The following is a 72,089-nucleotide window of genomic DNA, read 5'->3' on the forward strand; positions in this document are numbered from 1 at the left end:
CCACTCACATATAGACCATACCTTGGAATCTTTATATTTGTGTATTTAATTTGGAGACCTGTAGAATCAGGAGCCTTCAAATTGGCTCTTAAGGTAGAAAATGCCTTAAAGGAGAGGAGATAGTAAGTTGGTGAAAGTTGATAGAGAAATGTGGGAATAAAAAGGTTCAAGTAGGCGTGGTACATGGGACAGATGAGGGGAGCTGTGGGAAACCATAACTAAAATGAAGAGATCTCAGAAAGCCATGTGGGAATCTGATTTTTAATCCAGCTTTGAAAAAAAAAGATATTCAGGAGATATTACACATGGCTGGATAATATTGCTTCTAAAAGCCACGAATTATTAAACAAAAATCCCAATGCCAGATGCAAGGCATGTTTTTGTGAGTGAAAGAAGCTCCAGGAACCCCCAAAAACAATATGGTTCACCAACGTGGCAGCTTAAACTAGACTTGAACAAGAATGCTGAGAGACGCGCAAACAGGGAAAAGGGAAAGCTTATGGCATCTCAAACAGTGACAAAGAGCTACAAGCACAAAAGAAAGCTGAGAGTGAGAGAAATAGTCTTTCTCAGCGAAGAGGACTCCAATTGGGTTATCAATACTAAGTGGTCAGCCCTGAATTTGTAACATTGTACAGACTGAGCAGACTTTATTTATGTATTTAGGATATATATATATATATATATATATATATATATATATATATATATATATATATATATATATATTATAAAGAGGCCGGAGAATATAAAGTTTGGAAAGGGAAGTTGAGGGAGCTTGAGAAGGGTTCTAAAGAGTAAAGGGAAACTTAAAGAATCATATGTTAATTTCAACATTTAAAAACTATAAGCATTATAAAATCTGTCAAGCATAAAATTGAGTCTCATACATTGCTTGTGGGAATATATAATAGAAAATCAATTCATAAAAATAGTAACTTCCTTCAAAGACTGAAAATACCCAAATGGCTCAAATCACATTGCTAGGCTTATCTCCCAGATTAATGAAAATTAATACTCATGCAAAATCCTATATGTGAAAATATTGGGAATAATTATAAATATCTATAATTGGCTAAAAATTTAAATAACTGGCTACACCAGAATCATAGAATTCTACTCAACAATAAAAGCAACAAAAATTGATATTTATAAATTGGACAGATATGAAAAATATTAGGTGCAGTAGGAGAAGAAAATATATAATCAACCACTATCTGGACTTAAGGTCTAATTTACAAGATGGAGGCCATGTCCAACACTGCTAAGGTGACCAAAAAAACTGAGATTAGATATGCTATGGGCCTATGGAAAACCAAATGCTATTATTATACTGAAGGAATACAACAATAAAATAGCTCCTAAGGACATTTTGCTGTACCTGAAGATAGGCGTCTCACTCAGCCATGGTCAGAGAAGCTCCCCCTTGCAATACATAAGAACTGCTATGGAGATTTATAATTAATGATGTGTAGAGAGTGCCACCATTTGCAATACTGAGGCCTAAAAGGGATGTCTTCATCAAACTCCTCCTCCCCTTAGAACTCAGGTAACTATGCAGAAGAGAAAGTAGGAAGCTTGTAAGAACCAGAGGACAGGCTCAGTGGTTAAGGGCACTGACTGCTCTCCCAGAGGTCCTGAGTTCAATTCCCAGCAACCACATGGTGGCTCACAACCATCTATAATATGATCTGATGCCCTCTTCTGGCCTGCAGGCAGAGCACTGTATACATAATAAATAAATAAATCTTAAAAATAACAACAGCAAAACAAAACAAAACAATAAACCAAGGAAACAGTGTGTCCCTGACACAACAGGACTGTTGTAATTATGGACTCACAGAGACTGTGGCAGCATGCAGGAAACCTGCATAGGTTCCAGTTAGAAGGAGTCCAAGCTCTGTGGGAGGTGAGGGAAAGAACACATGAGTTTACTTCCTTAATAAATGCTGTCTCCAATTGACATCTACTTGCAAAGGAAAATTGGTTTTATTCAACGGTGTCTCACTGAGTGTATAACCTATGTTTGAGGCCTGATGTCCTGCAGGATATAGCCAATTAAAAATAAGTGGGGTTTTTTGCAAGTTTTTTTTTTCTCACATGCTTTGGATGTTTGTTTGGTATGGTTTGGTTTTGTCAGTGGTGGTAGTGAGTTTTGCTTGTATGCTTGTTTTGATTTTTTGTTTGTTTCTTTTATGTTACAGGTCTTTTGATCTTTTGCTTATATAATATGGTCTCTAATTTGGTGTTTTCATGAGTGTGTGAGTGTGTGTGTGTGTATGTGTTTCTTTTTGTTTGTTTTCTTCTGTTCATTTTTTGGGGTTTTGGTTTGTGTCTCTTATTGTCTGTTTGTTTTCTAGAAAAAGAAAGAGGAAAGCGGTGGAGTTGAATGGAAGGGAAGGTAGAGTGGATAAGAGAGAAGATGGCGGAGGGGAAGCTCTGATTGAGTATATTGCATAAAAATTTACCTTCAATTTTTTAAAAGGCCACCTATTCTCTTATTTATTCATGTTGTGCTATTCTTAACATAAACCACAGATATTGAAAATAGATGAGTGGCTTCCAGGAGCTGGGGATGAAGGGGGACTGTAGATAGCTACAAAAATAAAGGAAGAGGTGGGCACTTGTGGTGATGGTGGGGACTCACACAGGCAACATTGGGCTCTGTTGCAGAGGTTGTCATATTAGCGTTCACATGTGATATGAAGTCACATAGCATTAGACACATACATGCCAATGTCAGCATTCTTGCTTTCATATCATGTCATAACAGCCTATGAAAATAGCCTTCAGAGAAAGCTGGTGATGCATATATTGAACATTAGTATTCTATTTTTTGAGTTTTTCTGTTAATCTGAAATTATTTCAGTAAACAGCAAAAAGGGACAAGAAGAGTCTTTGAGGTGAGGAGACATGACTTGTCACCTTTTAGGTTGATATTAGCTGGAAGTTTTCTGTAGTTCTTCTAAAGTTAGAGAAGTATCAATTTGCTGGTTTTTTATTTTAGTTTTTTTAAAATCACGAATGCATACTGAATTCTGCCAAATGCTTTTTCTATATCAATAAGCTCTATAGTATATTTTTCAAAATTATCAGTAACATTTTATGTAGAAATTGTCAAGGTAATTCTAAAACTTATGGAAATACAGAGGACATAAAATAGTTAAATAAAGAGTATTTTAATTAATTAATTAATTTTAAATGGAAATATATTCCTTTCTCATTCAATACATCCAGACCACAGTTCCTCCTCCCTCTGCTCCTCTCAGTTCCCCTCTCCCCTCCTCTAACCCCAGGTCCACTCTCCTTCTCTTTCCTTACAAGAATGGACCAGGCTTCCAAGAGATGACAGCCAAATAGGACAGAAGAAGATACAATAAACAAGACAAAAGCCTTCATATTGAGGCTGGACAGGGCAACACAACTGGAGGAAAAGAGTCCCAAGAACAGGCAAAATAGTAATAGATACAATTGCCTTCACTGTTTGGAGTTCCACAAAACCACTAACCTATCTGCCATAGCACATACACAGAGGACCTGGTGGAGATCCATGCAGGTCCCATGCTTGCTGCTTCAGTCTTTGTGAACCATATGCTCCCTGCTTAGTTGATTCAGTAGGCCGTATTCTCCTGGTGTCCTCCATCCCCTCTGACTCCTACACTCTTTTCTCCTCTTCTTCTGCAGATTCCCAGACCTCTGAAGGGAGGGACCCAATGGAGACCTCCACTTTAGACTTTCTCTCTGCATAATATCTGTCTGCGAAGAGTATTATTGAAGTATGACAAATATAAAGAAATACCACCAGATTTCAGAAAAAAACTTATGAAGCCATAGAAACTTGGAGAATGTAATAGTTTTAAACAAACAGACAAAAACATCAGTGGAGTAGAATGCTGGGTATGTGATTTATTGCTCTCCAAGAAACAAGATGAGGTAACAGAATCCTTGACCTCTATCTTACATTATACATAAAAGTTAATTTGAAATAAATTATAATCCTTTATATAAAAACAAAAAGATTTGAACATAATCCTTTGTGAAGATAGTCAACAGCATCAGCAATCAGAGGAATGCTAATTAAAATCTTAATGAGATACCATTTCACACCCACAATAAAAGATAAAATAACCGATTGGCAATACCAACAAATTACGAATGTGGAGCAACTGAAATTTGCATACATTACTTGTGTGAATGAACAATGGTATTACAAATTTAGGTGAAAGTTCACGATTTATTATACAGATAAAACTATGTACCTTTCATCCATCAATGCCACTCCTACAAGAGACTGAAGAAAAGGCCCGTGAAAATCTACACATGAGTGCCCAGAGGAATTATATTCACAATAATGAATAAATCCAAATAAAGAATAAGCTCAAATTCTTCAGTGATCAAATCAAGTAAAATGGAGAGAGTTGTCAGGTTAGTGACTGGCGTTGAGATTGGGGAAGAGCTGGTGGATAGTGGATGGGGGATCGCTCTGTGTCATAGGAAATGCACCATAATTCCTCTACATTATGTTTGCATACCTGTATCTGCTAACCAGATGGTAAATCTAAAAGGGCACACTTTAAAAATGAAACCCCTTATTACATTTCAATTAAATGGTTCTATTTTTAAAGTAATGATAAATTATTATAATATTTTTCCAAATTATCAATAATAAACAATGTTCACTTTAGGTCTCTTAAGTAACCTTCTAATTGCTATCATGTTTAGTAATATTTCAGGAAGCACTGAAGTCCCATTTTACAGTAACCCAGACTTAAATACACATCTAAAACACAATCCTTTTGCAATTGAGTAAAATCCTGAATGTGCCTCTTTTATCAATGGTGGTGCTGTACTGTGGTAGTAGAGGTGATGAGGGCAGTGGTGTTCTTGTGGTAATGGCTTTTGTTGCTGTTAATGATCAAACACAGGGCCATGGAAGTGCTGGACAACAATTCTACCAGAGAGATACATCCTTGATACAAATTGTCAAGCAGAAAATGCTATGCCTGTTAAATACTTTATTTCCTTTGTCTAACAGACTGCAAACAAAGCCAAGTGCAATCGTAGCTCATAAGAAAAAAAAAAATCAGTGGATTTCGAGCCTTTCTAGCCTCTGCATTTACAATACTACTGCTGATCATCACTGCTATGCTTGCCTGGCTTTAAAAGTACATCCTGAATTCAGAGAACTGTGAGTCCACAGAGGCACCTAGGATTTCAACTTCAGAACAGTAACCTGAAGGAACATATTCCATAAACAAAACAGAATTATTCCATAGCCTCACTCACCCTGCCAGTACACTGAATCTACATCACTTTGAGTGTCAGAGGCACTTTGTGCTTTCATTTATAAGGCTATGGCAAATGCAGCCACGTGCTTTGTCGCTGCCTCCTAAACATCTAACACTAAGCTAAAGAGGCAAGGCAAAGAAATAGGAGCCATTTTCCTTTTTGTTTATTCTCTTTATAGAACTGTCTGGGGCTTCTCACTGATAATTTAACTTCAAGTACCCACATGACAAGAAATTAATAAGCATCTATTTTACAATTTTAAGCTTCCTTATCTCTATATTTTATTAACTTACACTTAGTTTTGTTTGTGATGTGTGTGTCTTGTATGTGTGTATGGTAGTACACGTCGAGGCCAGAGGTCTACATTCTATGTCTTCTTTTAGCACTCCACACGTCATTTAGCCGAAACAGAGTCTGTTGCTGAAATTGGAGCTCACTAATTCAGCAAGACCAGCGAGCTACAGGATCTCCCTGTCTCTGTGTCTCTGGTCCCACAACGACAGGTGCTTTGTCCACAGCGCAAGTGATCTGTACTCATGTCCCCATGCACACAAATATACAGCAAAGGACATTCATTTATTCATATATTTTCATCTATTTGATACACGTGCATTTCAGTGCCTCCTACAAATAAGCATTATTATACAGCTTCGGGTGTTACTTACAGCCCACTTCTGCCCTCCATGCTAAGATTTTCTCTGGCTTGAGGCCGTGTAGGTTCATGCATGCTGCCACAGTGGCTGTGAGATCATCTGTGTCGAGAAGGTACTGTCTCCATGTAGAGCCATCCACTACCCATGCCTCTTCCAATTTTTCTAAGCCCTCTTCCGCAGCGATCCCTGTGTGTTGAAGGGTGTGATATAGATGTCTATCTAGAGCCAAGCACCCCGTAGTCTCTTATTCTCTACATGAGTCTCTATGTTAACAACCGTGCACGGCAAATGGAAGCCTCTCTCATGGAGTATAAGAACTGCATTAATATATGGTTATTGTCAGCAGTTCTCAACCTTTCTAACTTTGTGACCCTTTAATACACTCAGTTCCTCATGTTGTTGTGACCTCCAACCATAAAATTACTTGATTGCTACTTCATAACTCTAATTTTGCTACTGTTATGAATCATGGTGTAAATGTCTGATATGGGACTCTTGTGGGGTCGTGACCCACAGGTTGAAAACCACTGGTAGAGATTATCTTACAGGTGTAGTTATCTTGTTTCTATTATCATTAGGCTTAAAATTTTGTCCACTTAGTAGAATAATAGTTGGAGTTTTCTCTTCTAGGGACTATGGCCTGTACAACCACAGGTTCATGGATCAGTAATGGTGGCAGGTATGAATTTGTTCCTCCCATGATACTTAGAACTACTAGGGATTACCAGTTCTACAAGGCTAGTCATTATTATAGCTCACAGGATTCACAAATGGCTAATACATTTGGTCACCTTTCTCCTCTGGTGGTGTTCATAACAGCTATAAAACCTCATTAGTAGTGATGAAACTTCTAGTTAGTGTCAGATTAACTTCTCTAAATTCTATGGCTCATGTATATGGTGTCATCAGCAATGGTCTAACCTTCAAGTAGCCTGTAACTTCTCTGAATATGTAGCCCCACTGGACAACAACTAAGACAAAATGAGTTTGATAGGATGGCTATTTTTCCAATATTAATCCTACCAATCTATGAGCATAGAATGCCTTTATGTCACTTAGTATGTTCTTCAATTTCCTTTTTAATGTCTTAAAAATTAATTATACAAGTCTCTCAGATTTATTCTAAAACATGTTTGATGCTGTTGTGAATGGTAGTGTTTTCCTGATTTATTTCTTTGTAATTTTGTTGTTTGTGTATAGGAGAACACTGATTTTGTGTACTGCTACACTAATTAATGTGTTTATAACCTGTGGGAGTATTCTTGTAGACTCTCTATGGTCTTTTATGTATAAAACCATATCACCTATAAATAAAGACATTTGACTTCTTTCCTATTTGCATTTCTTTTATCATTATCTTGTTACTCTAGCTAAGATTTCACGTACTATACTGAACAGGGATGGAGGGACTGGACATTCTTGACTTGTTTCTTCTTTTATTACAAATGATTCAAAATTTTCTCTGTTTAAGATGATGGTTGCTGTGAGCTTGTTGCATGTTGCCTTTACTATGCTGAGTTATGTTCCCTCTAGATTTTCCAGGGATTTTATCCTTAATGGATTTTTGGAATTTTGTCAAAGACCTTTTATATATCTAATGAGAAGATTATCATGCGATTTTTGTCGTTGAGTTTTTTCACGTGGTAGATAGGTACTTATTGATTCACAGCATACTCTGGAATGAAGTCAATTTGATCATGGTGGGTAATCTTTTTGACATTCCCTTGCATTCTATGTGAAAGTGTATTATTGGTTACTTCGGGATCTATGTTCATCAGAGAGATTGGTCCCTAATTTTCTTTTGTTGTTGTTATATTTTAAGCTGTTCTGTGTGTCATGCCATGGTAATACCAGTTTCATAAAACAACTTTGGAAATGTTTCTTCCTTCTGTTTTATGAAGCTATTTGAAGAGTGTTGATATGTTGGTTCATCTTTAAGTGATGTCTGCTAGAGTTCTACATTTTGTCCGTCTGGTTCTGTCCTGTTTTTATTTGGGAGAGGTTATTTTGTTTTGTTCTGGGAGTGGTGTGGAGGTTTTTTAATTACTGCTACTATCTCATTGACTTTTATACAGGTCTATTTAAGTTATTTACTTCCTGTTGATTTAATTTTGATAAACTATGTATGCCTAGAAATTTCCTTCCTTATTTTTAAGTTTGTAGAAATGTAGATTTGCAAATTTTGTTCTATAATTCAACAGTATCTCTTGTGATGGGTTCCCATTTTGGCACTGAGTATGTTGAGTCCTGCCCAGACTCTTTCTTTCCGTTAAATTGGTTAACACTTAAGTTCTTCTTGTTAACTATTTTAGAACCTGATCTTTTAAAAAATCTTTCTTTCTTTCTTTTTTTTTTAACTTTCTATTATTAATTTCAGGGCTGGTTTTGATTATTTCTTCCAGGCTTCTCTTTTTGCATCTCTTCTTGTTTTTTCCAAAGTTGTTGTGTGCATCATCAAGTTGTGAATATGAAATCTCTCCAGATTTTTTTTTTGATGTAGGATGTAATATGTGCTTCTCTCTCAGAGCTGCCTTCATTGTGCTCATAGATTTTGATATGTTTTTCTTTCATTGTCATTGTTTTTTTTTTTTTTTTTTTAAGGAATTTTACAGTTTCATCCTTGATTTTTCCTTTGGTCCTATTTTTGTTCATTAGTAAGTTGTTAAATTCCCTTAAGTTTATGTACCCTGTGGTTTCTACCACTGTTTCTCCAGGTTTATTTCTTTGTGATCAGGTAGAATGGCCTCGTGAGTGAGGCAGCTGTCAGAAAAGGGCGGACACTGTCTCTGGGGGGTTCTATTTTGAGTTTGAGATCACAGAATTCAACATATTCCCTCAGTGGTGTGGCGGGTGGAATTGCTGGTGGGCAGGCAGGTGGAGAATAAAAACTTTAGAAATAACCAGAACCTTTATCCCATTGTTTAAAAGGTAGATTCTGTCCATTTCTGTTTTAGATAAATTGCGGTTAAGCTGCACTGAGGACGATTTCCACTAAAAAGAAGCAAGGAATTCTGGAAATCTTTTAAATCAAGTTTATGCTACAGAAAATACTTTCTGAATTATGCACACTTAAGAAATCCATACAAAATAAAATTTTAAACAAAACCAAACCAATTAACACAAACTATTTTGAGCACATAAGAGATGGATTACATACAGAGTAAGATTTCTTAAAGTAGAATAGAACTCTACTGGATGATTTGATGGCAGAGTGAAGTTTCATTGAGTTCATGTGGTAACCATTATAGTCTTCTGTTTTGAATTGAATGTAAGAATGTCAAAATGTTTTCGTTTTAACAAATTTAATTTTCTTAAGTGTATGTGTGTGCAGGTATGTACATACTTTATGCCTGAAGGTGGAGGCCAGAGGGCAACCTCAGGTGTCTTTATTCAGAACCTGTTAACCTTATTTTTGTTATGGGGTCCTTCAGTGGGACCTGAGACTCACATATTAGGCTAAAAGGACTGGTAAGAAATGCCTATGGTGTCTGATTTTTGCTTTATCCCTAAATCTGGGATAAAAAGCAAGTATCACTATGCCTTTAAAAAAAAAAACAAAAACAAAAACATGGATGTCTGGATCAAATTCAGGTCTGTATAACAAGAGTTTTGCTGATCAAACCATTACCCGGGCACTTAAATTACTGTTTTTGATGTTGAAAAGTTTCTATTTCCCCAAATATCTAACCATAGTCCACAAATGAAATGAAATCAGATTTTATAGAAGTATAACTAGTTCAAGAAAGGACTCAACAAATATATTTCTTGCCTGTTAACCCTAATTTAATTTTAGTATTTTGCATTTTAAAGTATATTCATCTCAATACACTGAGACATTACGAGGTGTGAACACAGCTTATGGCCCCAATAGCTTTCTATTCAGGTTTGTTTGTAGCAGAATCAACTTCTGGTGTCAAAGTCAGCATATTTGTAAAATTCTATTTGTCTCATTCTGTGCCATCATTATATTCTCCCTAATATAGTTTAGTACTTCTATGTTAAATAGACTGTTGGTTTTTTTCATGGAATATCTTGTGTTCTCCATCTATGATGATTGAAAGCTTTGTTGAATATAGCAGTATGAGTTGGCATCTGTGGTGTCTTAATGTTTGCATGACATCTGTGCAGGTCCCTCTGGCTTTTATAGTCTCTGTTGAGAAGTCAGGTGTAATTCTGATGGGTTTGCTTTTGTATGTGACTTGGACTTTTTCTCTTGAATGCAGGGGTGGTTTAATATACATAAATACATCAATGTAATTCACCATATAAACAAACTGAAAGAAAAAAACACATGATCATATCCTCAGATGCCAAAAAAGCATTTGACAAAATCTAACAGCCATTCATATTAAAAGTCCTGAGTAGCAGGGATACAAGGCACATACCTAAACATAATAAAGGCAATGTAAAACAAGCCTATAGCCAACATCAAACTAAACAGAAACTTAAATAAATTCCACTGAAATCAGGGACAAGACAAGGCTGTCTGCTCCCACCAGATCTCATCAATATAGTACTTAAGTTCCTAGCTAGAGCAATAAGAAAACTAAAGGAAATCAAGGGGACACAAATTGGAAAGAAAGAAGTCAAAGTATCACAATTTGTGGATGATATGATAGTATACATAAGTGACCCCAAAAATTCTATCAAGGAATTACTACAGCTGATAAACAACTTCAGCAAAGTGGCTAAATACAAAATCAAGTAAAAAAATCAGTAGCCCTCCTGCATACAAATGATATACAGGCTGAGAAAGAAGTTAAGGAAGCTACATCTTTCAGAATAGTCACAATTAATATAATGTATCTTGGTGTAACTTAACCAAGAAAGTGAAAGACTTGTATGAATAAAAACTTCAAATCTCTGGAGAAAGAAATTGAAGAAGATTTCAGAAGATAGAAAGATCTCCAATGCTTGTAGATAGGGAGGATCAACATAGTAAAAAGGGCCATCTTACCAAAAGCAATCTACAGATTCAATCCAATCCCTATCAACATACCTACAGAGTTCTTTACAGACCTTGAAAGACCAATTCTCAACTTCATATGGAAAAACAAAATACCCCAAATAGCTAAAACAATCCTATACAAAAAAAAATCTTCTGGGTGAATCTGCATGCCTGATCTCAAGCTGTACTATAGAGTCACAGTAATAAAAACAACATAATACTGGCATAGAAATAGGCTGTTTGATCAATGGATTAAATAGAATCGAAGACCCAGAAATAAACCCACACATCTACGGACATTTGGTTTTTAACAAAGAAGCCAAATCCATAAAATGGAAAAAGAGATAGCATCTTCAACAAATGGTGCTGGTCTAACTGGATGGCTACATGTAGAAAAATGCAAAGAGATTCATATCTATCACCCTGCACAAAAGTAAAGTCCAAATGGCTTAAAGACCTCAACATAAAACTAGATACACTAAATCTGTTAGAAGAAAAAGTGGGAAAGAGCCTTGAGCTCGTTGGCATAGGAGTCAACTTCCTGAACAGAATACCAACAGCTCAGGCTCTAAGATCAACAATTAATGGGACCTCATGAAACTGAAAATCTTCTGTAAGGCGAAGGACACTGTCAACAGAATAAAATGACTGGGAAAAGATCTTCACCAAGCCTATATCTGACAAAGGGCTAATATCCGAAAAATATAAAGAACTCAAGAAATTAAACACCACCAAATCAAATAACCTAGTTAAGAAATAGGGTACAGAGGAAAACAGAGAACTCTCAGCAGAGGAATATTGAATGGCTAAGAAACACTTGAAAAACATCTCAACATCCGTAGTCATCAGGGAAATGCAAATCAAAATGACTCTGAACTTTCATCTTACACCTAACTGAATGGCTAAGATAAAAAACTCAAGTGACAGCACATGCTGGCAAGGATGTGGAGAAAGGGAACACTCCTCCATTGCTGATAGGAGTGCAAATATGTACAACTACTTTGGAAATCAATCTGGTGCTTTCTCAGGAAATTGGGACTAATTCTACCTCAAGAACCAGCTATATCACTCCTGGGCATATACCTGGAAGATGCTCCACCATACAACAAGGACATTTGCTCAGCTATATACATAGCAGCTTTATTCGTAATAGCCAGAGTCTGGAAACAATCTAGACGTCCCTCAGCAGATGAATGGACTAAGAAACTGTGGTACATCTACACCACGAAATACTACTCAGCTATTTAAAACAAGGAAATCTTGAAATGTACAGGCAGGCAAATAGAACTATAAAAGATCATCCTGGGTGAGGTAACCCAGACCAAGAAAGACATGCATGGCATACACTCACTCATAAATGGATATTAGCCATATAATACAGGATAACCACACTACAATACAGAGACTGATGCACCAACCAAGGTCCATGTAGGATGTGGACCTCTGCTGAGACGTAGTAGATAGGCAGCACAGTCTCCTTGAAAGTCTCACAATGTGGGGAGTAGGAGCTACTTCTGACATGGACTCTCTCCTCTCCAACCTTGATCACTTCCCCCAGGCAGGGCGGGTCTGCCAGACCACAGAGGAAGAGGATAGAGGCAGTGCAGATGAGACGTGATAGGCTGAGGTCAGATGTTTGGAATGGAGGGCTCCCCTTCCTGAGGACTATGGGAGGGAGGGAAAGAAAACAAGGGAGGGAAGGAGGATTGGAAGGCAATGATGGAGTGACTACAATTAGGATGTGAAGAGTTCAAACTGCAGAACAAGCAGGTAACTACATGGGAATAGCTCCAAGACTGGCTGAGACATGAATGTCTAGGCATAGACAATGCTTCTTGCTGGTTCCAGAATGCCTGATGCTTTGAAGGTTGCTGCAGCTGTCAGCTTTAGAGAGGAGAGGCTGTTGTCTGTACAGACCAAGGCTCAGCATCGACAAACTCCAGAGTTATTCTGAGTTAGTGAGGTCTGCTTCAGGATGCCAAGGGCAGGTCACCCTCTCTTTTCCATCCATTCCTCTGCCCGGAATCAGCATCTTGCTTCTGGAGTGTGGGCTTGTCAGTGTATATGCCTTTTGTTTTCCACATTCTTTCCCAGGGCTGTCTCACACCCTGTGGTTGCTGCAGGTAAATGCTAGCTTCCTGGCTTGAGATTGTCTCCTGTCCCTAAATCCTCAGAAGTGATCTCTTTTACTTACTTACTTACTTATTTGTTTATTTATTTTTGTTTTTTCATTTATTTATTTGTTTTTTTTTAATCACTTTGCAGCCTTATTCCAGCCCTCTCCCTCCTCTCCTACCAGTCCTGTCCTCACACATCTTCTCCTCAGATCCCCATTTCTTGTCTTTAAGAAATGGGGAGGCCCCCAAAGACACCAACCCATTGTACCTCCTCAAGTCACAGCAAGACTAACTGCATCATCTCCCACTGAGGTCAGACAAGGCAGCCTAGCTAGGGAAAAGGGACCCAAAGGCAAGCAAAGGGAGAATGAAGGAAGTGGCACCATTTTTAAGTAGATAGATGTGACACTCCAGAATTCTATATCCTGCAAAATTATTCTTAGGAGTGATAGGAGGTAGAGTTCAGTTTTCTGATGAAGAAAAAGATCATCAGCAGACTGAACTTACAAGGCTCTCAACAAAATTTCCTAAAACAAAAAAGAAATAAGAAGGAATCTTGAGGCATTTGGAGGAAAAGAACGAACACATGAAATACACTTTATAAGGTGCGTTTTATGGTTGAATGAAAATATATTACTGCCCAGAAAGGTACAGATTTTAGTAATGTTTCTTCACAACTCTTTGATAGTAAATATCCTAGCTTTGGGTGTTGTCTTAGTTAGGGTTTGTATTGCTGCAGGGAAACACCATGGCCAAAGAGTAAGTGGGGGAGGAAAGAGCTTATTTGGGTTATACTTCCAGATGATACCCCATCATTAGGAAAAGTCAGCACAGGAGCTGCATCAGGGTTGGAACATGGAGACAGGAGCTGATGCAGGCCCAGGGAGGGGTGCTGCTTACTGGCTTGCTCCCCATGGCTTGCTCAGCTTTCTTTCTTTTTTTTATTAATTTATTCTTGTTACATCTCAATGGTTATCCCATCCCTTGTATCCTCCCATTCTTCCCCCCCCCCCATTTTCCCATTATTCCCCTCCCTTATGACTGTTCCTGAGGGGGATTACCTCCCCCTGTATATGCTCATAGGGTATCAAGTCTTTTCCTGGCAACCTGCTGTCCTTCCTCTGAGTGCCACCAGGTCTACTCCTCCAGGGGACATGGTCAAATGTGAGGCATGAGAGTACGTGAAAAAGTCTCATATCCCACTCTCTACTCAACTGTGGAGAATGTTCTGATTTCTTATAAAACCCAGGACCACCAGCCAAGTGGTAGCACCACCCACAATGGCCCGGGCCCTCCCACACTGATCACTAATTGAGAAAACATGAGATCCTTACAGTCGGATCTCATGGAGGCATTTTTCTCAATTGAAGCCCACTCTTCTCTGACGACTCTGGCTTGTGTCAAGTTGACACACAAAACCAGTCAGCGCCAGTGTATTTCAAAATTCATTTGACCTAGGAAACAGAGGCCTCTATGAGTTCTTGTCAGTTTTATGAAATGACACAACTATTATATAATCTTCAGTTTTCTTATTTGGATTCAAGTGAGAAAATTTTAAAAATCTATTGACTTCCTAAGATTATTTCAGATAGTATATTATTATAAGCTCTGCTAGACTTCAAAAAGAATGGTATTATCACTTAATACTATTACTCAAAGGGTTTTATTCAAAGGTGACATACTGTTGAATCTGTTTGAAACATTTACGAAACAGTGAGATTCATGATTTATACTAAAATAAAATAAAGATTTATGAGAACTGAGTGGAAGAATAGAGAAGTGGTTATATGAAAAAAATCCAGTATGGCAAACACCCATACCATCTATACAGACATATTCATGTACGTAAGCTTACTCATACAAACACACATGAAGCTAAGTGCATAAGATCCTGTCCTGTGGGTCCACTCCAGTTATCCCAGCACTTGGGAGGTGAAGTTAGGAGGATATGGAACTAGGGTCACTCTCAGCTATTTTACTTTGAGCTCAGCCCAGGTTATAAGAGAACCTCCCTTTTCTGGAAAGAAGAAATAAGGTAAGTTCTTCTTCAAATGTGTGCTCACACTGTGTTCAAGTTCTTTCAAAGTCCCTGAGTCTTATCCCTGTAATAATCGCAGCATGTGTGGATCCATCATCCTACACCAAGTATATTAGAGCATTGAGTCCTTTTTCTTTCATTTAATAAAGAAAGATGTGCTACTTTTTTTTTTTTTTTTTTTTTGCTCAAAGATGAGTTTTTAACACTAAACCATTATAATCACATTCATTTTCCAAATATGGTAATTGTTTCAAAATTCTCTGTTCCTTCCTAAAGCATCTGTAACAGAATCTAGGTTCTGTTAGCAGGAGACCCAACACAACTCAAAAACTGTTCAGTATTTAAAATTCAATATGAATCAACTTTATTGTTCAGAGCCAGGTTCTGTTTCACACAAATAGAATTATATTCAAGTTAAAGCATCTGAAAATTTTTCTAGGGACATCAACTTGTTTTTATAAGTAATGCTTAAATGTGAACTTAGACAAGCCATATGGCTTGCATTCCACTGAAATAGCCACACACCAGAAACTTAATGGTAAAGCGTGCTGGAAAGTGTTTGGAATGTGTTAGATTACCTTGAATGATCCAGCTTTATGGTTTGAACTAAACAGCCACAATTGGAGAGCACCATCACCACACTCAGCAGGAATGACATTTCAGTGTGACCCATGTGTACAAGAAGGACTCAGCTTGAGAGCCTTGAAATCTGTCACTGAGGGAAAGGATCTCACATTCCAGGATTCTGTATGGATTTGATATTTCTGATAGGCATGGAAATTACACACATTAGTGACTTAGCGTTTGAGAGATTTAGTAAAGCCGTTCGTTCATCAACCTCATTCATCATTTATAGTCCATAATTAATGTGTGTATATTATCATGAACTTCAAAAATAGATCTTGTGACTCTCACAATTCATAAGTAAACTTAAACTTCCAAGCCTGGGTGTGTTCTTCATGCCAAACGCATATCCAATTGGCCCCTTTTTTCATTAACATCAGATGAATTTCCGGAAGCCAGAGCCTGAACTTCTTCAGCCGAAGGTTTAAATCTGGCTAGCCAATCTTGCACGTGGGAAGCAGTCTGAAAGCTGAACCAAGCTTGTTTTGATGGGACAGCTTGAATTTCATGCTTTATGTAAATCCAAAGCTCCCCATTAAATTTAAAGCTCCATTTGCACTCACGGATAGCTTCTCCTTTTCACCACTGTTTAAGGCTGTTTCTCTGTATCAGTCAAGAATAAAATGCTGACTCTGCCATGCTTGTGATTGCCCTGATCCTTGCCCTGCTTCTGGGCAACACAAATTAAGACATTAAGTGAGGCTGGAATAGAAACAAATAAACAAATTAAAATAAAATTCAGTACAACAGTACCAGCATAGTACTGCATAGTACAGCATAAAAAAAAAAAGTTGTAGTCATGTAAATTACTATAGGAAGCCACATTATTTTATTCATTGTGTAAGAATTAATTGGGCACCATTTTGTAAATCCTTTCATGGTATAAATATAATCAAAGCAAGTAGAGTTCTCTAGGTATATGTAGGAAGGAGGTTTTTAGCTGGTGGCACAAAAATCACCAAAAGAAAGGAAAATGTAGTAAAAAGAAGAGACTGGTTTTGAGGTGAAAGAGAGAGGACAAATCAGGTATGGTGGTACCTGCCTGTAATCCCAGCTCTCAGGGTGACAGAGGCAGGTGGATCTCTATAAGTTCGTGACCAGGCTGGTCTAGAAAGTGAATTCAGGATTGTTAAGGCTATACAAGAGAAATCCTGTCTCAAACCAAACCCAAAACCAACCAAAACCATCAAAAGCAAAAGCAAAACAAAACAACACAAAAAGAGATAAGAGATAAGAGAGAGGACATCTTAATAAAACATGGAAAGAGCTGATGAGCATGCAAATTCTCTATGCAGATGATGTATAGTTGTAGTTTGAAGCAGGAATGATTTTTCACAAACTGAAATTTGGAGTCTTGGAGGCTAGACAGAGGAGGCCCCGGGTCACATCGTGCAGTATAGAAACAGAAATAGCATTCATTGCGCTGAGAACATAGAGTACATTTAAGAAATGAGAAGGTCAAATAGGAAAGCGTGCTGAAGAGGGAAAAGTGCTTACGAATACGGGAAGCATCCCAGGAATGATGGAAATCCACAAAGACTTTCTGCCCTTCCATTCCCAGTACCGCACCTCTCCGTCTTTAATGTTGGAAATAAGGGTGTGCTTGACAAGCTATACTTGGGGCTTTGTGCTGGGTTCAAGAGCTGTTGCACGACTCACATAATTGTTCTATGCATTTGAAAATATGTGCTTTAAAGTAGCAGTTATATTTGGTAGAAAAATTACCAAATGTCTAAGCTGGAAAAGGTCATAGAAAACATCCTTCAAATCTGTTCCCTTTACAGACCCAAGCTTGACACACATGACATAAATCCTACATCTGCACTGACCACATTAAGTTGTTAGCAAGACAATTTCAGTCTGAGAAATAGCAGAAACTATGCAGGCATTGTGTTTAGAAATCTAAGGTCCCTCAGAAGAAACAAAGCTGGTTGTGTGGCACTGATGACAAGTGCGGCATGAGGGGCCCATAACCCTGTTCTCCACTTTGGAAATTATTCAGATTTTAAAAAAAACTAGCAATTACCAAATGAAATTAAAACTCGTGACAAACTGGGCATGGTGTCACATGCCTTTAATCCCAGTGCTTTGGGAGGCAGAAGCAGGCACACTCTGTGAGTTCAAGGCCAACCTGGTCTGCAAAGCAAGTCCAGGACAGCCAAGGCTACACAGAGAAAACCTGTCTCGAAAAATAAAAATTAAAACTCATGACGAATTGTATTTCTGGCAGCCAGCGTAGAGGTGTTTCCAGGCTTGGTGGTGTCCAAGTCTGCAGCCTTCTTCAGTGTGGCGTCTTTCTCTGATTCTAGGAGTCATTTTGCTGTGCTGGGAAGGTTTCCACTCTCAGGGTGTCATGCACAAATGGCTGACCCAAGAAAGAAGGTACAGTACAGTTCTCCCTTCTGGGGACAGAGACCCCTAGAGTGATTCATAAGAGTTTCCAGTGTGATCCAAATGAGGCTTCACTTCACTTGAGCCCACTTCTCTACTCCTTTGACCCTCTCTTTCTTGACATGTGAACATTTTCAGTGAGATTACCCCCCCCCAAAAAAAAAATATTTGCAAAAGGAGTCAAGAAACTCAGCCTCAAACTATTTTATTTTGAAAATGGTGGCAATTCACCAGGTGATGGGTAGGTGAATGGTACAGAATCAGGTCTGGTTCCTAGGCTAACTCTATTTTCTTAATCTGTGCCAATCAATTCTGTGAACATTAGTTTTTGTTTGTTTCTTTGAGATATGAAGAAAATAACATTTCACTATGCTGCACTGTAGGTTACTGTGAGGATAAAAAGAAGTCACACATTTGGAAGTGCTGTAAGAAGTGGAATGATCTATATAATATAATTACCTTCCTAAAACATTTTACTATCAAAACCAGTTGTAAATTCTGTGATATTTCATTATAAATGCACCATTAAATTTGACAAAGCGAGAAAACATTTTAAGATAAAAAGAGATTAGCTATCACATAGACATCACTGAGATGGATTTTTAGTGTGTTTATTTTCTTAACTTGGACTTCCCTCTGCCACTTCTTTTCTATCAGGATTCTGGAGAAAGGTATGAATTTGACTTCCTGGCAGATAAGAGGCATATATGGTCATCTTAAGCACAGAAACCACACTTTTGTTTTCCTTCCAATGAGGATGGATGCTTGGAAATTATCACTTGAGAACATGTCAAAAAATTAAAATTAAGTAAATAATGTCACTTATCTTAATTCCAATATTGTAATAATAATCTGAGACACTGGTCATATACACTGCTTTCCAAAATGCCCACTGAGAAGAGCAGATTCCAATTTCTATATTGATGTTAGAGTCCCACAGTCAGTAGTCACTTAAAAGAAAATCTACCTGTAACACCTGATCACTGCAAAACTGAAAGACTGTTAAATATGCTTTAGTAAAACAATTTATTATTATTCACATACAGAGAATCCAACACAAACATAGGAATCACTCTGTAGATTACACAGTGTACCGTGGCACCTCCTGTCACCAACCATCACGCTGTATTCGTTAGGGTCTCTATTGCTGTGAAGAAATACCATGACCATATCAACTCTTATAAAGAAAAACATTCAATTAGGGCTGGCTTACAGTTCAGACATTAGTCTATTATTGTTATGGTGGGAAACATGGTGGATTATAAGTAAGTATGGTGCTGGAGAAGGAGCTGAGAGTTCTACATGTTGATGAACAGGCAGCAGAAGGAGACTGTGTGCCACACTAGGCATAGCTTGAATGTATATGACTTCAAAGCCCACCTCTAATGTGACACACTTCCTCCAACAAGGCTACATCTGCTTCAATAAGGCCATGCTTCCTAATATCACCATTCACTATGGCCAAGCATTCAAATACATGAGTTTATGGGTCTATTTCTATTCAAGCCACCACACACGCATAATAAATAGCAATAAAAAACTTAAACAGAAAGTAACAACATCTTGGACAAGAACAATGGCCCTGTCCATAAACTAGTTGCTGCATAACCATGAGGAACTAGGATCAAGTTCCAGTATCCACACAATGGACTATGTTAATCAAGAAGCACCTTTTAACCCCTGTATTGGGGAGGCAACGACAAGAATATTCCTGGGCTAGATGATCAGACCGTCTAGTCAAATAAGTGTTTCAGGCTCAGTGAGAGATCCTAAGTTAAAGTGAACAGCAACTGAGGAAGACATCACATATTCACCTTAATCACCACACCCATGCAAACACAACACCACACAACACACACACACACACTCACTTAGCACACAATATCTGGTCATCTACTGTCATGTAAATGTATACTTAGAAGTCAAAGGAGCTCCAAGTACTGATTTATATGAACTGTAACAAGATTGTACAATTTTTATCATAGGAATATAGAGAGAAAGTAAAGGAAAAGAAATTCCTTAAATAAGTTATATTCCACAGGAGAAATTCCTTAAATAAGTTATATTCCACAGGAACTGATATCTCAATGGCTAAATGTAAATACCATCGCCTCCCCCAAAACATGTTCAATCCACAGGAAGGAGCTGTAAGGTCTCAACATTCTAAACATCTGCTGTCCAGACTGAATTAAATAAATAAAATTAAATTAAATTAACCTTTTAAACTTCAGGCAAGAAAGAAATATAGCACAGGTGATGGCTAGCAAGTGGAGTGGACATTGAAAATTCTTTACAAACATGGATACATGTAATTCATAAACATATGGAGGAGAGAGAGGGAGAGAGAAAGAGATAGATAGATAGATAGATAGATAGATAGATGATAGATAGACGAATAGAGAGATAGAGATTTTGATTGATTGAGAGATATCTCATCCAAACTTGGTAAAACTCAGCATGTCTTCAATTAGCATTTTCCTGAGTGAACTATCTGTCCTCTGTTTAAGAGACAGATGTGTCCATGAGGAAATATGAAAGTATGAAATGGTGCTTCCTACTGCACATGGCATAGACTCTTCTGAGCAAGTCCCTAGGGTGACCATGAATGTGTCCTTTCCACAGAGTCACAGCTGAACTCTTGAGTGTGACCTTGAACTGTCCATTCTCAGGTTTATGCCTGAGCACTGGACCCCTAAAAACAGAAACCAAAGTCTTTCCTAAAGATGAAATTCCTGAAACTCAAAGGCAGCCATGACAATTCAAGAAACTCATTTCACACTGACTCTACTTTCTCTGATTTGTTCTCATCCCATGCCCCAGGTAGTACAGTTATGTATCAAACAAAAGAAAGGCATCTCAGCACCCACACTCACCCTGTACTTCCCAACCAAACCTCAACCTCTTGACTTTCTTATCTATCTAAAGGCTTATTGTAAACCACTGAGATTCTGCTCCTACACCAGGACAATGAGGACACAAATACACATAGAGTGGGGGAGCCTGGGAGGAGAGAGAAGATGGGGCAAAAATGTAAAACTCTATATAGTTCTCTCTTTGCAACTGTACTCCTCCCAAATGAAATCATATTGGACCAAGTTAGGAATGTTAGAGCAATTTTAAGAAGACAGAGAAATAAAGGAAGATAAATAACTCCCCATAGAGTTTGTTAATCAGTAAGCCTTAAAAAATTTGTACAGCTCCTCTGGTAGGTCCCTTGTGAGTGTTTCCCTGGGCCATTTACAAATTGCAGTAAACTAGACATTATAGGTATTTGAAGTTATTTCATCAGTGCACTGGGGATTTGGTAACATATTTGTTGTCTAAAAGAATGTTGGATGGGTGTTTGCTTTTTCATTAAGGGTTTCAAATTCTTTTAACAGTTTATAAATTTTAATGTATTGAATTCCTTCATAATTATGTTTCTTAAAGAATGAGGCACATATACCTTTTTCATGTTTCTTCTGCTAACATGCCATTTAAATCTGGACTACATTTAACTTATAAACAAGCAAAGAAAACTATGAAAGATGGAGGCAAAAACAACCACTAATCTTTGGGATCAAAGTGAAGACGGTATAGTGAAGCCCTTGGGTTTTAGTTTTGCCTCCTGTTGTCAAAGTTGGTTGAAAATGGAACTGAAAAGGAGGAGAAGGAGAATGGAGTGGAGGAAGAGAGGGAGAGACAGAAGTTAAGGAAGTAAGGAGAGAAACAATACAATAGAAACCGTTCTTTGTGAGCTAAGGGCAAAATATGAGGCTATCCAGTTCTCCTGGCACTGTTTGTAGAAGAGTCTATTTTTTTTCTCTAATGTATAGTTTTGATATCTTTGTTTAAAATCTGGTAGCTGTAATTCCATGAACATATATATTCTTTTTCATTGATTTTCATGTCTCTTTTTGTACCAGGACCATGTTCTTTTTCTTACTCTAGTTCTATAAACTTGAGATGAAAGTATGGCAATGCCTCCAGCTGTGTTCTTTTTACTCAGGCTTGTTTTGCTTGCCCAGGATCCATTTTGGTTCTACATTTATTTTAATAGTGTTTTGTTTTTAATTTTGTTTTGTTTTTCTATTTCTGTGAAGGATGGAATGGCAATTTTTATTGAAATTGCATTGTCTGTAAATTGCTTTTCATAGAATATTCATTTCGACAGCATTATTCATATTTGTGAGCATAAGAAGTGTTCTCATTCTCAGCCCAGCTCCTTCTTCAGTTTTTTTTTTTTTTTTTTTTTTTTTTTCAGCTTTTTGAAGTTTCCATGATAAGCGTCCTTTAGCTCTTTGGTTAGGTTCAATGTGAGGTGGTTTGCTTTTTGAGATTATTGTGAATGGGATTATCTCAGTGAGTTCTCTGTTGGTGTGTTTGCCATTAGTGTTGAAACAAAAGCTCTTTGTCTCCTGATCCCTGATCTTTTCCACTCTTTCACTGCAAGGTAGTGTCCAACCTTCAAGATGCTGTGCATTTCTTGTAGATCACAAACAAGTGGATCCTGTTTCATAAGACAATAAGTCTGTGTTTTTGATTGGGGAATGGACGTCATTAACACCCCACGTTATTATCCACAAAGTTTGTTAATTGCTGCCATCCAGTTTGCTTTCACAGCCATACTATGACTAACCACTGTTCTAGTATCATGTATCTCTTTCTCTCCAGCCTCTTGGACATATTTGTCCTTCTCTCTAGTCCAAAGTATTCCTTCCAGTATTCTCTGAGGAACAAGTTTAGTGATGATAAGTTTCTTTTTCTTTATTTTAAATATATTTTATTACTTTATTCATATTACATCTCAATTGTTATCCCATCCCTTGTATCCTCCCACTCCTCCCTCCCTCCCATTTTCCCCTTACTCCCCTTCCCTATGACTGTGACTGAGGGGGTTCTCTTCCCCTTGTATATGCTCATTGGGTGTCAAGTCTTTTTCTTTTTTATCATCATGTTTTTCTTTCTTTAGAGAATAGACTCTTCTCACATACAATACTTGTTGACCACAGTTTTCCCTTCCTCCACTCCTCGCATTTTTTTTTCTCATTACATATTTCTATTTAAGTTTTCACAGTTTTGCCAGTTCTAAATTGACACTGACTATTTTTCAGAAACGTAAGTACATTGCTTTAATCCAGCAGTTCTCAATCTATAAATTGAGACCATTTTGGGGTAGAAATGATTCTTTCATAGGGGTTGCCAAAGACCATTACATTTCATACATTAACATTCATAACAGTAGCAAAATTAGTTATGCTACTGTACAACAAAAATAATTTTATGGTTGGGGTTACCACAACATGAGGAACTGTATTAAAGGGTTACAGCATTAGGAAGGTTGATAACTACAGTTCAGTACCATCTTTGTGCTAGCTATTAAGTGCTTTAACTATGATATGGCATAGAGAGTTTCTCTTCTTTTCCTATTTTTTCAGTGCCCTCTATACCTTTAGTGCTTAGAAGGGTATCTCTTTCTCTAGATTTGGGTATTTTTATTTCATGAATTTATTGAATATACTTTCTATGTTCTTTAACTTGCAATTACTCTCTTCCTTCTACAACTGTATTTCGAAGATTTGTTTTTATCATGGTGTCTGAAACATCCTGCACTTTCTATTCCTAAATTGATTTTCAGGTATCATTTTCTTTGCCTGAATGATCCAGGTCCTCCAACTTGTCTTCAAGGCTTCACATTCTGATCTCTGTGTGACTCACTAGAGAGTAGGGGATTTAATGAGCTTTTTATTAGGCTCATTTAAATTTCCATTTCCAGCTTCAGATCAGCTTCTTTTTTCACTGTTACCTCTTTGTTACTGAATTTTCACATCCAGAATTTGTTTTTCATTCAGCTGTTTCTTTCCATTTTTTTTTTCTTGGACTTCAACTGGGAGTTTATTCCTGTCCTCTTTATGTTTATTCAGGTATTAACTTATATCTTTCTTAAATTCCTAGAACTGTTGAACATCTTTATAGCTGTTTTAAAAATTCTGTTTCTTGAGAGTGTTCTACATTGTTCTTACTGAGATCTATCACTATGGGATTAATGTTTTTGGAGGTGCCAAATCATCTTGTATTTTCTTTTTTAATTTTTTATTAATTTATTCTTGTTACATCTCAGTGGTTATCCCATCCCTTGTATCCTCCCATTCTTCCCTCCCTCACATTTTCCCATTATTCCCTTCCCCTATGACTGTGCCTGAGGGGATTTTCCTCCCCTGTATATGCTTATAGGGTATCAAGTCTCTTCTTAGCAACCTGCTGTCCTTCCTCTGAGTGCCACCAGGTCTCCCCCTCCAAGGAACATGGTCAAATGTGAGGCACCAGAGTACCTGTGAAAGTCATACCCCACTCTCCACTCAACTGTGGAGAATGTTCTGTCCATTGGCTAGATCTGGGTAGGGGTTTAAAGAACAATACAGGCAGTAAACTTTAAAACTCATCTTGTATTTTCACATTGCTGGTATTTTCAGGAATGATATCTGGACCTGTGGATTTAAATCATTGGTTACATCTTTTACTGTAGACTTTTGGAAACCTCTTCCCTCTCTGGTGATGGGTTTTGGCATTGGTAATTACTGTTAGCCTCACTTGCCCAGTTTAGGATAATCAGAGATGCTTGAAGCTTAATTTTGGCTACTTGGTGCTTATTATTCATGACTTGGTATCTGAGATTAATTCATTTCAGCTAAAGAAAAGCAGGGCTCCGAGATCACCAGGATGCTTGTGTTTGTTAATTTTGATTTCTGGTTTTTATTGTTGTTCCTCGTGGGGTTGTTGCTGTTGTTGTTGACTTTAGTTTTGTTTGTTTAATTATTTTGAAGAAAGAGGTAAAAAAAAAAAAAATAATGTCAGGTAGAGAAGATCTTGGAGGAATTTGGGAAAGAAAAAATGTGATCAAAATATGTTGTGTGAAAAAAAAAACAACAAAAATGGTAAAAATAAACTCACAGTGTGAATAAGCTTCTGCACAAAAATTCATGGTAACTTTTAAAAGCCATATAACATCTATAAGATGTGCTGTGAGATTTTAACCAGGTTTTATTTTTATTTTGCAGCTTTGGCTGGTTTTTAAGTAGTTGTGTGTTCCAAGCCTGTCTTCACATGAACAAACATACTTCTATTTAGAAAGTTACTTAGTATCAATAGTGGCTCAGAATGTGTGGTTTCCTTTGAAAGGGAATATATATATATATATATATATATATATATATATATATATATATATATATATATATATATATATATATATATACCTTTTTTTTTTTAACCAGCTCTTTCTCTCAGCAGCTGGACTTTTGAGTTGAAACTAGAAATTATTTAAGCCCCTCAAGCAAAGAAAATTGTAGGTCTAAATGGAAAAATATAGGCTTTAACTATCAGAAAAGAATCCAATAACTATTTGGATGGCTGGAAATAGGAGGCATGAGGGATATGATGTGATGCTTTCATTAAATATATATCTCATCCTTTATGATTGTTTTGTTCCGTGCATGCATTCCTTATTCAAATGAGTGACTATATGAATAGGTAATTTACAGAACACATATGAATCAATAAAAGTATTAGGGCAAGAAAGATTATTTTACTTCACTTCATTCTCCTGTCTCAGAAACAATTTATATATGAGGACATTTTCATTTGGAAATATTTGAAGAAAGAAAAAAATGTCCCTGACTCTCGATGATTTATTTCCTACTGTGCTTGCCATTAGTTTGGGCTGTTCTAAAATCTGCCAGCAGTTATGTGGATGCCTATGTGCTTTCTTGGTTGCTACTGATCTGTACCACTAATAAATCCCAAGAGATCAACTTCATTTACTGGCTCCAGTGAAAATAGAGACCAGCATTCTTTGGTGTCTTGCCTTTGGATGGTATTTTAACCAACATATCAAGAGCTTAAGGAATGGCTATCATTTTAGTTTCAAAGAGGGTAGATCTTTTCAAGGCTTGATCATTATGATCATAACCAATCATAGTTCCAAAAAGTGATACTAACCAGTAAGAGCCACTGCAGCTAAGTTTAAATGGCCTCGGATCTCAGAAGAACAGCACCTAGTCTGTTGGTTTTGGATACTGTGAGGCCAGAGGGTGCCTAGAAGTGCTCACTCTGGCTGCTCCTGGAAATAAAATCCTAGTGAACTGTGTAGCCAAAGAAAGAGGAGACGTAAGAAGACAGAACGCCAGTGAGGCCGTGCTGCCAAAGTTTCACCAATGCAGTATTTTTTTTTTCAAAACCTCAATTTCATGAGTTTCTCACTGGCTTTATATTTCAGGTTCCAGTTTAAAATTATTTAAGTGAATATAAAGACATGGCACGCATGTTTCAAAGGCAGAAAGTAGATTCTATCTGGCATTGCTAGTCCACAGGGAGCTGCAGTCCACTTACAAATTCCAAATGTCACATCTCTGAACACACAGCTCGTGAAACATCAGCGTTCTAAGTAAGGTCTGTTGCTTGAAGCTCACAGAAGTTGGGGAAATGCAACTGATGACTGAAAATTAGCTGTCATCAAGTTAACAGCACTGAAAAAAAATATATTGAATCAAAATCACCCAAATATTAGCTTATTAGTTAGAACTTCAAAATTCTTCCACATGAATTTTCCAAAGCCACTACACTTTTTCTGCCTCATAGTGTCACAACAATGTCCACCCTGACATAAGGTGTAAAATGTTCTGTATTAGATACCCCCTTAGGATCTAGTATTAAGGATTCAGACCAAAAAGAAAAAAAAAAAAAGATGCCACTATGTCCTATGAAATTTCTGATTATCCTTACAAAGTCTTGCCATGATCAGATGAAAAGGATATTGCATCATAATATAGTAAAAGGCATAGGAAGGGAGGTATGTAAAATAGTATCTAGTCAGAGCCGGAAATGAGGGAGAGGATGAGGAAAGTCTTCATATTCTATAGAAGATAAGTGTTAACAAATGAATTTATCAGGCTGGAAGTCAGAGAAACCTGTTTGTAAAGGAAGCAGTCTAGAACTTGGACAATCACTGCAAAAGGGCACTGGAATAGCATTTGCTCAGGGAACTATGAGCTAGAAATGTGCTCATGGGAGAATAACTGAGTATCCTTGACTTCTCAAAAGCAGTCATTGGATCGGCCATAAGTGGAAAGTTATGTGTGGAAGCCATTAGCAGAGTGCTATGGCTCTTATGCCCCGCCTAATGATATGAAAAGAAACAGGTCCACAATTAAAAAGGAAAAGGCCACCTTAATTTATGCTTAATAGGTTTTTGACTTGTGTGGGCCTCCAGGTGTGCTCACACCATGGCACTATATGAGTATTATCCTTTATGTTTCTCATTTGCTGGTCTTTTATCAAGAGAATTAAGAACAATGTAGGCCAAGCATGTATCATTGTCCTTACTTTATTTTGGCCTGTATATAGAATTCACTGAAAGACAAGATTCAGATGAGATATACCCAGTTGGAATAACTAGCTTGTAGACTTAGTTCTTTTGAAAGTACTTTTTGGAAATACAATTGTACACATGCAACAAAACCAATCATATGTAAACCTGTGTTAAACGGTGCTTAATAAATGTGGTAAATGAGAACTGTATAAACTCTTGTTACCATGGAAATATGGAAGATCAACCCAGGTGGATCTGAGTAAATTAGGGCTGGATATAGCTGTGAAAATAAGCCAGGATTGTGATACCTACAGAGAATAGTTGCCTTTATAGCGGACAAAATTAGACAGAAGGGGAGGATCCAAGATGGTGGCACTGATCTCACACTGCATCTGATCAGCAGGAAAACCAGGACTGCACAGCAACCTAGAAACCAAACTGAGAGTTACAAAACACCGGTGTTGCTGATTCGCAGGTGAAAGTGATCCACATTGTGGGGGCATAGGTGGGTCTGACCCCTGGCCACCCAGCTAACCCACAGAAAAATCCTAAGGGACAACCTACATTAGCCACCATCTTGGGAAGGATTGTGGGACATCCATGCAGCTTCAGGCTCTCATTGCCTGTCTACTGCTTGCCAGATCAAGGACAGGGATCTGACAGACAGAGCTCAGTCCTGGACCCAAACACAATCCACATTAGCTGCCTCCTGAAAAGGAGTGTGGGGCACCCAAGTACCTTTGAGCTCTGGCCTCTCTCAGGCCCCAGATGCTTGATGGTCTAGCCTAGCTGGGCCAGAGAGCAGAGAAGCATACCCCTGCCATCTCAAGAGGGCCTGTGGAACTTCTGAGCACCTTGGAGTTCTGATTTTTCACAGCCCCCTACCCCAGCTGCTAACCAGCTGGAAGCATACTTTGTGGCTGGTAGAGCTGAATCCAGGAACCCTCCACAATTCACATTAGCCATCATCCTATGAGAAAATTCAAGCCTTGGTCTATTTCCACCCACTGGCCTGAAGCATACTGCTCTGACACAGCTAAGATACAAAGCAAACAGACTGAGCAGTGACCTGCTCAGGCCGCAGTCCTCATTGGCTGCTATCCTGTTAGTAGCTTCTGGCTCTGATCTCATTCTGCCCACCTACAGCCTATTAGCCTCATCCACCTAGGTCAAAGATAAGAGACCTGTGTGGGCCACACCATACATTAGTTGCTATTTCCTGAGCAGCTTGCAGCCCTAACCTCTTTCTGCCAGCCTATGGCTTGGCTTACTGGCCTAGCCAACCAGGGCAAAGAGAAGATAAATAGAACCTTGTCATATCAAAAAGACCTGTAGAACACACTAGCAGTTTGGGCACTGGTCCCCCTCTGCTCTCTAGCTGCTTGCCAGCATGACCCATCTGGGATACACAGCAGATAGACAGAGCTGAGTCTGGTGCATAATAAGACTCCCATTTGCTGCCATTTCAGAAAGGTCTGTGGAGCACTCAAGCAGCTTCAAGCTTGAATCTCTCACAGCCCCCCAGCTGCTTATTGACCTAGCCTATCTGAAACACAGCAACTAGAGCCTTGCCATCTCGAAAAGGACTGTATGGCACTTGAGCAACTTTGGGCTTGGGAATCTATCAGCCCACTCCTCTGCTGGCTTATCCAACTGGAATATAGTCAGGGAACCCAGTTGAGCTGAGCTGGGTGCAGGCTTTAACACCTACTGTCCAACATCCTGAAGAGGCCTCTGGGAAGCCCTAGCAAACAACCGTTGGCTTGGAGCTTCCTTTACTTCCTCCCATCCTTCCTGGCCAACATGGGACATAGACAATGACCTCATTGGAGGAACCTCTAGTCCTCATAACACCAGAGACAACCAGATGCCTAGAGGACAGAGCAAAAAGACTAGCAACAAAACTCAGCACCGTAGAACAACCCTGGAAACCAGTAATCCTAACACAGTGAGCCCTGGAGATATGAACACCCATAAAGTGCAAGGAGAAGATTTTAAATCTGAGGTGATAAAAATGATAGAAGCTTTGAAAGAGGAAATTGAATCACTCAAAGAAACACTGGAACACACATTAAAACAAGTGACAGAATTGAATAAATTCTATAAAAAATTACAAGAAAATTCACTCAAATAGGAGAAAGAAATGAATAAGACTATTCAGTACCTAAATAGGGAATTAGAAACAACAAAGTAAACACAAGCTGAGGCAATCTTAGAGTTGGAAAGCATAGGGAAGAGAACAGGAATGATGAACACAAGCCACGCCAACAGAATATAAGAGATAGAAAACAGAATCTCAAGTGTGGAAGGTACAATCAAAGTTATCAATATATCAATCAAAAAAAATTAAAACTAAAAAGTTCCTTACACAAAACACCCAATAAATCTGGGACACTATAAAAAGACCAAATCTAAGAATAATAGGAATAGAAGAAAGCAAAGATGACAAGCTCCAAGGCCCAGAAAACTTCCCCAACCTAAAGAAAGAAATCCCCATAAACATACAAAAGCCTACAGAACTCCAAATAGGTTTGATAACAAAAAAAAAAAAAAAATCCTCCTACCACATAATAATCAAAACACTATATGTGCAGAATAAAGAAATATTAAAAGCTGCAAGAGAAAAAAGTCAAGTCATATATAAAGGCAAACCCATCAGAATTACACTTGGCTTCTCAACAGAGACTATGAAAGCTAGAAGGGCCTGGATGAAAGTCATGCAAACATAAAGCGTCCACAGATGGTAACCCATACTACAATACCCAGCAAAACTTTCCACCACCATAGATAGAGAAAACAAGATATTCCATGACAAAACCAAGTTTAATCAGCACCTAACATCAAATCCTGCCCTATAGATGGCACTAGAAGGAAAACTCCAACTCAAGAAGGCTAACTACACGCAGCAAAACACAGGAACTCAATAACTTGACATCTACAAATCCAAAACACAGAAATGCACACACTCTTCCACCACCAACATCAAAACAGAAGGAACTCACCACCACTGGTCATTGATACTGCTTAACATCAATGGTCTCAACTCCCCAATAAAAAGACGCAAGCTGACAGAATGGATGGGAAAACAGGATCCATCATTCTGCTGCATACAAGAAACACACCTCATCAATAAAGATAAACATTACCTCTGGGTAAAAGGTTGGAAAACTGTATTCCAAGAAAATTCACCCAAGAAGCAAGCTGTAGTAGACATCCTAGTATCTAATATAATAGACTTTCAACCAAAACTAATCAAAAGAGATGGGAAAGTCACTATAAACTCCTCAAAGGAAAAACATGCAAGATGATGTCTCAATTCTGAACATCAATGGCCCAAATTCAGGAGCACCCACATTTGTAAAAGAAACATTACTAAAGCTTAAGTAACATATCAAACCCCACACATTAATAGTGGGAGAATTCAACACTTCTTTCTCCCCAATAGATAGATCATCAAGACAAACATTAAATGGAAAAACAAGGAAACTAATAGACATCATGAAACAAATAGACCTAACTCATATCTACAAATCATTTCACCCAAACACAAAAGAATACACCTTCTTTTCAGCACCTCACAGAACCTTCCTCAAAATTGACTATATATGTGGGCCTTTGTCTGTAGATGGTGGAGACGCTACCTCCAGGTAAGCCTCATGCTTGGAAATAGGTTGAGCATACCCCTTGCTGGCACCCACCAGACCCAAAAAATGTGTTAAAAGGCTAATTCCTTCCAGGGTCACTTCCAAAGACAGACACCAAGCCAAAATATTTTAAAAGGTAGCTCTTTGCAGAAAAACATATCAAAGATGCCCTACAGACAAGCCCCAGGAAATGTCCTGAGTGAGGCTCCTGCAATTCAAATACCCTTGGTATAAAAACTCAGAGAGTGGGGGCGTGCACTCCCCATTTCTCCCTGCATAGCTCTTTGTCTTTGTCTTTCTTTTATCATTAAGCTTAGTGAGTTAAAATCTAGATCTCTGTCTCTTGACTGTCTTATTTTAACTAAGTGAAGTTGGTTATCTGGCCTTTTACAAGTCAGAGGCTCCCTTTCCCCACTAAAAGGGACATGGACTCCCATTAACTCAACCCCAGCTAAACTCACAGCCACACTGAGATCCCTCAAGCTGTGGTATCTAGCCAGAAAACTCCCTCCCTTCCCAGGAAGCCTTCTTCATGATCTGCTCTCAGGACAGCACCTTGCTCAGCTAGCCTCCATAAGGCTGAAGAAAACTCTGTAACCAGAATCTCAGCCCAGACTGATGGAGAAAAGAATCCACACACATACTTGGTCACAAAGCAAACTTCAACAGATACAAGAAAATAGAAATAATCCTTTTCATCTTATCAGACCGCCATGGATTAAAGCTGGAACTCAACAACAAAAGAAACAACCAAAAGCCTACAAACTCATGGAAACTGAACAACTCCCTATTCAATGACCTCTGGATAAGGGATGAAATAAAAAGAGAAATACAAAACTTCCTAGAATCATGAAACTGAAGGTACAACATACCCAAACTTATGGGATACAATGAAAGCAGTGCTAAGAAGAAAGTTCATAGCACTAAGTGCCTTTATAAAGAAACTGGAGAGATCCCATACTAGCAACTTAACAGCACACCTGAAAGTTCTAGGACTAAAAGAAGCAAACACACCCAAGAGGAGTAGACAGCTAGAAATCATCAACCTCAGGGCTGAAATCAATAAATTGGAAACAAAGAAAACAATTTAAAGAATCAATGAGACCAAGAGTTGGTTCTTTGAGAAAATTGACAAGATTGACAAACAAACTAAAAGGCAGAGGGAGAGTATTTAAATCAACAAAATCAGAAATGAAAAGGGAGACATAACAACAGACACTGAGGAAATGCAAAGAATCATCAGGTCTTACTTCAAAAGCGTATATGCCACAAAACTTGAAAACCTAAATAAAATGGACAATTTTATTGATAGCTACCAACTATGAAATTGAGTCAAGATCAGGTAAACAAATTGAATAGTCCTATCACACCTAAAGAAATAGAGGCAGTCATCAAAAGTCTCCCAACAACAACAAAAACCAAACAAACAAAAAACCCAGGACCAGATGGATTCAGCACAGAATTCTACCAGACTTCAGAGAAGAGCTAATATCAATTCTCTTCAAACTACTCCATAAAAATAAAAACAGAAGGGACATTACCAAATTCATTGTATGAGGCCACAACCATCTTGATACCTAAACCATAGAAAGTCTCAACAAAGAAAGAGAATTTCAGACCAATACTCTTATGAACACTGACGCAAAATTATTCAATAAAAATACTCACAAACTGAATTCAAGAACACAACAAAACTATCATTAATCATGACCAAGTAGGTTTCATCCCAGGCATGCAGGGGTGGTTTGATATACAGAAATCCATCAATGTAATTCATCATAAAAAAAAAACTGGGAAAAAAAACCCAAATGATCATCTCCTTAGATGCCAAAAAGTCATTCGACAAAATCCAACACCCATTCATGTTAAAAAGTCCTGGAGAAAGCAGGGATACAAGGCACATACATAAACATAATAAAGGCAATATACAGCAAGCCTATAGCCAACATAAAACTAAATGGAGAGAAACTTAAACCAAATCTGCTGAAATCAGAGACAAGACAAGGCTGTCCACTCTCTCTGTTTCTCTTCAATATAGTATTCAAAATCCTAGATAGAGCAATAAGACAACTAAAGAAGATCAAGGAGGATACACATTGGAAAGAAGAAGTCAAACTATCAGTATTCACAGATGATAGGGTAGTGTACATAAATGACCCCAAAAATTCTATCAAAGATCTCCTACAGCTGATAACTTATATTACTATTCCCACTATATGGGAATAGTTCTGAGACTGGCTGAGACATGAATGTCTAGGCACAGACAATGCTTTTGTTGGCTACAGAACCCCTATGAATTACTATTAGAGGCTATTCTTCATACGGAATTTATGAAGATTTACAGATGACGTTCTTTCTGCTCATACAAAGAGCAGAAAACCAGCCTTAATTGTTCTGTGTACCACACACATCTTATACACTTATAATTTTAGGACTGTATAATGCTTGTGAGAAATTATATGCTTTCAGAACAAAAGAACTGGACACTGACATTGGATCCGACCTGAAAGGACACATTCCTCTCAGCATGCTGGACACTGACATCCTGTATCCTTCATGTTCCAGTACCAAGTACTTCAATTGCTGTTCCTCATCAGAATAAGACAGCTCCAAGGACAGCTTCAAAGAAAGCTTCCAATTCCAATTGGTCCAGAATTTCAGACTGTCCCACAGAGGACTTTAATTAAGCCTGGAATTTCTCAACATTTAGAAACTGGACCACAAATGCTGGACCACAATTTCCCAATTTTATTTGGGCCCCTACAAAGGTACTATTCATGCCAAATCAGCTGGAAGAAATCTTAAGAGAATGATGCCCCATTTCCTTTAAGGGGGGGGTCTGTTAGGTTTTTGGTTGCTTTCTTGGGCTATAGAGGGTTACTATCAGTGGGAGTTGGTTAAAAGTTATTATTGGTCTTATTTAGGGAGAAAATAAGATTAGACTCAGTGATGTCTCTTTTTTCCTTTATCTTACATTCTTAGGTTTGGAGATAAGGGCTGAAAAGAAAGAAGGGGAAATATAGAAATATATAGGGAAGATAAAATGAAAAGTAGATTAATGAATCTATCCTCAACTTAGTGCCTCAATTGTCATTCACAAGATTATTTTTAATTCACTGGCAAAGAATTTTTATGTCGATGCAAAATAAGTTTATTTTCAGATACAGTGATATAGAATGCATTGTACCCTTATAACTCAATTATAATACAAGATTTACCTCCAATACTTTGAAGTGCTTTTGCAGGATTTTTAGGATAAGTAAGTAAGTTATACAAGTTTTTTAATTGATCAAATCACAGTCGTGTCAATTACTAGTCTACCTTTATCACAAGAATATACATCTTAGGTGTGGCAGATAAGATTCTATAGAAATATAAGGTAGGATAATTAGATAAAGTCTTCAAAAACCTCGGAGACATGCAGAATATATCATTTAAATATGTTTTTATTAGTTTAAAGATTCACTTACAACGAGACAGGTTAACTCCTGACAACATCCAGCCCAACTCAAAGAGGATGATGAGCATCAAAGAACCTCTTTATGGAGATGGCTTAAAATGTGGCAAACAAACCACTGGGAAAAATGTCCTCATTTCTAGCATAGACAGAATTCTGCTTTAAAAAGGGCAAGCTTAGATGTAGGCAGAGTCAACTGCCAAACTCTGGCTAGACAGGGTAAGCAAGTCCTCAACAGTTCCTGCCTCACAAATATCTCTGTCAGATATATTGGGCCAGAAGGCTGAAGATGATGGTCTAATATTATAGAGTTTGGGGTGCCTATTCATGCAGCAAACTGTTTCTGTCTTCTTCTCATTAGGAAAGCTACTAACATGCACTCCCAGCATACTCAGGTAATCAAGTTTTATTTCTTCTCAAGTCTCTGATGGAGCTGAAGACCAGGTAGCTTAGTTTTACAAAGAAGCTTAGTTGTTTAGGGACTAAGATCTTTTTAGGTCTAGGTAGATGTTTTAAGTTGATAATGACAATATGTGATGTAGATTGATTTCCATTCAGAATTTTAGACACACTAAGATAGAAAAGACGTTTTCTTTAAGGCTGTCAGTAACAAACAACAAAAACACTAAGAATGTAACATTTATCTAATTCCTGATTGAGTCATGGTTCTTCTTCCTATAGGTAGTCTATTGTATATATGTGTAATATAAACGTATATGTAAAATTAAAAATGTTTAATTAATAAAAAAAGAACTGAAATTAAAATAGCTAAGGAAAGAAAAAAGTAGACAGAAGGAGAGATAAGCAAATGATGACAAACTACAGGAGGCACAGGTTCTAACTGATAGAGAAAAAAATTCATCAGGATGTCACTAGGGAGATAATGGCTGAATTAATATTTTGACAAAATGAATAAATTATACTAAAATTCCATCCAGGTGCATTAAATTTTTGAATAAACAGGAGATTTAAATGAAGTGAGTAATCAATGTTTTGACACCGACCAGGGCAACTCATGATGACAGTGAAAGGACTACAGCAATACATGACGGCACGAGCAGGCTGAGAAGGCTATCCGGCTGATTAATAGGTTAATGGAGAAATAAAAGAAAAAATTTTTTAAGAGGGAGAATATACTAAATTCAGTGAAAGTTATAATTAGGATATAGAATGCAAACAATTTGTAGTGATTTAAGAGTTGTCGTGCAAGCCACTATGAAAGACTATAAACTCTGTCTTCTGAAGACGTTAGGTAAGAGAACAAACAGTATTCTTCATTCTCTCATTTTATGTCTGGTTAATCTTCTGAGATAGATCCTTTCATGGGGATTGACAGATGGATAAGCAGGTAAGAACCTTTGTTGTTCTTTCAGAAGACCTAGGTTCAATACCCAGCATACACATTGTGGCTCACAACTGACTACAGCTCAAGTTCTAGAGGACTCAACATCTTCCTCTGGCCTCCAGGCATACACTTGCAAGCTGGCAATACATACATAAACAAAAAGAAAAAGTAACAGAAATTTCTTTTAAAAATAGGACCTTTCTCTTGAATTTTGAAAGGCCTCTTGAAACTCTATTTTTAATATGAGAATGTAAAGAACTGTGGTTTCTTTTTTTTGAAATTTTTATTATATTTCTTTTCTATATGTACATTTATTTTATAACACATGAATAAAATAAACAACATACAGCAAGAAGAGCCATGAAACAGTTAGGAATTATATAAATGTTACATTCATAGTGTTTTGGCTATTTGTAATTAGCAACCTTGAAGAAAACATCTTTTCTATCTTGGTGAGTCTAAAATTCTGAATGAAAACAGTGTCTATCATATCTCATCTCTATCAACTTAAAATATCTATCTAGACCTAAAAACGTCTTAACCCTTAACCAACTAAGCTTAATTGTAGGACTAAACTGTCTGGTCTTCAACACCATCAGAAACTTTAGAAGGAATAACACTTAATTATCTGAGTGAACTGAAAGTGCAGGTTAGCAGCTTCCAAAATGGAAAAAAAAAAATGCCACAGACAGTTTGCTGCCTGAACAGTTACCAAAATTCTCTATAATGTTGGAGCATCATCTTCGGCTTTCTAGCCCAATATATCTGACAGACATATTTTCAAGCCAGGAACTATTGTAGACTTGCTTAGCCTGTCATGACAGAATTCAGCTGTCTACTTTGCCTGCATCCAAGCTTGCCCATTTTTAGGCAGAACTCTCTCTGTGGCAGAAATGAGGACATTTTGCTCAGTGGCTTGTTTGCTATATTTGAAGCCATCACCATAAAGAGATTCTTTGATGCTCTTCACCTTCTTTGAGGTAGGCTGAGTATTACCAGGAGTTAACTTGTCTTGTCAAAGAATCTTTAAACTAAGAAAAACATCTTTAAATGCCATATTCTGTAGGTCTCTGAGGTTTTTGAAGACCTTATCTAACTATTTTACCTTAAATATCTACATAATCATATCTATCTGTTAAACCTAGGATGTATAGAGCAAAGAACTAGCCTTAATTATTCTGTGCATCATGCACATCTCATACATTTATAATTTTAGGGCTGTGTAATGCTTGTGAGAAATTACATATTTTCAGAACAAAAGAACTGGACATTGACGCTGGATCAGACCTGACAGGATTCATTCCTCTCAGTATGCGGATGCTGACATCCTGCATCCTTCATGTTCCAGTGTCAGGCCCTTCAGTTGCTGTTACTCATCAGAACAGGACAGCTTCGAAGAAAGCTTGTAATCCCAATTGGTCCAGCATTTCAGACTGTCCCACAGAGGACTCCTATTAAGCCTGGAATTTCTCAACACCTGGAAACTGGACCACAAATGCTATTCCTGGCTTGTTTAACCATTTTCCACAATTTTATTGGGAACTGTAGTTTCTTATGTCATTTTGTGACTGTTATCTATGTCCTGACAAGTACTGTTTTGTATACACACATACGTATTGTTATGTAAAATATACGTTTGTCAAATTTATTTTCTCAACAAATATACAAACTCTATGTTTGTTCCTTGCTGTAGAACATTTATTTATGATAAAGTTTCTAAAATGAAGATTGTATAGAAAAGTGAAATGCTCTGACTTAAAAAGGACATATTAAGGGTGGGTTTGTTTATTGAGGACTTTTTGAGAATGTAACTGGTCCATATAGAACATAGCACTTATAAATAATGCCAGTAAATAAGTAGGCATTAAGTGACTATATACCTGTGGACCAACGAGGGAAAATCTATTACTTTTATAGATGTAGATGATGTAATCTTAAAGAAGGGGAAGATGCTTCAGCCTGATCTAGGCTGAGTTTGTCTATGAAGTTGATTGTTTGGAAGGACTTAAGACAGTTATTCGTGAGCTAAATACTAGGACAGTGCTAAAATTAGTTCATTGTGGTTAAAACTATGGTAAGTGTAGATGCTATCTATCTATAAGCATTAAAGAAAAAATTTTAAAAATAAATAAATAAAAAAGAAAATTAAAATGAGATTGGTTTGATTTGAAAATTGACTGATGAATGATTTCACAATATTACACCTAAAATTATACTGGAATGTAATTCATGTTACCAATAATTCTATTTTAGAAATCAGTATTGTGTCATTGAAACAATTCAGGTAACTGTAAAGATGTAATGCAGGTGATAAAGCTCTAATCTACTCAGGTAAAATATTGTGAACATGCTTAAAAGACTAAGTACATGAAAAAAAAAAAGGGTATTGCGAATAACTGAGATCTCCAACAGTGCTTCCAAGAAATTATTAAATTCTACTTTCAAATAAATACTTGACAAAAATTAAATCATTTTTCTCTCCCCTCTCTACCTCCCTCCCCAATTTCCTCTTCCCTGTTAACACAGAAAAGACAGAACATATAGGAATGTCTTTAAGATATTTTCACTAAAGTTTCCAGCTGTGTTACAACATGACAATATTAAAAAGATTCACACACATGCATTTACCACCTATGTAAATGTAAGTATACAAAATAATTCAATCACAGTGCCCAGTAAAACTAAGGAAACAAATAGATGAATGCCACTATAAAAAAAATTAGATACCGCTGGGACGCCTGCTCTATTTTGAAGGGAAATGGAGAGGGAGTGTATCTGGAGGGGAGGGAGGGTGTGGAGGCAACTGGCAGGAATGAAGGGAAGAAAAGCTGTAGTTTGGATGTAGTGTAAGAGAGAAGTATAAATTTAAAAAGAATATAAGTGTGAGTCAGAGGGGAGGACATCCTATGGAGACTTTAGGTGTGAGAAGCCTGGGAGAATGAGGAAATAGAAGGATCCAGAGGGTCCTGGAAAACTACAGGCGGGTCTGGGCCCTAGGGTCCTCCTCAAACTATGACACCAGCCAAGGAAAATATAGGCAGTAAACTTCGAACCCCTACTCAGACTAGCTGATGGACAGGACATTCTCCACCGTTAAGTGGAGAAGGAGATCTGACTCTCACACAAACTATGGTGCCCCATATTTGACCATGTCCCTTGGATGGGAATGCCTGGTGGCACTCAGAGGAAGGATAATAGGTCATCAAGGAGAGACTCGATACCCTATGAGCATATACAGGGGGAGGAGGTCTCCCTCAGTCACAGACATAGGGGAGGGCAATGGGGGGAAGCGGGAGGGAGGGAGGAATGGGAGAATACAAGGGATGGGCTAACAACTGAGATGTAATTTGAATAAATTAATAATAAAAAAGGGAAAAAAAAGAATATAAATGTAAGTTCAAAGGCCAAATCAGCCTTTTAAATATTGATTTTATTTTGGGGAGTCCAGCCTCAAACTAATTTCCATAATTGTGTTGATATGTACTCCCATTAACAATGGATACATTTCTCTTTTTCCAAACCCCTCAAACTCTGTTGTCAGATCATGTGATGACAGCTATCTGGACTGGAAGAGGTGGCATCTCAAAGCAGTTTTAACTTTTATTTGACAGACAATGAAGGGATGTTGAACACTTTTTAAAATGATCACCAGCTATTTGTGTTCTTTTTTTTTTTAACTGATCATTTATTAGCCCAATTGTTTATTGAAAATTTTAGTTCTTTGGTATTTAATTTCTCCAGTTCTTTGTAATTCCATATATTAGCTCCCTATCTGAAGAGGTTTGGCAAATCTTTTTCCCATTCTTGGAGCTGTCTGTTTGTTTTTTTGGGCAGTTTCTTTTTCTGGACAAAACATTTTATTAATTTCATGTAGCCCCATCTGTTAATACTCGGGGCTCATTTCTATGCTACTGAAGTTCTCTTCAGAAACTTGTTTCCTACCCTAGTGTCTGGAAGACTTCCTCTAGCAGTTTTAGTGTTGAGAGTTTTAAATTAAGAACTTTGATCCACTTCAAACTGGTGCTGTCATATAAGGGGAAATACATGAATTTAATTTGATTCTTTAGGAGAATACCCAGTTTTGCCAGGACCATTTGTTGAATAAGTTTTTTTTTTTCCCCACTGCATGTTTTTCAACTTTAATATAAAATTGTGCCCACGGCTTTGTTGGTTAATTTTTGAGTCTTTGATAATGTGACATGAGTCTGTGTTCATACCAATGCCAAGCTGTCTTGGTCACTATTGCTCTCTAGTGTAATTTATGGTTCACATGTATGACACCTACAACTTTCCCCTTAATATTAAGGAATACTTTGTTTAATTCCATATGAATTAAAAAAATTAAAGTTAAGATACCATATGATGCACCTATTCCCCTCCTGAGAATATACCCAGAGAACTCCATAGCCTACTCTGAGCATATTTATTTACACACCCATGTTCCTTTCTGCTTTATTATGACAATAAGGAAATGGAACCAACCTAAACTTTAAATGCCTATCAACAGAGAAATAGGTAATGAAAGTGTAATACATATATATTATATATGTATGTATAATTTTCCTGCAAATTTTATATTTTCATATTATTATGGCTAAATTATATATATATATATTTATATATGTAAAATACACACATATTTGTATATATAATATATATTTATAATATGGGTCATACCAAATATGTAATCACCTCAAACTTTTAGAATACCTACTATTACCTGCTGAGAATATACCACTAGGATCAGTTATTGTATAATTAGCTTATATATATAATTATATATGTATTATATATATTATTTAGGTATAATGATATGAAAAGTATAAATTTTGCAAGAAAATAGATAACCATGGAAAGCATAATATTAAGTGAGGTGTCCCAAACTCAGAAACAAACAAACAAAAACTCAGCATCTTCTCCCTCATATGCTGGTTCTAGTCTTTAACACATACATCTATCTACATAAACAAGTATAAAGTGTGAATATAGTATACAATAAAAAGAACACCAAGTAAGATTAATAGTAGATTAGGGGAAAGGACACATTAGTCATGAACGACTCATTCTTAATTTCAGGCACATGCCTTTAATCCCAGCACTCGGGAGGCAAAGGCAGGTGGATCTCTGTGAGCTCAAGGCCAGCCTGGTCTACAAAGAGAGTCGAGGACAGACAGGGCTTTGTGTAACAGAGAAATATGCCTCAAAACAACAACAACAACCAACAAAACAACAAACAAAATGAAAAACAATCATTTCTTCTGCACGTGTGTGTGTGCATGTGTGTACATGTGTGTGTATGTGTGTGTGTTTGTGTGTAGTTGATAGTAAAAGTGTAAAAGCTTAAGCTAAGCTCTCCTGCTTCATACTGGCCATTCCACAGAGTTTGGGACTGGGAAATAAGTACTAGAGTGGCTACTTTAAACTAACCGTGTATTTTTATTTGTGCTACCATGATAACAATGATTTTATTTAATAAAGAAAAGATGGTAAAAGAAAACTGAAAACCAAAAAGAAACCAACAAAAAATAAGCATTTAGAGTCCGCTTTGCTCATAAGTGCTTATGTTTGTTTGAGGAGTTAGGTTTGTGCCCTGCTCACATTACAATCATGTAGCCAAGCTTGGGTCATACAGCTGTTAATATCTCAAACTTTTAGAATACCTATGATTATCTGCTGAGAAAATGCTCATAGGGCCATTATTGTATAACTATCTTATTTCAGTTTAGAACATATAGGAAATATTCACATTTGAAGGGATAGCCGAGGGGAAAGAAGCTGACATACATGACAGAAATATGCAGGAAGTGTGAGTTTATGATGTATGGTGATGGTGATGTATTCTTTAAGTTAGTGAATGGGGATTGAAGTAAAGGAAAGAAAAGAAAGAAAGTGTCAATAATAGCATGTAAGGAGAAAGGATTCTATAGGTTTTTGGTGATGAGTATAGGCAATAGACACAGAGGAAATATGAGTGGCAAGATATTTGTTCTATGCTTTACATTGGAAAAGTTCATTTGACTTGAGTGATTATTAAGATAATCAAAGAGGAGGATGAAGGAATCAGACTTCCAGAGCAGCCAGTGAAATGATACAGTGGCTCCCATGAGAAGAGAAGGGCACTCTAGGGCACAGTAGGAAGATTTTGCTTTCAATGGAGCAATTAATCTTCCCAGATGAAAACAAATGAAATAAACATAATTTGGTCCAGTTAATCAGACTGAGACTAATAAGTGGGAAATCATGTAGGAGTTGAAAATGAGAAAGAGTTTGGACCATGAAGAAAGAAGCAAGGCTTTTGAAATTAAGGTAGGTTTTTGAAGACAGAAGGACTTAGCAAACTGAGACCCAAATATCTGGAAGACGGAATTGTAATGAATCAGATGCTTTTCTAAATCCTCCAACACCATTGAGTTAGAATAAGTAAAACAGTTCATTGTACAGATCAAGGATTTATGAATCTGTAGGACAAAGCAAGAGAAATCCATATTCAGAGTCCTCAGAAGGACACAATGCAGGCAAATCACTGTAAGATGTTTCACTTCACTGAGAGCACTTGATGAGATGAACGTACAAAACACTTCTGGTCACAGGCAGAATAGTAAGGCACCAGCATCATCACTCAAGCAAATGAAAAGAATAGTGCTTTGTGCTGTGAAAGAATTAGGAAGTTGAGCATGAATCTGGTGGAAATTGTACTAGTGTTATACATTATAAATGAAAATGTGCCCTTCTTTCTATTATTTTCGGAGCAACAAAAAAAAAATGTGTTCTCTATTTAGAAAATAAACATGTGCAAAGATGTGGCAGAGATGCCAGGTGCCCATGGCAACATCTTCTATTAAAGGAAAAGCATTCTGAGCTATGTAGAGTACTGCTAATTTCAATTCCAGTTATTCCAAACCCCAAAACAAATAAGGTAATGTCTCAACTGGCCCTATGGAACATGAGAATGCTTCAGGCTCGTTGGAAGTAAGGAGCCATATGGAACATGTAGTGAGTTTATAACTGAGACAGATGGCTGCAGAATGGAGCCAGCCTTGAGGCTGAGTAAACACCCCAGTGACCGTGAGCAGCCAATTAAGAATTGAGACAAGAGGGAAATGTCATTTCAATTCCTGTAAAATCTGTTCCTATACACATCCTTGCCGCCTTTCAAAACTCACCGTCATGGTCCCTGGCTCTAAGCTGGGGCCTGAGAAAATTCCTCCCTGACCACTCAGAGTAAGCATCTGAATTCCTGTTCATTTCGAAGGACCTCGGGGATTCAGGTTTCCGCTTCCACTGGAGAATGCCCAGCAGGCTATTAGCTCCAGTACTGTTCTCAGTAAACCTACAGTGAAATATTCATTTAATGCCTAGAATAGCTATTTATTTGCAAGGCACATTTATCCTGTAGGTAAATTTTAAATATTTGCCTCCTTCCAATCACTCGATACGTCTGATGGTAAAAAAAAGGGAAGCCATAGTTTCACAGGTCTTAAAGGAGACTGGTAAGTAAAGTGGATTGATGGCATAATGTGCATTCCAAAAGACGTCCTTCACCCTGATCACAGCTGAGGATCAACCCTCTATTCGGATCTGAGAGCAGTCTTTCTCAAGGAAAGGCTGGCTTTGCCATCATAAAATGAAGTGAGTGACTAGAAAGATAAGGAAAATAAAACAAAGATAGAACATGGCTGTTGTTATGTCAAAACAAAGATAGAACATGGCTGTTGTTATGTCAAAACAAAGATAGAACATGGCTGTTATGTCAAAACAAAGATAGAACATGGCTGTTATGTCAAAACAAAGGCAAATTAATTTTTAAAAAATCCATCTTTTAATTGGAAAAATAGTTAAGGTTAGAACACAGGGTTTATAGCAAAGAACTTGCTGGGAATCAGGGAAACTAGGTTCAAAGTCAATATACATGAAAGATTTGCATGACAGTCCCAGACACTTGACTGTGAAGCCTAGAGCTCTATAGAGCCACTGAAAAACTAAACTGAATCAAATGATTAGATATGAATATATAGATATAACTATTGATCTCTATTTACCTATCAATGCATTGATACATATTCATCTATTTATTGATTAATCAATTAGTCTATTGATCAGGTATCAATAGATCAATGGATTATCAACAGATCAATTGATTTGCTTATTGATTTTTAATTATTAATCTATCAATTGATAGATTTAGAAATGGCCTATTTATAGATCTATTGATTGATTTACCAATCTATTGGTCTATTGATCTATTGCTTTATCTATTAACCTATCAATTATTGATATATTTATCAATCTACTAATCTATCTGCCTATCCATCTATTAGTTAATTGATCTAGTGATCTATCTATATATCCACTGATATATTTAGCTATTGATCTGTTTCTCCATTGGTCTGATGTCTAGTGATCTATCAATAATTGATCAAATAATCGATATATTAATCAATGGACCAATCTACTGTTCTATTTACCAATTTGTCTAGTGATTTATCTTTCCTTGGGTTTATTGCTACATCAATTTATTGATCTGTTTACATATCTGTAGATTTATCCATCTATTAGTCTGCCTGTCTTTCTGCAATGTAGCCTGACAAATCACAGCGGGAACAATTAGTACTTTATTTTTGTTACCTGGTAGATAAACTAAATTTGAACTTCCTTATTTGAGGAAAACATAGTTGCTATGGTAGATGAAGATGAATTTAAAAACTCAGAATATAGCACTGATATTCTTGCTAGGACACTGAAGAGCAAGAGTCTGGGAAAGCCTTCAGCTTCTTAGCTGTGTGTTTTCCTTTTTCAAAAGTATGTTGGTTAGATAGTAATAAGAGCCCTCTGGATGGAACCATGACCTCTTTCAAGCCAAAATTTATGTAATTACTATTTTAAAAATGAAACTAAAGTAAGTAACTCAAATAGGAACTTTCAAAATCTAACAAGTGGCTACAGGTGCTGGACAGTGCTACTGCAAATATCAAAGATTCATTATGTTTTTGATTTTTTTATAATTATTTCTTCATTTCTTTGAAATTATATAATAATTATATCACTTTCCCCCTTTTCTTACTCCAACTACTCCCAGGTATCCTGTTCCTCTCTCTGTCTCAAACTCATGACCTCTTTTTATTTAATTGTTGTTAGACACACACACACACACACACACACGGATGCACGCACACATGCACACACACATACACGCACACACACATGCATGCTCTCCTCTCTCTCTCTCTCACACTCCTAAATATGTAAATACAACATTCTTATTCTATATAATGTTACCTGTAAGTGTGTTATCTCAGGGCTGACCACTAGATAGTCGATAGTCAACTGGGGGAAACCATTTTTCCTACTCTCAGTAGGAAAGAAACAATAAAATTAACAAACATTATGAAAAGAAGACCATGAAGGAGACCAAGAGGATTTGGACAAAGACACAGGATGAAAACAAAGGACATTAAGCTTAATGTTCAAGAAGCTAAAGCAGAAAGAAATTAGCAAGCAAAGTGGTCAACAGTATCAAGTATAACACTGTGAAAGCAGTGGAAGCCTTGTCTCTAGGAAGGGAATCCCTAACCAATACTGATGACTGAGAAAGAGAGAAGTGATGGGCCCAGAGGCAAGTTAGTTTTACTCAGTGGTAGGTCATGAGAGGGCTAAGTCTGGATGCTTCAGTAAACTGGGTGTCCATTGCCTGTTCCTACCTTCTGGATATAAATTTTTTTCCTAAAGAAAAGGCTCAGAAAAAGTACATTGGTCTAAGATATATTTACAAGTCAAATCCTGTGCCATCATATGTAACACTGACCTACTTTGTCAGTGGTAGAAAACACAGTGTTCTATGCTATGAGTTAATATGTTACTTTAACTATTTGGTGACAGGTTTTCTGAACCCAATTAAGATTTTTCTTGCTGAAAACATATAGAATGAAAATGTGTGTAGCTTCAAGTTTCATTGAGGATTCAGGGAAGCTAGTATCAAAGTATTACATGTGCTCAATTGGCAGTCAGTTCACCCTTCCTGCCCTGCGAGATGTGAGCGGCTTTAAACCTACATCCAGATCCTATAATCAAGATTCATATAGGTCTCACTTCTCACTTCTGAAAATAGCTCATTCTGCTCCCCAAACTGCAATCAAACTATTTGTGTGTTTTAAGGTCATTTTGCCGAGATTATTAATATTTCATATAAAGCTCGCACAAATCAACTTTTATGGTGATCTCGTGGGCATTTTCATCAGTGAATATATGCAGTAGGTTATTGAAGACCTTTTGAATGTACTTATAGCTGCTGAGATATATTCTAACGAGCTGAGGATGCCAAATAAATATAACACCAACACTGGTCATAAAATAAGAAGAAAGCTTATAATAAACCCTTAGAAATAAACTAAAATTAGTGTTGCTTGTTGAGTTTTCCATCTTAATTTATGTTGAGTATTTTTATGCACAGATGTTATAAAAGGAGAAATTCAAAGAGTAATATCTCTACAAATTTTCATTCAAATCATCTCTGGAATACATTAAAAATTAATCTGGATAATGTATAAATGTAAAAAACAAATTAACACTAATACCACTAACAACTGAAATTTATTCCTGGTATATGGGGATGCTTTGACATTTGAAAAATTCATTGGTGTGAGTCCATAATAACAACAAGAAAAACAAAAACAAACAAACAAACAAAAAAACCCAAAACACTTAGGAGGTATACCAAATTCTAGGGGAAATAAAGTAATTTATACATACTCTAATGCTCAGCACTGGCAAACATTGTGAAAGGAGTATGTTTCTTGACCTGATAAGGGATATCAACAAACACTTTGTCCAAAATTAGATGTTTTCTCTCAATATCAAGAACAAGTTAAGGATAGCCTCTAACCATGTGCATTATATGACTATGCCAGGAACTGTCAGTTATGTAATTGTGTGAGCTAATGCCTGTCAATCTCACCCTTCCTCATGCATATTAATGTTAATATACACATGTATACATTTATAAATATGTGTTGATGGACTGGATAAGGACATTGTTATAATATTAATTCATTATAGCTTGATCTGTAGATTACCATTGAAATTTTTAAAAATCCAGCAAGTTATATCATAGGTATTGACAATGTGATTGTAAATTATACATAGAAATATAGATTCACAATATTCAACATGATCCTGAAGAATAACATTCATAAGCTCATGGTAATAATTTCAAGAATTATCACATAATTAAGAAAACATTACTTGGGCTGGCTGGTTTTTACTAAAAAAGACACAGCAAATGACATGGAATTGGAGAACCAGGAAAAGACCCACATCATTTCAATTAATGATCTTTGACATAAAAGCAAAGGCAGTTCAATGGGAAAAGGATAGTCCAGTCTTTTTAAACAATGGTGCTAAACAAGTGAGCATTTGTTTACACCTTTGGACAATCTAAACATAGATTATATAACAGTCACAAATTTAGCTCTGATAGATCATAGACTCAATTGCAGGACCATTACAAGTTTAGAGTGTTGGAGACAATCTAGATGTGATTATTTGGTCATGACATTTTAGCTTCAACACAGAAATCATCAAAGGGGTGGAGGGAGACAAGTTGGATAACATCAAAGTAAGGGCTTCTAGAATGGCTACTCCAATTTGTTTCTTGGGTCCATTTGCTTGGAATACAATTTTCCAGACCTTTACTCTGAGGTAATGTCTATATTTATTGCTGAGGTTTGTTTCTTGTATGCAGCAGAATGATGGGTCTTGTTTTTTAATCCATTCTGTTGGCCTGTGTCTTTTTATTGGGGAGTTGAGGCCATTGATGTTGAGAGATATTGATGACCAGTGGGCATTGGTTCTTGTTTTTTGATATTGGTGGTGGTAAGGTGTGTGTTTCTTTTCATTATTTTTATGGCTGTGAGGTTTTTTATTTACTTTGTTTTCCTGGGTAAAGTTAGCCTCCTTGGGTGGGAATTTTCCTTCCAGAATCTTCTGTAGGGCTGGATTTGTGGCTAGGTACTATTTAAACTTGGCTTTGTCATGGAATATCTTGTTTTCTCTGAGCGAATTTTCTGCTACATAATCTTTAGCTATTAGATGTTATGTTTACTTCCTACGTTTGTCTCATAGATTCTTGACTTGTGTTTAGCATACAATGTATCAGAAAAAAACACACATCTGTATAATATTCTATGTTAGCATTACTCTATCATTCTTCTGCTGGTAAAGTGCAAAGCCATCCTGTTAGTTGGGCCAAAGCTAAACACATGTTATTGCTCTTAGTTATTAGTTAATACTTCACTTTCTTGGTGGCACCGAATAATTTGAGATTTGGGCTTTCCATTTCTAACTTTGTATATGATCTACAATGCTGTTCAAAGCTATCTAAGTCAACTGCCATTGACTTACTGACAGTTCTCACCAGTCACAAAAAAAAATTAAACCATAATTATAGGAAAAATAATGTTACCAAGGATATAGTCTTATTATTTTATACATTTGCAATGTGTATAAGTATTTCACACAAGTATTAGAGAAGTCCAAACACTGATTGAGCTGCACAATTAAAACATTGCCTTTTAGACCAATGATATGGTTTAGCAGGTAAAGGTGCTTTCTACCAAGTTTGATGATTAGACTTCTATGTCTCTCTCTTTTTCTGTGTCTCTCTGCTTCTGTCTTTGTCGCTGCCTGATGCCTCTCTCTCTCTCTCTCTCTCTCTCTCTCTCTCTCTCTCTCTCTCTCTCTCTCTCTCTCTCTCTCTGTCTGTCTCACACACACACACACATACACATATGAATAAATATAATACAATTGCTTTTAAAATAAAATGTGGCTCTCTATCTATTGTTTTCTGTATTCCCAACATCTTTTTTTTTTTTTTCATTTTTCGAGACAGGGTCTCTCTGTGTAGCCTTGGCCATCCTGGACTCACTTTGTAGACCAGGCTGGCCTTGAACTCACAGTGATCCGCCTGCCTCTGCCTCCCGAGTGCTGGGATTAAAGGCGTGCGCCACCACGCCCGGCTATAATTTTTTTGATATGTATCCTAAGATCCAGCCTTTTAGTTGTGAAATTCTGAAAAAATTATCCAGCTTCTTTCTGGGCTCAGTTTTTTAATCACTATAACAGTAACTAATACACAATATAATTATAAGAGCTAAATGCACTAATAGAGATAAAGGATCAAAATAGTGTCCTGTGGTCATTAATAATCCAATTATTGTTAACTATGACATAGAGCCATTTAAAAATGCTTTAGGAAATTATTTTTGAAGAGTGTAGTTGGAGTCTACTTGGGGCTAATAAACACTGTACTCCTGTGGGGTGTTCCCTGCAACACCATCTTCTAGCATTCTTCCTGCTGATGAGTGATTCATTAGTTAAGGTTCTTTTCATGGGAAAAAAATGCATGTGAGCCTGAAATCTTATCTTCATCCCTATGAGAAAGCTAATACTAAAAACCAGCTGCTAGACTGCCTGCCATATAGACACCTTTGAAAATCCTGAACAGGGACTAACATTGACTTGAAGATCTCAGATTCTAAGGCCTGTCTGTGATTCAGTTTATTTTCTCTTTGTGTAGTGAGAATACAAATACTAAGCCTATATCCTGACACATGAACTGAGTGTGAACCCTCCTATGACGACTCTTTTTGTGACAATGATTAATGGGGCTGCAAAGATTTTGAAATAAAAGCTCCAAATCATATACGAATCATACAGTTGGTTAAATATTTTGCTTGGTCACTCACACTCAGACTACAGATAGCCTTATGCTGACCCTGAATTCCTCGATGGGAGAGGTTTCCATTCAGGAGGATTTGTGTTTTGGGTTTGGTGTGTGTATAAAAAGCATTAGAGCACATGGTCTTAACTAGGTTTATCTTGCAAGCCCCTGACCAAGACGGATTGCACTTCTTCTCAGAAGCAGGCTGCAGCAGCTGGAATTTGGGATCCACAGTCTCCCAGACTAGTAGACTGATCTCAGACTGGTAGTTTTAAAGCCCCAAAACAAGTCTGGAACCATTCTTGAAATTCACTGCAGCAGGCGCCAGGGAGGAATGTCGCTGCCTGCTCCTACTAGACAGCAGTCTTGTCACATCATAACTCTGAGGAACTCTGGAGTCTTGGAACCCTCTGGATGAAGACTCTTTTCCACTGCCTATAGCAGAAGCATGTGATGTGTTCAAACACACAGAGCAAATAACATACCCAGCAAATCTCCTAATGCCAATGAGGAAAGGTCATCACTACATGAGGAAAGGTCATCACTACATGAGGAAAGGTCATCACTACATGAGGGAAGGTCATCACTACATGAGGAAAGGTCATCACTACATGAGGGAAGGTCATCACTACATGAGGAAAGGTCATCACTACATGAGGAAAGGTCATCACTGCATGAGGAAAGGTCATCACTACATGAGGAAAATACACTGAGAATAGAAAACTGACTAAAATTTTAAGCAATAGCCTCTTAACTCTTTAAAAACATACAATTTGTGTTCTAATTTTATAAACATATTGGTCAACATGTGCTGAATTTGGACCTTATTCAAAATAAGGCACACACATACTGTTTTCTACCTCAAATATAAAACTCAAATTCTTGGCTATCTTTTTAAAATTTGTGTGTGCCACTGTGGGTTTCTGTATAGTACTCATGGAGGTACACAAAGAGGCCAGAAAGAGGTGTCAAATTCCTTGAACTGTTGCTACAGATGGTTGTGAGTTGCCAGATGTGGGTAGTGGGACCAAACCCAGGTCCTCTGTGAAAGCAGTCAATGATTTATTTCAACCACTGAGCCATCGCTCTAGTCCATTGATTTCACTTTCAACCTTCTACTGTGTCTTACAACCGAGAAATGAATTATAACTTATTTTATAAACCAAATAAGTAAAAAGAATACTAAGAGCAGAGTTTTTAATTGTTTCTTTAAGGAAACAGTAGTTAGACAGGGGCCAGTGCTTGACTAACTTGTAATTGGTAACTGTGGTGGTTTGAATAGGTATGGTTCCCATAGACTCATGTGTTTGAATGCTTGTCCCATAGGGAGAGGCACTATTAGCAGGTGTGGCCTTACTGGAATAGGCGTGGCCTTGTTGGAGGAAGTGTGCCACTGTAGGGGCAGGCTTTGAAATATTTTATGCTCAAGCTATGCCCAGGGTGGCACATAATCTTCTGCTGCCTGAGTATCAGGATGTAAAACTCTCAGCTCCTCCAGCGCCATGTCTGTCTACACTCTGCCATATTCCTACCATGCTGATAATGGACTGAGCCTCTGAAACTGTAAGCCAGACCCAATCAAATCTTTTCCTTGATAAAAGTTGCCTTGGTCATAGTGTTTGTTCACAGTAATGAAACCCAACTAAGACAGTAACAAAGGCCATATGATATTTATGAAAACCTACATACATGTCCTAGAGTTTTTTAAGACCTGGCTTTGCCATTTGCTGATGTGTGATCTTAGGCAACCCTCCTCTGAGCCTCCAGAGGTTGAAGTCTCCTGAGCAAAACACATGATAATAAAGTTATTGATGATTTTGAGGATTTTTTAAATGAACATGAAAGTATTCTTTGAAAACAAAAGTAGCATAAAATTATATATATTTTAAAAGATTTACTTACACAATGTTCTGCCTGCATGTACACGTTCCTACCAGTAGAGGGCGTCAGATCTCTTTATAGATGGTTGTGAGGCACCATGTGGTTGCTGGGAATTGAACACAGGATCTTTGGAAGAGCAGATGGTGCTTTTAACCTCTGAGCCCTCTCTCCAGCAAGTAAAATTATATTTTGTAAGCTTATTAGATGAAAATTTTAGACTTTCTACTTATAAAAAACTGAAATTTTGAATATTGATAGTCTTAACAAATTAAATGAACAACCTTATTTAAAAACATACACAACAGACTAGAGGAGAGATAAAAGAAACAAAGCTAGATACAGTGGCACATGCCTGTGATCTGAGCACTAGAAAAGCTGAAGCGGGAGGGTTGGTCATTATAAATTCAAGGACAGTCTGGGCTACAAAACAGTAAGTTCCAGGGTGCCGAAGGGTATGCAGCTTGACCATATCTAAAAGCAAGAGCATTACAAAAATTTCCAAAACCTCTACAGTTAGAGCAGGTAGTTGTAATCAGAGACTAATAGTAATTGTGTCCTAAGAACTGAAAGTCATCCAAGTAATGCTCCTGGGACGCAGGACACTAGCATGTCCTGAATGCTTCAAAATGGACCCTCAGAATATGAATGACTAATTCATATTAATTATCATTTTATCCACTAACAGTGGACACTATCAGCATGGACAAATTCACAGAAACTAAAGTCTTGGGAAAAATAAAAACTAGAGAACAAATGCTCCAGGTAGGCAGAACAGTATGGAAGGAGAGCTTGATAAAAATGAGACTAATCTTACTTGAGAAAGATGAGCTATGAATTGGGATTAAGAACCTAAACTGAATGGCTTTCCAGAGAGCTAATGCGAAACAAAACAAATACAGCCAATGGCTGCACTTCCTATGCTACAGAGACAGCAGAGAAGAAAGTCGGGAAATATTTAATGACGAGGATAAAATGAGAGTGGGGATCGATATTTTAGCTGGTTAATGTCTAAATAGCAACAAAATAAAGATGGACAGCAAGTGTGGGCCTCTTTACATTTGTTGTTTTAAGCTACAAAATGTCTACAAAAAAATATCCTTAGATGAAGGAATATGCAATCACAGGAGAGGAACTGGGAGTGATATAGAGCTAGGAATGGAAGATACAGCTGCAGGGAAGAAGATTAGACATGCTGGGTGAGAGAGAAAAAAGAGTGGGAGATGAAGATAATGCAGAAAGACAGGCCTATATGTTTGGGAGCAGAAAGGAAATTCAAATGCTTAGCTTTGGTACACTTTCTTGTACTTACAATATCAGCACAGAGTTCAGTATAATGAATACACAATTAAAAGGCCGTGCTAATTATATTAAAAGCTAACTACTGACCAATAGAGATTCATAGGCAAAACACTATAACTAGCTACTTGTTTTTGATATCATTCAACAGAATATTGAGTCTTGAAAGTATCAGAAAAATATGCTTCTTCCGAGGCTACAAGAGGAAAAAAAAAAAAAGTTAAATAACTAACAACACCACTATGACTTGGCTGAAAAAATTCTTAAACAACAGAATAAATTACCCTGAGGGAAAATAAAGTATTTTACAGCTGCTCAAAAGAGACTGTGGTTGCTATTGCATCGGAGACCATCCGATATCCTAGCATAAGCCTGCTGGATCGAGTCAGCAAATGTGTCTTGCCCAGGGAATGAATCTTTAAAGCATTTGCAGTCTTGAAATACTTCTGAAACTATGAAATTGAATGTTCTGTGCTGTAAAATGAGTCCCACAAGTCCCAGTGCAGGACAGAATGCTGATCTTCTCCAATTTGCTTCTAATGTTTCAGGTTTCACAAAACAACACACACAATTTGTTTGATATTACCCAGAGAGGGTTGGTAAGATAAACAAGAAAGTTGTACATTCATGTTGGGAGATCTTTACTGAGAAAAGATTCTGAGGAAGTTAGTCTAAATATTGAGGAGTTGGTTTCATTATGACAACTCTAAATATTCCTGCAAACACTGAAGTTTAACTTACATGTAGATTAATAAATTTAACAATTTACATTTTGATCCTAAAATGTATTTACTGGACATTTTACTTAGAATTATTTTTTATCCTAATGTAAGTTGTAAGTTACTTTGAAATCATTTCAGTGATACTTGGATTTTTATATTGATTAGAAAAGTACAGAAAATATAAATTAAACTCCAGGATGATTTCGTCACTGTCCATGAGTCATAGGTTAACCCATGTATATACACAAACAAATACATGCATATGTGCTCACAGAGATCTAGAAAACCTATAAAGAAATTCATACATAATATCTTCTAAGTGTCCCTCAGTAGAAGAGTGGATAAAGAAACTGTGGTACATATACACTATGGAATACTACTCAGCTATTAAAAACAAGGAATTCCCGAAATTTGTGGATAAATGGATTGAGCTAGAAATGATCATAATGAATGAGTTAACCCAGAAGCAGAAAGAATCAAATGGTATATACTCACTTATATCTGCATACTAGCCCAAGGGGCATGTCCCACAAAAGCCTTCACTTACCAGGAAACTGGGACAGAGGGGAAGGCATCCTATTGGGACTCTAAATGAGAGACGCATGGGAGAACAGCAGAATAAAAGGATCCAGAGGGTCCTAGAAATCTACAAGTAGAACAATATGATAGGCAGATTTGGGCCCAGGGGTCCCGCTCAAACTAAGGCACCAGCCAAGGACAATACAGGAGGTAAACTTTAAACCCCTTCCCAGATCTAGCCAATGGTCAGAATATTCTCCACAGTTGAGTGGAGAGTGTGATACGACTTTCTTCCCAATAGCAATATGCTATTACAGGCATAAACTTTTATGAAAATGTTTCATTCCTTATGTCCTAATTATGACACTTGCATAAATGTGCAGTGTGGTAGGCATATATTACATATTTAATCTGTTTGTATATATGGGCAAGGAGTACACTTAAATTTAAAACAAATAAGCTACTTCATTAGAAAGATACTTGGTCAGCTTCTTCATATATTGGACATATAGCTAAATGAACAATCCACAGCTCAAAACAATACATTTTTCTACTGTCCAATGTAACACAGATAAGATTAATACTCAAAGCCAACAAATTATTTCAGCATTTCTATGAAAAACAGGGACAAAGAACCATAATATTTTTGTTCTGTTACTCTCTAAATCTATGAACACAGAATGATGATTTCTTTAAACATTGGTGTTAGTGAGGTTGAGGTGTTAATCTGAAGTGTTGGGAAGTACTCATGAGAACTACTTTAAAATGTTTTCACATGAATTAAAAAAAAAATCTCAGAAACATCTAGCACTTAACTAGGACAGTCATTAGGATACCCTGGGGGGATTTGTTTGTGGGAAAATGGTGGCTCTGCAGATGTGCCTGTTCTTCAACATTTATGAATATAAATAACATTGAAGACTCTGTCAGTGGAGATTGGAGAGATGACCCCATGTTTAAGAACACTTGTTGGTCTTGCAGAGGACCTGGGTACAACTCCCATCACCACTGTGTTGGCTTACCATCATTGGAAATTCAATTCCCAGGGGGGATTTGTAGCTCTCTTTGGTCTCTGTTGGCACCAGATATGCAACAGTGCACAGACAAAACAAGCAAGCCAGCTCTCATGCACACTAAATAAGTAAGTAAGTAACAATGAGTCTACCTGAGAATAAGAACATGCAGTTTGTGTTTATAAAGAAATAAGTGAATTTGAAAGCATATAAATTACACCCAGAAGCCTTTGGAAGTCGCCTGAGCTCTTTCAACTCATCACAAGCCATTTCCTGTCATCTTCTTCACACTTCATGCACCTCCCAAAGCATCCTGTGGAGGCGCAACCCTGGCAGCTTGCTGGACCAAGACAAGCAGAGTGCAGTCTTATTTTATGTCATAAAATAAAGCAACAACAACATGGAAGCCAATGTGTGCGTGCTCTGACCTTTGGCTAACGTTTATTTATGCAACAACAGCATTGTCCTACTTGGAAATGCAAAGCTCACCCTCACTCATGTGCTACGAATACAACACAACTGCCTTACAGGAAATGCGAGAGGGGCGACGCAGCTTTAAGATCTGTATAAAAGTGTTCTCCAGACGTCTTCCCAGGAAAGACCAGAAACAGCTTGTGTTGCCATAAATGAGCTAAGTGAAAGCAATAGAACTTCTTTGGATCTGTAACTGACATGGGAGTAAGTGAAGGAATGAAAGAAGGAAGTAGGGTAGGGTGAGAAGAACATTCAGGAAAATAAATGGGGGGGGGCAGGAATCGCTCCTTTTGCACAATAATTACAATTATTTTAATTTTTAACATTCTAAGGATCTAAAAATGACATACTAAAACTAATACATTTGTTACAATAAATCAGAATATGTAAACCCGATTCGTTGGCCAGGAGTGCGTGCCTATAATTGCAGGATTCAGGAAGCTGAGGCAGGAGCATTGCAGGCTTTGAACTTTTTAAACCTACTTTATTTGGAGTTCTTTGTTGTTTAAACCTCCCTTCCAACCCACCTACCCTAGATAGGAGAGAAAAGAGGTTAAGAGATAGACCTTTTTTATACTTGGTTCCTTGGAGCGATTCCAATAAACCAGTTAAACAGTAAACCACCAATTCAGAGAAGGTGACTGTAACTGCAGCCACTGGAATCCAGAGCAACATCTGGAGCCTGGAGTCTCAAAGCCTTCACTGGAGATGTTCTCTCCAGGAGTTTGTGAAGTGAAGTGATGAATAGCTAAGACCAAAAAAGTCCCATCTCTCAGAGTCTATATTAAGGTGTTTATCAATTGATAAAGACCATGCTCCCGCAAGAGGCATTTCCTCTTCCAGTGGACAAACTTCACCTGTTCTCTCACAAGTCTGTTTTCAGTGGAAAAACACTGCACACCCTCACACAAGTAAGTCTGTATCACATCCCACACTTGGGATCAAAACAAAAACATGTTTACATCCACTACAGAGTATAGTGGTTTTTGAGGCCAGCCTGGGTTACATAGTAAGATCCTACACTGAAAAAGCAATCAAGCAAGAAAAGTCTCTAAAGAGTGGTTATGTTTTAAAATGATGGCAACTCTTGCTAGCTTATAGAAAAAGAGCAAAGCTGGGCTGTTTATAATTGATCCAGCTAAACAATTTTCCCTTCACTACAGAATGGACTATATTTACATAAAATATTTTTATTGCCCAAGTCATACTTAGTATATATTCCCTCTACTTTTTATTTCTACAATAAAGACTGAAGAAGAAATAATTTAAAAGAGTAGTTTATGAATAACCTTCTCATGATTTTGAATGTTTTATGATTAACTTTCAGATTCAGGTAGTGAAATAATGTCTAGATTCTTGTCACTCTTGGTGTTTCACTAACAGTCATTGAATGTTCTTTTGAACATTAGAAGAGAGAAATCCCATTATGTAAATATCAGTAATTGTCTCTGCTAACAACAGAGTAAAGAAATCTTTAGAGTGGTTTCTTCGACTCAGTATTTAAATAGTGCAAAAATAATCCAAGGGAAGAATAATGGAAATTAATAGATTAAAATACAAAGATATTGTCTCCAGGGCTTCAAAAAACATACAATATTTTTAATACATGTATACATATAAAGTAAAACTCTAAAAATAAGAAGAGGTTTTCTTTAATGACAAAAGTCTCTGAAACCTTTATTGGTTAAAGTGTTTGTATAACTGTGACTGACTCTTTAAGATTCTTGCATATTTTAAGTGTTTTATGTCTGTGGATGAGTAAGTCTGCCATTGTTCTTAGTGAAAACTTTTTAACCCTGAAATGTATAGAAATCACTTCTATGTCCTTGGTAGTTTTATGTCAATGTGACACAACCTAGAATCATTAGAGGGGATGGACCTCAATTAAGAAAAATGCCTCCATAAAATGTAGGCGAGCTTTTGGGTGTTTTCTTATTAGCCATTCATGGGGAGGACCCAGACCATTGTGGATGATATCATTCTCTGGCTGGTGGTCCTGGGTTCTATAAGAAAGGGGGCTGAGCAAGCCATGCAGAGCAAGCCAGTAAGCAGCATCTCTCTGTGGACTCTGCATCAACTCTTGCCTCTAGGTTCTTGCCCTGCTGGAGTTCCTGTCCTGGTTTCCTTCAGTGACTGACTGCAGTGTGGAAGTGTAAGACCAACTTGCTTTTTAGTTATGGTGTTTCACTGCAGTACTAGAAAACCTAACTAAGCTGGTAACATTGACAACATAGATTTATGAATTACTTGTTGAAACAAATTAAGTCTTTGCCATTCCACATAAATCTAGGCCTATTGGCTTTACTCTAATAATTTTATTTAAAATGTCCAAGTAAAATATGAACTTATTCATGGAAAACCCACCCCTCTCTCTATTTGGCTTTGTTAAGACAGGTGGACCTGAAAATGCCCAATAGATTAGGCTACCTTTAAGCTCTCAGCTATTCTCCTGTCTCGGCCCAAAATCACTATGCCAGGCTTAATTTTTTAATATTAATTCTGAGCTCAAATTAATTCCTTTCATGTAGACTTGGTTGAATGCCCTTATTTGTAGTCTTGTTTTACCTTTGTTTTCTAAAGCCAGAACTTGTCATCGCAGAAAATATATTTTTCCAATGAAATGAAAAATGCCTTCCATGATTTTGTTTCTTACTTCAACCAAATATATAGCTTCAGTATTAACCCTCAGAATAGCAAACAACTGATTGTGTTTGACAAACTAAACTCTCGTTTCTGTCACTTGAATTCATGCATGGTTTTACCTGAAACTGACCCCATACTTCAATAATTTAATTAGATCAACAAATTTGAAACTTTATTAATTTTTTAATTAAAAAAAATCTTATGACCACCTCAGGGCTAAGTGGAAAGCTTCCTGGCAGCTTCTATCCTCAAGCAAGTAAGAATCTTGTGTTACTCAGCCTATTCCGACTATTGTTGGATAAGCAGAATATTCTAGCTTTTGTCTAATACTATGAGGTTCATAATTGTTATTCCAGTATGATTCATCTCCTTTAGACCTTAGTCCATGAAGTAGAAACTTAACTATCTTCTCTACCCTCCATAGTTTATCAACAGATGAGTGTTAACCTAAGATACACTTGCAATTTTCCTTCTTCTTTTCTTTCTTTCCTTCTTTCTTTTTTTTTTAAATGACAATAAGAGATACTTTTAGGAACTATCCTTTGCTGGACTCCATAGATTTATGTTTTTAATTGTTTTTTTGTTTTGTTTTTTATTCACTTGTAGTTTTCTTAACCATTTTCTCTTGGTATATAGAACACCACAGATTAGGTGAATTATGGGGAAAGAAGTTAATCATGCTCATAGTTCTAGAAGCTGTAGTGCAAAGACAGATGGAGGCACCTCTCACAACAGGGCAGAAGATGAAAGCAAACGCGCAAATACAAATAAAGCAGCCAAGGTTAGATAGCATAGCTTTCATGACACCCTCTCCTGTGACAACTTACAGATGTCTGTGCAAGATACTATTTAATTCATTAAGGTCCTGTTCCTCCAAACCTATCACTTCTTTTAAGGCCTCATCTTTTAAAATAGTTGCAGTGGGACATTAAGTAGCACATGAATGCAGCAGATATTTTTAACCCATAGAACCCTCTGCTAGAGAATCTGACAAGTGGCGACTTTGCTTAGTTCTGAAGCCTACATTTCGGGTCTTAGTTCCTGCTGCACGTTTATTAATCCCATGAAGATACCCACGGACATGTCTCCTGTTCTTCCCTTGTACCGGGCAAGGAACAAAGATCAGAAGGAGTCAGAGGGGAGAAGAAATCTGCAAGGACACACTTCCAGTGATTCCTTTCCCTAGCCAGACCCCAACTCCTGATAGCCCATCTCATACTAGTTCATCGGTGGGTGAGGAGAGAATGCTTTGTTGGAAGGATGCTAGGAGGGTGAGCAAGAAGGAAAATCAATCATGCAGGAACTGTCTTATTCTGTAGAGGAATGGCAGCATATAACAATGGTTACATAGTTTTAAGACCCCGTATAGCCAAAGGATGCGCTTTATGAAATGAGCTGGCACCTGTTTTATATGCTTGCTCTGCAAAAATATTCTGAACTGATTGGCAGCCGCTGATGATTTGGGTAAGAAAATTTGTATTCTAATATTTGACACAAGGACAAGTCAGATTAGCAAACAAACTGGCAGGGCTGATGTAGAGCAGAAGGTACATTCTAAAATTAAAGTAGAAAGCCACCACAGTCTCTAGCCAGTAGACTGTAAGCAAGTCCCGTAGAGAAAACCAAGCGGTAAAGGAAACTCAAACATATATAATAAAAATAAGAAACAGGAAATAAGCTACAGTGAACAGTGGAAATGAAAAGTGGGTTAGAAGTCAGGTCTACAGGGGAAACAGAAGATGTTTCTGGAAATCAAGAAAGTACTTGACACCATGGTTATGAATACATGTGATCACTTTTGTGTACAGGGTTTCATTGCACAGAGGGGTGCCAATTTTGGTTAAACATTGTGTTTGGAATGTGCAATTCTGTGAAACTATCATTTTTGTATAAAGTAATAGTTGTTTCAGTCCGGCTCCCCTCCCCTAATCTGTCATTTATTTGGTATCTAGTGTAAATGTGGACTCCCACTTTTCAGTACATTAGGCCATTGTCAAAGGCAAATATTCTTAACCTACTTACTTACCACAATGAAAATGTTTACATCGCTGGTGCTGACTCTTCAGTTTGCTCCTGGCAGCAAAACCACACTTGGCTCTGAATAAGCCTGGGAAACTTTTCTTCATCAAAGGAGAGACTTTGGGTCACCACAGTTAAAGACTATTGATTGGAAAAAAAATTTAAGTCAAGTATATAGTTGATGCAAATTCTTTTTTCTCTCATTTTAATTTTTCTCATGCCATATAGTAGGTCATTTAAAACAAATTATAGCTTCAAATATAAACATATAATTTCCCTGTTGGACCATTTTCTGAGATCTAATCAACATGTTATCTTTGCAGAATTCATCTAAAGGCTGCATTGAAATCACATGTGTATTCCACAAAGCTTTTATGCTACTGAGCATTAAAGACTGACTTTCATTACAAGGTTTCATTTTTCAATCCAATTTTCCAAATGCATAAATTATTCCCAGGAGTTATATAGAGTTAAGTTTTCAGTATACGAAAGTCACTGTTTCTCAAATGATTAACATGCTTTTAGCACCTATAATATAACTGTTACTTTATGTAATAATTTTATTTTAAGAAGAAATATATAGTAATCAAACCCTCTGTTTCTACCTGCTGTAGCTAGATATTTCAGAACACTAGAAGCAGAAGTTTTTCACTTTAGCTTGATAAGGATGCTCTTTCTAGTTGCATTTTGGATTGTTGTTTTCTGCACAGGGCAGCTAACTGCTAAGCCTGTGCAAGGACTGCTGACATCTCTCCAATTTCCAGGTAAGAAGCCAGATTCCAATTAGCACGATGTAAGGTGGGCTGTAATTTTACTAATTCAATATAAGCTTTTCAATGTTGGCCTTTCCACATTTTTAAATGACATGCTAATCCTTACCGGTGAACTGTCTTCTTGGAACAGAAGGTCAGTGTGGAAAATATTGTAGCAATTTGTTCTCAGTAAAGCAAACTTATAGCTTTTGGATTATTTAGTTTGTATTTGTTCTTTGGTAATTTCAGACAAGGATTCAGTACATTTGGATAATATCCATCCACATCCACCCATTCCAATTGTTCCTAGACCCCTTTACCTTCTCTCTCAACTTCATGTCTTCTCCCTCCTCCTCTTTGTACCACACTGCTGAAGAAAACTGACTCATCTGCTTGCACTGGGCACCAACTACCAAGAGCTCCTCAGCTACTGCTCAGGAACCCCTTTCTAATCCAAGCTGGCATGCTGACTGGCTTGATATGTGCAGGTCGTGTGTAAACAAAGCCAGGTGCCATGAGCTCATGAGTGTGACATCCCTGCCACACTTAGAAGACATTATTTCCCAGCAATCTTCCCCAACCTCTGGCTACCACAGTCTTTTTCTGCCCTCCTTTCCTGAGCCTTGAGTAGGAGTGGGAATGATAGGTCAGTGCCTTTTAGTAATGACCAGACCAGTGGTGTAATCTTCTGCACTTTGACCAGTGGTACGGTCTCTGCATTAACTTCCATGTACTGCATGAATAAGCTTCTCTGATGAGAGGTGAGATTTGCACTAGTCTGTGGGTATAAGGATATTTAGAAGGTGGTTTAGTGCTCTGTTGTTTTAGCAAATTAATAGTAGTAGGGACCACGATCTTCCCAGCATGAATTCTTGGCCATGAGCTCTCTCCTGTGGAATGGCTCTTCTGCATAATTAGAAGGTTGAGTAAGATGGTTTGATAACTTTTCTCCCCTAGCAAATTACAAAGCATCTTCTAACACTATGGAAGCTATCAACAAGGACAATGCTTTTACATCAGTTTCAGCATGATTTACTTTTGTTCTATGATCAGAATGTGTGACATCTTCATCAAAGAGGTCTTACTATCAACTTCTAGTAAGAAACCAAGAGCAGTATCAATGGGTTCTATTGTTTTGTGGCCTCTGGTACCTTCTTGACAACTTGACAAGGAGTATACCATACCTGTCATTACTAAGGCAACCAATAGTTTCAGGAAGGAACATTATCCCTCCATGTAGGCTAACTCCAATTAAACATTTTAAACTTTTAAAACTCACACACATGTGCATATGAGTGAATGTGTGTAAACTTATACATTTCTCTATGATTTCTTAAATACCCTTAGTATGAAGTCATATTTTTCTCTATTCCCTCCCCTGCTCTACCTGACCATCTCCAGATATATTTAATCAATGCTATGAGCAATTAAACCTTAGTCTTCATGCATGTTCATCAATAATTCCACCACTGAATTACATTTTTATGTAGTAGTCTCACAGTTTTAATAAATATATTCTCAAAAGACTAAAATATCTTATCTTCAAGCAAACACAAAATACACAATCTAGTAATGAACACATCCCTGAAATCTGTCATCTCATAGAAGTTCATTTTTAGCGATGCACAGTTATTTGCAGATTTGTTTCTCTTCAGATAAAGAAATACTCTTCAAATAAAACTAATGATGGTATAAATCTTTGTGAAAACCAGATTAAAACTCTTCTTTTTCAGAATGCTTTAGGCACTCTGTGACAGTCTGGAAAGAGGCTGTATCCAACATCTTTTATTGCTGTGCAATGAAACCTGCCACAGAGCTCTGTTGACAATAATAAATGATTAATAATTTTGATAAAAACTTTCCTTTCCAAAAATTAAATACTGCCTACAAATCCATAAATTCTGTATCAGTGTTAACATTTATCTTGACATATCAGATATAATTCTAGACTATAATCAAATCATTAGCTGTGCTCTGTCATTTTTCATTCAGTAGAATGTCAGAGAAATAGGACACAGTGTGCACAAATGTCAGAAATTTAATAAGAAATCAGACAGGGAAAACCCTTGGTGATCATTTCCTTTCAAATAAAAAAACTCCCATTCTGACTTTCATCTGTATTTCCTTTGACCATATACATCTAATTTAATATTTTACACAACTTTTAAAAAGATGTCCATTATCTAGAGATGTGGACTCTGAATTACAGACCATCTCAGTTTTATTTTATTGCCCACAAATATTTAGCTAGAAAATCATACACCAATTTTATTGTAAAGATTTTTAAAACTTTTTTGTAAAAATACAAGCTCACTGTGATAATTCATTTAGCTTGTTGGAATTGTCCAGCTTTATATAAAGCCTTAAAACTCAAAAATTTTTAAAGACCAAAGCAATGGCTAAGATAGGCTTCATAAGCAACAACAAGCTGTAAAAATCATGGAAAATTTGTGTTTTGGAAATTTTACCTACCTGAAATCCTGTGACACAGTACATAGAAAATAAATACTGTTCAATGGTTGGTTCAATTAATGTATTGCCTTGTTGTGTAGGAATGTGTGTCTCATTTTCATTTAATTAATGTCTAAACATTTACTTTGGAGAATTGAGCCAATTCATGCTCTAGAACTAAACATCTGAGGACACTGTAAAAGCAACTTAAACTTCTCTGGTTTTTAGTCCCCCTGTGTAAAAAAATGACCATGATGATTTTTTTTTTTTTGTGTGGTTATAAATAGAAAAACTACTGAAGGAATAACCTTTGGCACAGGGCAGATAAATGCTTTGACCAGGCAAATGCTATCACTCTTGATGGATAGAATGCTGTATTTTCAATATATTTGAGGACAGACGACCAGTCATCAAATTATAGCACTTCTAATTTCAAATAAAATAACTTTGATTACTAAATGTGTTGAAAGCAATAATTTAAATTACTTTAAAACTATATACATTTTAAACAACTGCTATTTCATTGAAATTTATTACCACATTGTAAATAATAAAGTTACTTGTAGTAACCCTGTAATTAAAATGCTTATATAATATCAAATTCCTCCCCAGTGTTTCAGAGATATATTCACAAATCAACCATGTGCATATTTGCCTGTTTAACATACTTTTTTCCCCTCACATCTGGCATCTTTGGGCCATATCCAAAATTCCATGCAAAATTTTTAATTTAATTTCACGTATTTATGTAACATGTAAAATGTCGTTATGTCTTAACAGAAATTTCATCTTATCAATAATTATGGGAATTTTAACTTATCAATAATTATGTCTTAATATGCGTTTAAATTGCATTGTTTTATTTTCACCTTGAAAGAATGACATTTTGTAGTGAGAGTTTTGGTTTCCTTAAAAATCCAGTTATGTTATGTGAGTATGTTTTTGTTTTAACTCCAGGTGTGGGCCAAGAGGCTGCTTCAGAGCAGGTGATTATAATTTGCCTTGTGTAATGGCAGGGACATGATCTTTGACAGCTGCAGATAGTTTAATTATGGGAACTCTGGAGAGGAGTATACATTTGAGATGCCTGAGAGGGGCTAGGAGGCACTCTGGAGGAGGAAGATGAAGAAAAGGAGAAGGAGGAGGAGGAGGAGGAAAAAGAAGGAGGAGGAGGAGGAGGGGGCTGCTGCTCCTGGTTGCTGTTGAGATTTGTCAAGCAGCTGTGAGTAAAGAGACAAGAATTTGGAGGTATCCTGGCAAGGAAGATTGATTGGACTTGCCCCAAGAAACCCAACAGCCCTAGTTAGCAGGAATGGTGCCCCTTTTCCCTTCTAACCTTCTTTCTTTTCTACCTAGTTTTTCGAGGAGGATTATAGGGGATTGAGATGGAGAAGGTTGGTAGATATATGAACCCAAATAAAATAGATAAAAGAAATTCACCAACACCTTCTCACAGACTCAATTTGTGAATGGTTATTTTAAAATTCTACCATGTAATTATTCAAAAATTTATTATGCACAAAACTTTTCTAACCTTCATCTCTATAGTATATATGTATTTATAACATAACAAGGTACTATTGTGGTTTATATATAACCTCTAAGGAGTAGTCTTTGTTCTAGCAGTGATCAGGGAGGCAGCAGACTTGGGGAAGTGATTGTGGCTTGAGGACTCTTGCTGTGTCACAGTTGTTGGTTTACTGTACTGTCCTAGTCTACAGTCCATTGATGATCTCATAGCTCAGTTGGGCACATCCAGAGGTAGAGCTTAACACAACAAAGCTGAGCACTGTGGTTCGAAAAGTATCTCTGAAGGGTATATCCCTCCCTCTCCCTGTCTCTCCTCCTCCTCTTCCTCCTCCTCCTCCTTGGCTTCTCACCCTTCTCTTTGCACCTGCCTCTGACTCCTCCTTTCTCTGTGCCTCTCCCTTCTTTTTCCTCCTGTATCTAACCACCCCTTCCTCCTATCTCTGTCCCTCCTTCCTCCCTCTCCCCTCCTCTCATTCCTCCTCCCACTTCCCCCTCTCCTGCCTACTAAGAGGTAAGCAGCTATCCCCACTGGGTCCTTTTGCTGCATTCTTCCTGCTTTGCCACACTTCTAAGAGCAACAACACTACCTAACCATGACCATAAACGTATGAAATTGTGAAACAAAATAAATCTTTCCACCTTTGAACTGCCTCAGGTAGTTTGTCATAAGAAGAGAAATTTCACTAATATGAATATATATTATAATTAGAATGCAAATCTTGATTTCATAAAATGCAAAAATTAGAAAAACATATTAAAATAATAACTTGAGTTCTTTAAAAGTATGTTTGTGTTTATCATCAATAAGTATACTTAGCATTTGTATTAATACAGAATATAAAGTATAATAATGAAATATGACATATATGCTTATAACTGTGAAGGCATTTTAAAATATTATATAAAGTGCTATTTAAATAGTTTGTCTTGTGTTATATTACATGCTTCTCATTGCTTCTGCATGTTAAGTACTCCATGCTAGGAGACCTTTACCTCATACAACATACACACCCCTGAAATAGTCAACATCAGATAATTTCAGTATTCCACACACAGAAAATTCCTACAATTAACCTTAGAATGGTATTTAATTTTCTTTGTTTAACAATATTAATTGGGAATAAGCAAAAGTATTCAAAACTTCTTATGTTATTATAGTTGGTATATAGGATTCATTGATTTATTTTTCATCCAAAACCCGAGTTACTGGAAAGAGGTTCATCTGGGCAGTCTGGTCTCTGTGATGGAGCATTAGAGACTGGCGTCTAAGACTAGGATGCTCTCACTGGAGCACTTGAGTGCTATGGGTATCACTGCTGTTAATGTGGTTGTTCTCTATTTCAGTGCACGTGGGGGATTTGAACATGCCACAGTGTACACATGGAGGCCACAGGGTAACTTTGTGGATTTGGTGCACCCTTTCCATTCTTAGGTAGGTCCTGGGAATCCAGTGTTTTTCCCCCACTGAACAATTCAGTGGCCCTAATATTGCTATTCTTCAACCAACTCCCTTTACCTGAAAAATATTTTAAAAAGCCAAAATTATTTTGAGAAGTTTAATATATATGTATATATATGTATATCTCCAGTGATATTCATAGAAAAATTAAACAATACCCATGTACACTAATGTGATAGCCAAGCTTAATATGAACCTACAGCCCACTTTTTTTTTTTTTTTTTGTCTTCTCTAGACACAGGAGGCACTGCTCTCCAATGACATAGAAAGGGGGGCTACGCCTGTGTACAAAATCGCGATGTAAATTAACATATTTTCTAACTCAAAATATTTGAAGAATCACTTGGTGGTTTTGATTTTTCTTACGCTGGAATGGCAAAGTCACGTGTTTTTTTTTTAAGATGAAGGTAATAACAGCAACATAAACAGAGTGGCAGTAGCAGAGGAAACTTGATAGAGAGATGACTGAAGAAAGAAATGACTGATACATTCCTGCTCATGCACGTGTGTGTGTATACGTGAGTCTATGTACACCCTTGAGAAACAGCTGTTCACAATTCAAAAATGAAGTTTCAGTGCAGTCTGGATGCAGTGTGAAAAGTGAGACTTCAGAGTTAATTTTGGGAATTCATCTCTTAGATGCTTAAATAGTACATTGAAAATATCAGGGACATATAGAGGCACCTTAATTATTGATGTCTACGTTTTCCACTACTAGTAGTAGATTTTCAGGTTGAGCTATTTGAAAAAAAAAATCCACAAAAGTGAAATGTCTTAAGTGTTTCTAATTTTTAGCCTTTTGTGTACGATTTAGTTTAGTCTAAAAAGTGAGCTCTAGCATCAGTGTTAAATGCCTGAAGGACGATGGGAGTAAGCTGCACGCCTGCTCTTTGCACCTGGGAAAGGTTATCCACTTCATTCTGTAATCCTGCTTTATGTTCTTCCAGCTTAGAGTTAATGCACTATAATATTTCAGTGAAGGCTGAGTAACATAAGGCAAAGGTAAAAATTCTCCCTTCCTAGTTAAAGCCAGTACTTTTCAGTTCTTGGTTTCGTGTTGAATTCGGTTTGTATATACCTCTGAAAACGTTAGCTGCTTTGACTCTGATTTGGATGAGCAAACTGTGAAGGGTTGATCTAAAGAGCGAAGATACATCTGTCATAAATGTAGGACTTTTATGATTTAGTCTTTTTGACGATACCAGCAGACTTAATACATGTGGGTGGAGCCTGGAATAAGAACAGACTGTCCCTGTGATTAGAAATCTTTCACACACACTCTCTAGATTCCAGGACAGGTAACTGTAACAGAATAAAGCTGAGTACAATGCTAAATATCACTATTATGAGATCTTACACGTGACTAATCATTTAATGTCATCTTTTCAAATAGATCCATGCCAACTGAACAATCCACCATCTTCAAGATATATGAAATGGCTTTATTCCCATTAGTGGGGTAACCGCTCTGGTAAGCTATCCTATTTTTAATTAAGTAATTTATTTATTTATTCACTTTACATCCCAATTGTAGCCCCTCTTTCCTCTTTTCCGGGTCCCACACTCCCTCCCTTTTCCCCCTATCCACTCTCTCCTTCTCATCAGAAAAGGGAAGTGTCCCCCCACCACCAGCCCACCCCAGAACATCAAGTCTGACTAAGCAGCATGACTGAGCATCTCCTATTCCCCTGAAGGCTGGTGAGGCAGCCCCACCAGGGGGAAGTGATTAGAGATAAAGACAGAACAGAGGTTGAGGGAAGGTCCAACAAATGCCTGGTTATACTGTTTCAATGCAGACCATTCTGTAAACTAAACCTAATATGGGAAGGAAAGGGATATTCCTTACTGTAATATATATATATATATATATATATATATATATATATAGAGAGAGAGAGAGAGAGAGAGAGAGAGAGAGAGAGAGAGAGAGAGAGAGAGGAGGGGGGGAGGGAGGGAGGGAGGGAGGGAGGGAGGGAGGGCTGACGAGCGAGCGCTTTAGCTGTTTAATGGGAAAACTCCAGATTTTAAAACGTGCTTTGAAACCACAAGAATGTTTATTTAGAAGGCGAAGAGGCAAATCCAAAGGGTTTGAGAAACCTGGGCACACCGATCTCCTGGAAGTATAGATTCAGAATGTAGTTATCCATTTCAAATAAGGACAAGCCAGGTTTTTTGATGTTGCGAGGTCTGCAGGTCTTCTCAATTCAGTTGTCCGCTTGAATGTATATTCCTCTATAGATTGTTTGAAACGCTGGGTTTAACTTGAAAGAAAAACACAAGCAGCCTTTCCTTTCGATAATTGCTTTTCTTTTCAAGAAAACATTTCTTTGTCCATGTGTGTGTTTGCATAAGTGTATTCGCACAAGTATTTGTGGGAGCATTTATGTCTGCCTATGGAGGACAGACACAGTCAGATCCCCGCCCCAGCGACTGGAGTTACAGAAACTTGGGGGTTGCCTGGTCTGTGACGTGGGTGCTGGCATCTAAACTCAGGTCCCCCTGGTTGTATAGCAAATGCTCCTAGTCACAGAGCTCTCTCTCTCTCCAAACCCTTGTTATAATCAGTGCTATTGTTTTCTAGATCACCAAGAGAATTTCAAATGAGTACATTTTCTAAAATTTGAAGACACTGAATAACCAATGAAGTCCTAACAATGAACAACGCTTTTGGACTTCCACAGTCAGCAATCTTTCTTTCTTTCTGTCTGTCTGTCTGTCTTTCTTTCTTTCTTTCTTTCTTTCTTTCTTTCTTTCTTTCTTTCTTTCTTTCTTTCTTTCTTTCTTTCTTTCTTTCCCATACTCCAACAACAGTTTCTGCTTCTTATTCCCCAAGGCACACAGGGAGTATTTTAATCGTACCATTTTAAAGGATGCCTTGGCTTGCGTACAGAAACATCTGATAATTTATACATTTTCAACAGGAACTCTCGCTTGGAACACACGTATAAACTCACAAACCCCACAAATACTTTTTTTTTTTTCCTTTCTCTCGAGTTTCAGGCAACAAGGGAGCCAGAATATTTGGAATTTGTATAACCCCAAACTGTGTTTTCCTAACTAATCTTGGCAAGCTTAAAACCCTGGAAAGTCACAATTCACTTCCCAGGCGATTGTCCCGGACAGCTTTGCAGCAGCAAAACCGGACAGGATATCCAGCTATTGAAAGGGGCCGTGGCCCAGGTGGCCCGCCACGCAGCTGTGGAGGGGCCTCCAGAGTGGGGCTGATCCTGCAGGAAGACTTTCCTTTTCCTCTGTTTGCATCTGGGGAAGAGAATGTGGTCAGGATCCACACGCACAGCTTGCAAGCACAGAACTCTTCCTGCACCGCTAGCGTAAATCACCAGAGAATAAATCACGTAGGAGATTCAGGATGCCCCCACTGAAGCAGCTATTTGGCTATGGAAAACAGCGTCTACTTTAACAATATCGCACTGTGAGACACATAACATTACAGACAGGAGACCACTTAGGGCCAATTGCTAAATTAATGAGTGGGAAGGAAGCAAGGGTGTAAGGTCGGAAGGATTCTCTGAACTCCAAGTTAGGGCTTCTTGCCACTAAATACCAGGTCTGCTTCATGACGGTGTGCTTTTATTTCTATGTACTTTAATTTTTTGAGAGAAACGATGAATTCTACCCAACATAGAAGATCCTCAAGGCATCCGTATGCAGAAGCCTGTTCACATTATGACATATTTTTCAAATAGACAAGGAGCCACCAGGGGCGGGGTGATAGAAATACCTCTGTATCTGTTTCTGGAATTGGTGAACACGTTTGTCATTTTAAGTCGGTCATGAAATGCATTTCATTTTAATTTTTCTGTGAAGTGCTGGGAGATAAGGAGAAGCCATATTTGTGTCGAAGAAAAGTGGATTGTGTTCTTCAAAGCTGAGAACTTTATTCTAGCGCATACTATTGAATTTGTGCTCGTGATATTGTGTTTATGTACTTGGTGTGTGTGTGTATGTTTCATTTTAAAACCTTAATACTAAAGAAAGTTTCTATTGATGAAAACTAAATGATAGCACAATGATAGATGGAAAATAGGAATACAGAGATAACAAAAGGCTAAAAAGTGAGCTAGCAAATCTAAACATTGTCCCCTCTGTTTAGTCACTGTCTGGGTATATATTATTTTTAAAGTATGAACATTATATTTTTGTTCTTTTATTATATAAACATATTAGTTAACATTTGATTTACTGTGAAGTTTTCTGAAATTATCAAACCAAATAATAATTGCAATATGTGAAAATATCATGTGAACATCGAATTAATAAAGCTGTATCAAAGATAGAACTTTCATAAACATGAATACTGCTTAACGCTATTGTATTCTAAGTTTGTTTCAATTTGGAAATAAATATCAAATTATTTTTAAATTGTGACGCGACCATTGCAAGTTGCTGAAATGAATCAGCTCTTTGTCAGTGAATAAATGTTGTTTGTGAAGAATTCTAAACCAGTTTCTTCTTTGAGGAGCATGAACAAGATGCACCATCAAACAAGAGAAGTTGGCCCACTGTGACGTGCTGAGTGGGATACATTTCTTCTTGATGTCAATTTCTCATCAATTAAAAAAATACTACCTAATAAAAATAAAGAGACTCTTATCTCTTAAAATGAATACTTAATATGAATAAATTAATTAGAAAGCATCTCAATGTGATATTTTCATGTCCATCATTCTTCAGTAATCAAGTGAGCTGTATTTTATTAATTTTAATTATATTGTGTCTAGGAACTAATTGTCTAAACAGCAAATACTTAGAAATCCAGAAAACTGTTTTTTTCAAATTGGGAAAATCCACCACAAATTTCATATCTCTTACCAAACTTGGGTTTGTTTTTGCACTCTCTCTGTTTCTCTGTCTCACTCTGCATATATACTAAATTCTTCTTTCTTATAGTTTGTTTTATAACACTTATATCATAGTTAATTTTTTATATTCAGAAAGCGTAAAAAGAAAATTATCCAGAAATCTCCTACTTAAAAAAGTAAGCAATTAATAATGACTTTTTTTTTTAACCATTCTAGAATCTGAGGTCTTATACTAAGGTCTTTCATCCATCTGGGGTTGATTTCTAACATAATGAGAAATAGAGAGCCTTCTACAAGTGGGCATCTAGTGTTGCCAAGAGCTTTTGTTGATGTACTTCTTCCAATGCATGTTTTTGGTACCTTTGTCAAGATTCAGGTGGCTGTGGATTTGTGGGCTTATTTCTAAGCTGTTGTTCTATTCTATTGATTTGCATATCTAGGTTTTGACTGACACAATGCTCTTATTTCTTTATTTTTTTTTAATACTATGGATCTGTAGTGTAACTTGAAATCTTTATTGTAATACCACCACCACTGTTGTCTTCATTCAGAATTCCTTTGGTTACCTGGGGTTTTGGGTGCTTCTCTTGTGCTTAGGTAGAGAGCATGTTGAAATTTTGTTAGGGATTGCTGTGATCCTAGAAATCACTGTTAGTATTGTAGTCATTTTTGATTAATTCACCAGTGTATGGGAGAGTTGCCTGGTGTCTTCTCCAGACTTTGTATTTGTTTGTGTTTTGTTTTTTCATTGTGGAAGAGGTTTTACCTCCTTGGTTGGGGGTTCTTAAACCTATTGTGATTGTGATTGTTTTCTGATTTCTTTCTCACCATGCTTAGTAGGTAAAGAAAAGCTATTGTTTTGTATCTTACTTAGTTAAAAGTGTTTAGTAGGCCTAGGGTATTCTGATGAAGTCTTTAGGGTCTCATGTGCAGCATTA

The sequence above is a fragment of the Acomys russatus genome, chromosome 21, assembly GCF_903995435.1.
Source record: "Acomys russatus chromosome 21, mAcoRus1.1, whole genome shotgun sequence".
NCBI classification, from domain to species: Eukaryota; Metazoa; Chordata; class Mammalia; order Rodentia; family Muridae; genus Acomys; species Acomys russatus.